This window comes from Amblyomma americanum, chromosome 3 (genome assembly GCF_052857255.1).
Source record: "Amblyomma americanum isolate KBUSLIRL-KWMA chromosome 3, ASM5285725v1, whole genome shotgun sequence".
NCBI classification, from domain to species: Eukaryota; Metazoa; Arthropoda; class Arachnida; order Ixodida; family Ixodidae; genus Amblyomma; species Amblyomma americanum.
In genome coordinates, this window is record NC_135499.1 from 123,729,752 (window position 1) to 123,790,699 (window position 60,948).

Sequence of the window (60,948 nt, forward strand, 5' to 3'; positions counted from 1 at the left end):
ACCACACGAAGAGGCGGCGCGCAGCGATGGAGCCTCGACTGCTGAAATTCCCGCTGCCGCTCGTCGCCAGACGGGTCCGTCTCAGCGGGTTCAGCCTGTGCTGTACAGCAGCGATTTGCACGTAAGTCCGTCGCCGTTGGGATCACTGAGGTGCCAAAGAGGATTACGGCTTTCCTGACGTTCAGTTACGCTTTACGTTAGGCGCCCGCGTTTATCGTGCTAATCGCAAGACAATTACCGTTCCCATTCTGGATGTCGGAGAAAAAAAGGCCAATGGAACTGGGCTATCACTGCCAAGAGAATACATCAGTTATGCTTCCGAATGAATTTACCTTTCACACCTGAGCTGTATGTTTTTTTATGATATATCTCTAAAGAAGAAAGCTATGCTGCTAGAGCAGTTCGCCAGGGCATCTCAGTCGGCTAAGAAAAGTGGTCACTTCTAGGACGTTCATTTTCCTTCCCTTTACGCTGGTTTGGTTATCGTCAGGACACTACACTTTAGTGTCGGTGGTCTGCAAGCCGACTGAAGCAGACCTAGTAGATTAGGCACAAGGTGAAAAATCAACGAACCCTATCCTGAAGATTTGAAGGAACGAACATTTTTTGCTTCTGTGGTTCCCGAATTCGTTTTCGGATATACTTGCTTGAATGACACGGAAACGTCGGCATAGTTGGCAGGCTAGAGGAGCTAACCTGCAGGGCTGTGAAGAGGTCATCACTATAGTGCGCCCTATTCAATTCGCAGACCACGGTGGGGCCACCGCTGCAAGACACACCGGCCAGCCATGAAGCAGGGGATGGCGATGCCGTCACTGTCGGCTTTCGGAGGAGGGGCAGGAACCACCAAAACGCCGAGAGAATGCGCGCAGAAGCGCTGGCGCTCGTGCGTTCCCCGCTGTGCTGGCGCCCGTTGGTGATCTTCCTGTTCAGCGTGGTGGTCGGAGTCACGCTGGCGATGGCTGCCTACTGCTTCAGGGGCCGCCGCGTGCGAGGCACGGCCATCTTCCGCGGCAACGATACTTCCTAGGGTGCAATAAATGAACGGCGCGAGCTCCACGCAGAGCCGACTGGAGAGGACGGACCAGCAATGCGACAGACAAGGCTTCACGCTCTGAGCGGCTCGAACCGCTGGCGTGTTTGTCGGTAGAGTTGTGCTTGTCTTCGAAATTCATGACGCCATGAACGAATGCTCTGAATAGCTGATTTACTGTGCATATTTTCGTATTTTCGTATCCAACTTATATGATGTACTGACCTGAAGAAAGTAGTAGTTTAGGCATTTGACACCTGCTACAACAAGTGCTATATTATTAAATACTGTACGCGCTGCTTTGACAAATACATTTGAAGCTGCTCCTTACAGTTGGCTATGTGTTAATCTTTTTTATATTGTGTTAACTGAGGACGTTTCCATGTGTTTTTGGGTAGCTTGCATGACTCAAGGGTTTTGAAGCAAGCTTAGGGTCGCATCGGATATTTCTTCCAAATTGCCTGCTGGCAGAAATTAGATCTCTCTAATATCTTGAAGAAGCGCGCCAGTTCCTTGAATATAGTATTTAGATCTAGCTGTAACATACGAACACGTTGGATTTTTAATTCTGAGCACAGGGACGCAAGGAATGCCGTAGAAGTATTTTTTTACACATAATTTCGTGCTCGGCGTCTTTCAGCCTCCAAACTTTGATATATGGGACGTCGAATAAGGAATTTGCAAGCTTAAAGGGTTCAGAAATATTCATTACAAGGACCATTAGAACATCAACATTAGAAGGACCAAGTTCTACATCAGAAATTGGGACACGATTCTGCTGCATTTTCCGGTTTGTTCTTTTTTTGTGTGTGTAGTTGTGGCAAAGTACTGACGTGACGGAAAAGTACTGAAATGAACCTAAGATGGAAAGTAAAAGCTTCTGCTTTCAGTCTCTTTTTACCACCAACTGCCTGCACACTCTCCTGAGAACTGTGGGGACGTTGCACTGCGTACAGATATCAATTAACTTACATTTCTCAGGCGCGACTGATAAGAACAGGGCCTCTTGCTCAGATTTCAACCACAACAGGGTGGAAATAAGTTTAAATAATGATTTCAGCCCTGTTTGCCAGGTTAAACGCGTGGCCTCGCATGTAAGTACCCAAGATGGCGGAAGGGTCGGCGTAACATGCAGAGCCATCTCTGTATTTGAAGAGTTTTGCTTCTTTCTTAGCCAGCGCACCTTCACCGCTGTTGCTTTGAACACTTGTATGCCTGAAGATTTCCACAGTTGAGAGTGTTCAGCGGTTTGCTGAACAGTTGCTTTCAAGTGTTAGCAGTTCGTTCCTTCACAGGATCCTGTAGCAGTGTTCACACAAAACAGTCTTCAGTATAAACAATGGTTTTACCTCTAGCTTCCAGATGGCTCCAAGCAGCTTCAGGGTTGTGCGCAGTATCGCATAGAAGCCTTCGAATTTTCTGAAGGCTTTTTTATATTACTTTCAATTCAGGAGCTTGTATTAAAGCCGATGTTCTTTTGAATGTTTTTGTTTCGTGTACTATATTTCTTGTTGCTGTTCGCAGTCATTTGGGGTTTCCACCCCGTTTGGATTAAGGTCCCCTAGTCGGCCTGCGGCTTTTAACGACTGAAATGTGCCTTACTGAAACGCATAACTTTTCTCTGTCGTATTCCCTTTATTCAAACACCTCACCTCAGAGAATGTTTCTTCACAGAGTTATCATTAGTGAAAAAAATACAGAAAATTAGAATATATATAACTGAGCAAAAGTAAATACATGAAGGCAAATCATTAAGATTTTTACGTCCAGAGTAAAGTGAACTAACATAATTTTTTTGAGCTGAGTTTTCCAGCCCTGAGCCAGGGCTGAAAAAGACGTTCAGCCAGGGTTCAGTGCGGACAATGATGCCAGCCACCAAAGAACTTGGACGTGGTGGGCAACCAGAAGTATCAAGGAAGGAAAAGAAGAAAAAAGAGAAGTAGCACATGAATATTTTTAGTCAATAAACAAGACGACGAAGCAGTTGTTAACCAAACTAACCACCTTATAATTGTACGTCAAGAGAAATGGATACGTTGTACGTCAAGATTACTAACAAAACATAATAAAAACCACTGAGCTTGCCGCCTCTCCCCCCCCCCCCCCCGCCCCGCCCCTCGGCTGTGGTTTCGCTGATGATGGTAGACCCCCTATTTATCCTTTTCTTTTTTTTGTGCAATGAAAAAAATGTTTATTTCTTTTTTTACTCTCGTTTTGTCATTGATTTAGGCCCGTTGTGTCGCAAGACGGTGCGGGCAGGGGAATTGTTTTTTTAGACAAATATAACCGCTGTACGTGGGCGCACCTGCGCAGTATTAAAGCGCCAACCTGGATAGCAAGAATTAGCACCCAAATACTGAGGAAGCTGCCAAGAAGGATATAAGAAATGTTTTTAAGTGGGCTTTATTATGGCCCTTTTTTCTCGCGCTACCGGTCAAGGTAAAAAATTACATGATCGACGTGCCTCTCCCACTTAGAACGATGATGTTTATTACTTCCTTGAAGCGATCATAAAGCAGGCAGCTTTTTCCGCGTGTAGCAAGTCACCCGCTAGTTGCGGAAGCGATTGAGAAATGATTCAGGAGTGATGCGATTTCACACGTGCTTGCTTTCTTTGGGAAGCGTTTCGCGCAGGTTGCACAGCAGCCTTGTTTTCTTCCTCGCTGTGATGTAAAATCCACCACTGAAGTTGGAGAAGGGAAGCTGATTTACGCAGCTCGAAAACAGCGCTTCTTCTAGAGTGTAGCGTGCCGCAGAACACTCGGCGAAACACGAGCGTCCTCTTGATAATTGCTTCGCTGCAGAGCTTACTGGCGTCTTCCATGATGCACGTACGCTACCCACTCGGTCAACAGTCCCCAAGAGGGAAAGGTCGTGGTCAATGGCCGCCTCCTCACTCTCGTCCAATCTCTGAAGCAACGCTGATCGGGCCCCTGAATTGGCACATTATGGAGATGGTGTCGCCGTTATGTAGGCAGTGCTCCCTTTTGTTTGGTTCATAGCAGCGATTGCTCAATAGGGGTAGGCGACACGGGTAGTTTCCTACCGTCGGATGCACGTCTTGACAGAAACTGCATGGGAAACAGGGAATCAGTGAGGTAATCTGTGGTAGCAGCAGTTAAAGGGACACAAAGGGCAAGTTTAAGTTGGCCTGTAGCAATAGATTACCGCATTGCAACGATATGGACGCTACTTTCATTATAAACGGAGCGCATCCCATAGCCTAGGACACACCATCGTTCGCTTCAAAGCTGCGGCAAACATTAATTTATGCGCAGATGCCAGGAATTTTGCTGCTGGAAAAATGTTGACATACCCGGAACTAGCCAGATAATCAGCTTTCATGAAGACTATAAATGAATGGAGTTGTCTTCATCAATGTTCCTTTAGGCCTTCACACACACACACACACACACACACACACACACACACACACACACACACACACACACACACACACACACACACACACACACACACACACACACACACACACACACACACACACACACACACACACACACACACACACACACACACACACACACACACACACACACACACACACACACACACACACACACACACACACACACACACACACACACACACACACACACACACACACACACACACACACACACACACACACACACACACACACGCACACACACACACACACGCACACGCACACACACACACGCACGCACGCACGCACGCACACACACACACACACACGCACGCACACACACACACGCACGCACGCGCGCGCACACACACACACACACACACACACACACACACACACACACACACACACACACACACACACACACACACACACACACACACACACACACACACACACACACACACACACACACACACACACACACACACACACACACACACGCACGCACGCACGCACGCGCGTGCTGACAGCGTGAAAGTAAGTAGATTTATAATTATATTTTGAGCAACGTCTGGCTTTCTCGTAAAAGCGCCTGCTGCGCTCCGTTTAGTCAAGAGCACGCGGAACCTCTCCAAAATTTTGCGCTGCTGTCATCGCCATGCTTCAAATTTACACCGCAATGCGCAGCTGCTGAAAGAGGAGCTTTCCGTAAGAATGTCTTTCAGTGACACGCTGGTACATAAAAAGGTCCTGGCATAAGCTAAATTGGTTGCGTTTTCATTACGGCCGCCGTGGTGGCTTAGCGGTTATGGTGCGCGGCTGCTGGCCCGAAAGATGCGGGCTCGATACCGCCGCGGCGGTTGCATTTCGATCGAGGCGAAATGCTAGAGGCCAGTGTACTGTGCGATGTTAGTGGATTTTAAGGAACCCTAGCAGGGCGAAATTATTCTAAGCCCTCCCCTACGGCGTCCATCATTTCTTGAGTTGCTTTGGTATGTTTAATCCTATTAAACCAAGCCAAGCCACACGTCAAATATAAAATCCATGCCTGATAAATTTTTCCAGTTACTGCACTGACATGGTCAGTTAGAAAAAATAAATTGTCTAGTCTCTGCGCGATAAGTTACAGTCCTGTTACCTTGCCGACGGGAAATGGAACGCAGCGAGATTACAGCTCCACAGCCCTAAACCGATATTTTGGTCGTTATAGACACATTTCCTAATATTGTCTTATGGGAAGCGACACCCAACCAGCTATGTGTTGCATTCAAAGCGTATACAGCCAAAGTAACACTTTTTCCAGGTGCTTATGGTGTGAGGTACACTAAGCGATACCACGTTTTAGCAGCTAATATTAAATGCATGCTGCGAAATCAAACGTCACTTCAGGTCTATCGAATAAACTTATTTGAAGAGCAGGTTCAGTGAGTGATAGTTAAGTTTATTATTATTACGGTGTCAGTAAACACGTATAGACCCTGCCAAGAAAAGAAATAGGTTCCCGGTATGTTTTATATGTCGGTTTTAACGGGGCTATGCAGCACATGGTCTACGAGGGAAAGCGTAGAAGCCAAAGCAGAGGGATTCGGAGTAATTTCGACATAATCAGTGCATGCTTTAGACAGAAAATGCACCACCTGGATTGATAATTAACAAAAAAGCTGATCTACTATCCATACGTGACATTTACTAATGGCGGAGAAAGTTGCCGTCAGAATAGAATCTAAGATTGACGTAATGCACTTGTTTGGCATAGTAATTTCGGCTATATTTTGCCAACAGCAGCACATAAAAAGGCCAAATGACCGAGTTTTCTGAAAATTTGAGAGCAGAAATTGTATTTTAAAGACTGATAGGACATACAAACGTCTTCAATCCTATAACAGCATGACGTCATAGATTTTTCTATTTAAAATAGAATGTTCAAGATGTACAGATTCTTATATTTTTCAGTGTTCGAGCGAAATGCAGTTGTCTATGACTCTTAGTACACTATGTTAGCAATTCTTAACACTCACTAAGCACGTGTTCTGTGAAGGCCGTCAGATGATCACATAAATTAATTACAAATTTTTTAACAAAATGGTCTGAATATGTGGCGTGTGGAGTTTGGACGGGAGCCGGATGATTCTGCAACCATCGTGCTGACTTGCTTCGCAGCCTCCAAGCGCACTGTGTCATGAAGTTGACCAGCTTACCACATAAGCCTTTCCGTCACCAGCCTTCCACAGGGATTCGTACGGTTTGCAACAATGAAATGACGAATTTGCTAGTGAATTAAACAGGTAGCTTAAAAACGCCTCGTTGCGTCTTGGCTGTAGGAAGTGTTCTAACGAAATTCAGCTGAAAAAAAGGTTACGCTTTAATATTCTCATTGTTAAAAATGTATGACCGCGAAAACGAAGAGGAAGATGAATTTTACTCCATACGAAACTATTCAAAATTATTAGCGACTATTTGCAGTGCAAAGAGGCTATTTCAGGACAGTCAAGCATGTGAGGAAGACCCACTATTTACTGGGTGCCTGCTAGCTTATGTCTGGAGGTGTGCGCTGAAAGAGAGCGGTTCTTGTCCAGGTGTTCTAGAAAGTAAAGTGGAACCAAGCCCTGCTCCCAGTGCACATTTGGACAGGTGTACATTGACAAACAGATATCTTCACACGCTTTAAAGAGACGTTCAGGTGACAGGCCCAGTAAAATAATTTTGCGGGGTTTCCGAAGGCGACTCACACTTATGCTTGAGCTAGCGTAAGACATTCTTCGCCGGTGGTTTGTGATGCATGGAGATTGCGAGATCGTTTTGCGAAGGACTGCCAGAACCTATCGGAGAAAAGAGAGTAATAGGTAGTTAGGAATTCACGTCTCCAACAGCGGCTTCGAATACTACGTTGCATTGACAAGAATTTTGCACATGTGCGTTTGAACATAATTTGAAATAAGATAGCGAATGCTCTTTTATTTCATGAGGAGGAAATGTGCTATGGGCTTGCGCTGAATGAAGCGATCATGCAAAATTATAGCTGTGTATATATTTTAACAACTAGACAACTTTTTCTGCATACACAATAAAGTATTCGTTTGCAGAATTCATTTTAATTGCACTGCAAATGTGAAAGAAGCATGTAGTTAGCAACGTATTCGTCGAACAAGAAATAAGTGAATAATGGCAGAACAGTGATACCTTAGTAATTCAACAACGCATTGCAAATGTAGTTTTTCTTCTTGTGTTGTGTACACTGAGGATCGCGCTTTAGCGAAACCCTAAATAAGTAAGAGGCTGACAACGCGAAGTACTGAACTCGAGGGGTTTCACACATAATGAAAATGGACAAATTTCCTTAAATGATTTTCAAAAGTGGAACAATACGTGGTCTTGAGAAGTGCATTACCAGGAATTCGGGACAGCGCCCAGCAGTGCCACTAAGCTTCGCGGCAAACATCGCTTCAGAGGGAGGCGACAGACATTTTCCAAATACACATCGCACAGATATCGGTCTGGTTTTTTCAGGCGATTTCAGTTTTTTGGCGCTCTCTAGAGCATCTGAATCGAGGTTTTGTTCCCACGTCCTTAAAACTTATAACAAAGGCGGTCTGTGGAAACAGTCGAAATTCGAATGCGTATTGGGAGACAAACATCGATTTGTCATTAATCTACGGTTCCGACCGCTTTTTGCAAGAACAAACTCTTAGAAGAGGGACTGAATTTATTTTTGTTGAAGCTTTATATTGTCAGAATAACGAAGAGTGCAAACTTGAGATTTTCAGAACCCATACATGTAGTTCCACGCAGTAAGGCTAAAAGCCAACCTGTCCGGTGTTGCGTATTCGTTACTCGGCAGCCGAGTGGTCTAAAGATGCTACACTGAACCACGAGGACATGTGACCGAATTGAAACATCATGTCGGCTGGCTATTTTCAGATAAATAGAAAAACAATTTTTACCCTCCCTTTGTATCCGGGTGGTTACAAGCGCCTCCTAGCCAATAATTCCTAGAGTACCAAGTATGTTCGGCTTTACTGCGAATTGTCTGCATATTTATAAATCGCTCTCTTGACCTTCACCAACCCTCTTGTCTGCTCTTACTTGTTTATAGTTTTGTTTTTGCGAAGGGTGCGTGTCCTGGCTATTTCGATATCGTAGCGATTCCCGTATTTCTGCGGCGGCATCATGCACCTAGGGTTGGGGGGGGGTTGCGAACTGGATAGAAAAATGTATCATTTCACTGTCTTGCATGCAGCAAAAGCAAACGTCATCAGCGGTGTCGAACTGTTACCGGTAAAACAAAGTCCTCAAGCCCCCAGCCCTGGCCTCGAAAAGCAAACCACTCCCACGGAATTTTCAAAAAAGTTTTCCGTTTTAATCTTACATTTAGCTGTCCTATGGAACTCCAGCGATGATATCGCTTGGAGCACAGTAGGACGATGCCATCGGCATATATCAATCCTGGTATGCGACTTCTCTCTGGTTGGCCCCTTCGGCGCCACGACACATTAAACCCTAATCCCCACGTTTAAATCTTCCGTTCAGACTCCCTGATCTAGATATTATAGTATATATCACAGCATGAGCCATCTGGGACCATCCAAGGAAACTAGGCTTGCTTGCCCCGAATTCTTGGAAATAACTCAAAAACACCTCATATTTTAGCATTGGTGATAATCGATTGAAGCTCCGTTGTGCTCGCTTACCTCTCCGTTGAAGAAACAAAATAGTAGAGCAACGCAGAGACCCTAAATGAGATGAAGATAAAAAATGACAGCAGATAAGAATTCTTATAAACGCAAGTGTAAAAAGAACATGCTGAGTGAAGTGCGGTATTTCTTGAAGAGCAGAAGATGCACTGACGTGCATTAATTACAGTGAACACAGTTTGGTTGATAACTATGGCACTGTTCTCCCTCAGAGCAATAATTCTGAAATTCCTAAGGCATCGTAGCGCAGGGGGTGAAAATGTGTAAAAAAATTACGCACTGAAAGTCGTCCCCAGAAAAATATATCTTTTTTTTTTTCAGGTTGACCATCTAAAGATAATTTTCTCACGCCTGAAAGGTCACACTGGGGGCTTTTGCGGGTTTTCAGGTTATATTTGACTGCCTCACTTTTTTTGACGTGCATCTAAATCTCAGTGCACAGGGAAGTTCATCACGCCACCTGGCTGAACACGCGGCAGGCACTCCGGTGAGTCGACTTTGCGCCGTTTTTCCTTAACGGGCTCTGAAATATGCCTTCTGAGGAGAGCGCATAAAATTCTCAGTCACTACAATCTTTTGTCATGAAAACCTGAGCCAAACAATGCACTTCCACACGCAGCAGAGAATCCCCAATCGCGCGCGAATGTTGGTGAGTCCTTTCCGGGGCCTTTTTCGTGCTCGTGCTCTCCTCCGTTGCGCGTTCCTGAGCGTGGCTACTAAATAGATCCTTTCGGTCATCACGCAGCTACTATGGCCGCGGCCAGTCAGCAGCGTCGCTGTAGTCACGGGTCAAGGGGTGTCAGGAAGTCCCCCTCCCTAGCTCCGAGGAATTTCCGCCCGCGTCTGCGGCGGGGCCGGCAGAGGAACGACCGCCTTTTAGTGCGCAAAAAGCGACGAGAGCAGAGGCAAGGGTGCGATGACGATAAAATACAACATTAGACTACAGGTAACTAAACGCATTAAAAAATTCTTGCTGCAGGGTATTCATGAATCGGCGTCCTTAAACACTCCACGAATACCACACCTTTGTTGAGGGCCCCTTTCAGAGCCCCTTTAATATGAGCCAAAACTACAATGGTCAATGATGATAATTTAAAAAAAATACATGGACTGTCGAGTGGAATACAATGATGCGAGTCTGCTTCGTTCGAGTTCTGCTTCGTTAGAGGATAGAGTTGAGCCTACTGTCCATCACCCCACACACATATTTTTGATTCGGCAGGGCATCATCTCATCGCTCTAAGCATGTTTATTTATTTTATTTATTTATGTACATACTGCAGACCATGGTTAGGTCCAAGCAGGAAGGGCAGGTGCACAAAAAGCAAAAGTATAGCAACAAAAATACAACAATACAGCAAAGATAATGTAGTAAAACAACAATACAGCAATGCAAGACAAAGCAGAAAAAAATACATAATACGCAATATCAAAGATGGCTGAGGAACGCGTCTGTTTCTCAGGGTTGATTTGGTACGGTTAATGAGTTCCAGTCAGATATAGTGCGTGGGAAAAAGGAAAATTTGAACGAGTTAGTCCGGGCAAAATATGGTTTTAAAAGAGCTTTGTGATAGTGTCGTGTATTCCGTGTTGGCATTGGAGAAAGATAAGCAGAAGGGTCAAGTCTGAGTTTATTATTAAGAAGTAAAGAAAGAAAATCTAAACGAAAATTTCGTCTTCTTACCTGTAGTTCTTCAATACCGTTAGCATGCATCAAGTCTGAGGGGGAGTCAGTGGGTAGATATTTTGAATATATGAATCTAATTGCTTTCCTTTGAACGTTCTCGAGCTTTCTTATGTTAGACTTAGTATACGGGTCCCAAATTATGCAAGCATATTCAAGCTTGGGTCTAATTAGAGTATTGTAACCTAAGAGCTTAACGTTAGCGGGGGCGTTTCGAAGTTTATGCCTTATATAACAGAGCTTACGGAATGCGAGTGAACAGATGTTATCTATGTGAGAGTTCCAGGAAAGGTTATTAGTAAGTGTTACACCCAAGTACTTTACGGACGCTACTTGTTGCAATGGTGATGATTCTAATTTATATGCATATTGTAGAGCGTTTATCTTGTTAGTTATGCGAAGAGAAACACTTTTATCTGTGTTCAGTGTCATGTCCCAGCGCTTGCACCACTATACAATATTAGTAAGCGTATTTTGCAGGTCACTCTGATCGTTTTCATTGCTAACATCGCGAAATAAAACACAGTCATCAGCATATAATCGAATATGTACGCCAGTACAAACTTCACCGATGATGTCGTTAATGTATATTAGAAAGAGTAGTGGCCCCAGTACGCTTCCCTGTGGCACACCTGATGTGACTGGGAGACAGCCAGACTGGTGACGACCGATTGAAACATGTTGACTCCGGTTAGTTAAATAATCATTTATCTATGAAATAAATATAGGCGGAAGTCCAATAGTTTTTAGTTTTAGAATAAGGCTGTGGTGTGGAACTTTGTCAAACGCTTTACTGAAATCTAGAAAGATCGCGTCAATCTGGCTGTTATTGTCAAATGATGCCGCAAATGAATGGATGACTGAAAGTAGTTGAGTTACTGTGGAAAACCCTTTGCGAAAACCATGCTGGTAATCTGTCAGAATGTTGTTGCGATCTAAGAATTCATTAATGCTAGTTGCGACAATATGTTCCATTAATTTGCAGCAAGATGACGTTAAGGATATAGGTCGATAATTGGTCACCTGAAGGCGGTCGCCTTTTTTAAATACAGGTACGACTCGGGCTATCTTCCAGTCCTCAGGTACACACCCGGTTAACAATGACGCGCGAAATATAATAACCAAAAACCTGGCCAGAGATTCAGCATACCTCCGAAGAAAACCGTTAGGAATATCGTCGGGCCCTGGGGATGATTTAGTTTTCAGGTTTAGTAACATTGAAACGACACCATCATACGAGATGAAGTTAACTTCAGATGGATGTGCTGAAGGTGTGCTTGGTGCATCGTACGGTTTTGGTTTAGAAAATACACTGTGAAAGTAATTGTTAAAATGGTGAGCAATGGCAGGCTGATTGGTAACCGTTGTACCGTTGATAGTCATTTCTGATATAGGGGCTTTTTTATCGCTAATGTGGCGCCAGAATTTACCCGGGTCGTTTTTTATGAAGTTCGGCAGAGTTGTTTTGAAATAATAATCTTTTGAACGGCGTACAGCAAGGGCGACGTTTTCTCTTAAATGGTTGATTGTGCTCTGCTGTGCACGATGCTTTTTTAGCCTTTTGATTCGGCGTCTGAGATGAATGATACTGCGTGTCATCCAAGGCGTCTGCTTGCGAATGTTTTCGTATTTTACAGGTATGAAATTTATAAGGCAATAGTGACACATTTTCTTAAACTGATTCCAGAGTGCGCAGGCGTCGGTTTTTTTGTATACTGAGGAACAAGTCAGCTTGTACATATTAAATTGTCTAAACGTGCCTTTTTTCGTCCCGGATGTACCCACATCATTCACAGGAGGTGATTAACACAGTTGAGCCCGTTACACGCATTTACCGTCGAATGTCTGCAATTGCAGACATTGCAGAGTTGCATAGTTGTCAATGAGAACAAGGTAAGGTGGATATGCTCACCTGCAGGGAAGTTACGAGAGCTGAGAATACCTCGTAGACCAAAAAGATGCGGTCCCTCTCCGGTCTGAAGGGTGTCACCACGTAGTGTAGGCCAAGCAGGGGCAACAGAATCAGCGTGGCCCGCGCGGCTTTTCTGATAAAAAGACAGACATGGCGCGTAGCAGTATGCTTGTTTCCAAAAAGCATGGCGGCATCAGTGTGAACGCTCGCTACGAAGAATTTGGGACAGTGGTCTAGTTCCCCTGAATATAGCCACTATGCGGCAGAGGAAAATAATCCTATTGCTGTATTTGAAACGTTCTATGTTGACCTCTTCCACGTTGCGGTGCAACATTAAACAACTGAGCTACGGCGCTGCCGCATTGAGTTGTATCTCTACATCACGAGGAGGGGTGAAAAGGCTAATTTCTGACATTTTTTTTTGTGAGTAGATGAACACAACATTAAAAAAAAGAAAGACTAGTCCTTGCTCTATCAGAGGCCGCTGGAAAAAAGCGATTGCCAGCGTAAATTCTTCAAAAATGGTATTTTTACCTCTCTACCTTCAACGTTAGACGCCCGTTGCTTAAACTTTCAATAATTGTGGAAGAAATGATTATTAATGCTTCGAGACGCAGATTTTTTTCTATGTGTGAGAGTTCACTGGGACCAAAATGATGTCGAAAAACTCGGTCCGTTACCTGTGCGATCAGCCATACAAGACAAAAAAAAAAAACGTGACTGCTGCTACTGAAGGCGCAATAGCCTGTAAGGCTTAGCGGTGTAACTAGGAGCTATCTCAAATTTCCGGCAAAACTTAGCAAAGGACACCTATGACTGATCCTCCATTAATTCTTGAAGTATTGCTAAACAGCGTTGTTCGCGATATATCGTATGAAGGAAAGACAGCACGGTGCAGTGGAGAAAGAAAAAAAAAACCCTCACTATTAGGAATGAACGTAATAAATAAATTCCGCGCAGTTTTTTCGCCGAGACAACGCCGTGAAATAGGCTTTCCGAGGAGGAAGATGTACTACTCTACTGGAGAGACAGATGCATTCCACGGGTGCTACCTAAAACAACTACTTCAATGCCGAGGACAAGACAGCTGCAAACCTGGAAACATTTTACTTTCTTTGAATGAAGCACTAAAATATCAACTTCCAACCAGAGATTTCAGGGCGTGGTTTTCATTAATGTCTGGATATTTTGCGATAGAAATCTTTGCTATGTGTCTCAACACCTATGCTTCAAGATAATGCACATTTAACAAGAGGCAGTGCATTTCGCTCATTTACACCACAGGAGCCGAATTCGCAGAGTTCGTTTTCACTGTTTTACCCAGAGTTTGCGGAATCTTTGGCGTCATTAAACAAATACTCTGTTACGTCTTAACGTGACGTGACCCCCTTCTTAGCTAAGGCAGTGGGCTTCCTTCAATCTAATGACTGTTCATTCGTCCACGCCGTAACATGTCGAGGGCACATGGCTGATTTGCTAATTAAGAGGCACAGTCTTGTTCAAAAGTCTTAAGGCTACAGCGTTCAGCTGCAGCGCAATGAATGTTCCTAGAATGCTCCATGTAATGCATTATTCAAAGTACAAGTCAAGCAAAAGCTTCCCTGCCGCAAGAAGAAATCTTCTGCTAGCATTTAAGGGTCATTCGGTCTTTAATAATGCCGTAAGGGCTCTGTTATGCGGATGAAGCGAAAAGCCTTTGGCCTTAAGATTTTTGACCAAGACGTACATGTCTCTCGGAGGGCGTGTGCGTTCGAGCAGATGATTCTTTAAATAGCCCGTCTGACAATGTGTGGCGCCACCGCGCGGTGTTTTACTTGGTGCTGTACGAGTTGGTTAGAAATTATACTGCAACAGCGCTAAAGACGGAGGCAAAGAACGAGGCAAGAAAACCATGAAGCTGACTAACAACTGCTCTACTTAGATGTTCCACTTTTACCACTATCACTGGCCTCATTTTTTTTGCATAATGGGGCGAAAGAATATAGGGCAATTTGCATCTGCATGTGGTTATTAATATTCTCCTAGGAGATGCTGCCCATACGTGAAAACTGGATTCCAGTCTAGCTAGAGCTGCTGTTGCCTTTTACGTGTATGTCCCTGAACTTACCGACGCACGAAGAAACATGATGAGCGTTTTAAAGCAATAGACACAAGGGGAAAAGTTATACAGCGGTCGCGGCATCCGCTATTAACTTTCACTTAGTGCTCGTTCTTTTACCAGCGATGGTAGACTATAGCTCTATAGTGACAGTTTTTAGAGGTCCAGCCACCGGTTTCTGTTGAGTAGGCTCTATCACCCGCGGCTGTGATTTGATCCTCATGCTGTTAAATGTAAGTCAGATGAGGGCGAGCGATGGCGTCAGTGGATTCACGACAGAAGCAACGATCGCGACGGGACGCGGAGATACATGCATTGGCGTTGGCGGATAAGCATCGGTCATTACCAAGAGAACACTGAGACACGCAAAGTGAAATGGCTCCGAATCGCAGTTTACTTAGCGACTACTAAGCGGTGTCAGCCGCTGCGGTATAAGCCTGCAAGTAAATTTTACCACCCAAGGACATGCTCATTAAAATCACCAATGCCATGCTGAACACCAAATACCGCTGAATTAGCTATTCCGTTTTTGAAGTTTCAGCAACAACCCCACTGTTGTCGTAATCACGCAAGTTACTCAAGTGCATAACCATCTAATAAATATTTGTGAAGGAGTAGGTTAAGTCCATTTCTCCACTTACCTTATGTTCTCACTGTCTGGAGAATCGACAGCCCGTAACTTCGTGACCAAAACACGTACAATGTTCACCAGGAACGCAAAGCTTAACTGCGAAAGCAAGCATATATACACAAAACATGACGTAGGATAGGATAGGATAGGAATAAATTTATTAAAATGCCGGCAACCGACGGTTTAAAGCGTCGTGACGTTGGCCAAGCGTCGACACGGGGTTATGCCCTACTCTGCACTCCCAGAGGGTGGCTAGCAGCGTAGCACGCCACCTTCGTGCTACGCACCACCTTCACACGCCACCTGCCACCTGCCACCGCAGGTGGCAGGTGGCGTGTTAAAGTGGTGCGTGAAATTGGCGTGTGGTGTGTAACACGCCACCTGCTGCTAGCCACTCTCCGGGATATTCCCGTGGTAGCAACCTTCCCATTGATCATCACTGGGCGTCTGTTTGACCACACATGTAAGTGGAGTACCATACGGGGAGGGCACCTTGAGAGATTGGACGCGAGCTTCATAGATAACAGCATCGAACACATTACTGATTTCGTGCTCGAAGAAGGCAGATCTAACCAAGCGGAAATATATATATAGTACGTCTGTACCCGTATTTCTAGCTAGCACCTTCCGACTTTGCATTCGCTTCGGTTTGTTTCATCACAGACGCCATTTTTTTTTATATGCATATGTCTGCCGTTGTGCTGCCCAGGTTCTATATGTTTCCGCGTCATACTAACTGTCCTGAGTAAAGTTGAAAGTCAGCAATGTGTCTTTTCTGACTACCTCTACTACTACCCGTATTGTCTTATTCAAGCTGGCCAGCACCAAAGAAATTGAACTTACCAGCCTAGAACCATGCTATTCTAAATGGAGTAAACACGTGCCTAAATTCATAAGGAACTAGTGATTAGTTGCACGAGCAAATTCTATATTTTCACAGAGATGAAAGCAGCAAAATGCACTGCTTAGTGTATCTCATAACTTAAAAAGATTTCTCTTTATACCGAGGACATTTGAGAAAAATTTACCTCTAAAGCCATCTTACCAAAATTGAAAGGCAAACAGGAATGCTAAGTATGTAAGTGTACCAGATGTCGTGCTCCACCCAGCACCTAAAAAGAAAGAAATGAACACCAATGAAAGACTAGCCGACACATTCTACTTACTTTCGTTCACAGCGCAAAGACGAACACGGACAAGAGGGGAGCGCTTTGTGGTGTCTTTCCTCTTGGCCGTGTTCGTCTTCGCGCTCTGAATGAAAGCATGAAGCACCAACTCGCCCAGCAACTGATCTTAAGCACATTCTACTTAGACAGTAGTAACCGGTTTAGCTTATCTGAGCTGCAGTGCTGCGTCGGATGGTGATTCTGGACGACTTAAAACTCTCATCCCCTTTCCAAACCTGGCACTTTACATTCTTCATGTTGGAGCATTTGTTGAGATTACCTGATGCTCGCCATCTGCACGGTCTAATAGTTGAACTGTACTAAAGTACATTACATTGAGTCTTCAACGTACAGAAAAAAAAGGTTTCTTCATAAACCCTTCAGCAGCACGTGGGAGCACAATTTTGAAATAATAAGCGGTGGCAGGGCTGACTCCTAGCCACTCTCTAAAATGAATGGGTTGCCTTAGAAATAAGATGCCCTCACAGAATTTAGCTGCGAACGCCTTTTGATATTTATGACTACAGTGGAAACATCGCCCTGTAATTTCTCGATGAAAGCGTGCCAGCAGATTCTGTGGGCAAAATAACACGCAGTGCGCTTCAGAGCTCTGCGTTTTGTCACGTCTTGCGTAAAAGGAATATCAAGGCTTCTTGCTATTTCCGAACGCACTTGCGACAACTGTTAGTGTGTAATTAAATACGACCTGATCCTCGCTACGGAAGGGTGAGAACAGTTTGATTGCTGAAGCATTTCCCTTATTATTATGGCTTCGAGTGCACGTATGAGTAATTTGTGATTGGCTGGGGCTCTTCTAACGCGCTAACCAGAATAAAAAAAAGTGATAGCTCGCACGCAGGGCAATCGTTTGCTGGAAGCTTCGTGGATGCTGCCTTAATGTAACTGCCCCTTAAAATCGGAAACTAGCATAGATGTATAAAAATGCCGGATTGGGAGTGAGGTCTGTAGGGCTGGGTATGAGAAATGAATGCATATAGTCAAAAAGTAAACTGAAGTATTTTTTCCCGTTAAATCTTCATGAAAGATCTCACCCGTAAATAGCGGTACTTGAGAGCTCAGAAGCTTGGGTGTTCCCAGTTTTTGCAAGAGAACTCGAATACAAAGCGCGGGCTCGTAGGCAACTGTTGTCGAGTGCCAATGGGGTTGTAAAGACGGGGACGTGCTTTAGAACCAATTCCTTTCGAGTGATGTTTGCGACTTTTATCTAATATTGTTAGATGTTGATAGCCAAATGACTTGTGTTGACAGCTGCCAAAGGCAAGTTTTCTGATCATTCGCAGTGTTGCCATCACCTACTTCTATTTGACTACCGATGTTTGATTCTTGTGATGAGCCTTAATTATGTTAACAGAAATATTTTTAAAGGCATAATATGAGTTGGGAGCATTATGTGAGCGGAGCAAATCCATAAAGAAATGGGCATAAACTGTGACGGAAAGAGAATACATAAAAGAGTTGAGTCGATTCTCACATTACTGAGGCATCAGGATCCAAGCCACGTACGACAGCGTAACTAACGGTGGGAAGCATTGGAAAACCTGCAGGAAAAGTATCATTGTTGTGAAGAAAACTACAAATGGTTGGTTTCATGGGCCAGCCGACATAACATCAACACTCACTTATTGGGACCGCGAGACACGTAAGGCCTATAGAGCACATGCTCCTAAACACATCACTACTTAATCTGTGAAAGGAAGAGGTGCGCATAGGACGTTCTCAGCATTAAAACCGAAAACTAGATCAAAGCTGTTACAGCACAACTCGCGCATTCTAATCAGCTTTCCAAGCTATCCTTTCTGCTCTAGGACCTAGCACAAAACTCAACTACGGATCAACTGCCGTGCGTCATCGACTCTCACAACCAATAGTAACAGCAGCTAATTCAGCATGGTAGAAGTGAGCCCCTGTGCATTGGTAAGAGGGATAGGAGGGCAACCACGCGGTATGCACCAGGTTTTGGTATGTCCAAGAAAAATTTGATTTTTGCCTTGCTATGAAAACTTTGTGTCGGCTTTTCCTTTGCGCACAATGAACATCAAGAGCGCTACAAAAGCTTGGTCTTCTTAAGCGCTTTTTTAAAGATATAAATGCGGTAACATTTTGAAGTTAGACTACACCGAAATACTTCACAGGGCCTCCCAAAATTTGGAATTAGGCCTTCCTCCAGAAAATGGGTCAAGATGGATTAGTAGGGATTATTCGGTGGCCTATGTGTTGATTTGTGGAGATTAGTGTGTGAATTAAGTTCAATTTGTAGAAATTAGTGAAGCGATAAATGCTGATTAGTACGTGGGTTATGGTGAAAGAGTGGGTACGGTGGGTGTAAGACTATCGCGTCATACCCTTAAAGTGGAACCTAAGTCTCCCCGGATTTTTTTTCTCTGGTACAACTCTAGCGATAAACGTGTAATGGAGATATAGACCGCCAACAGCAGAGGAAAATAAGAGAAGTGATGCCTTTATTCGGAGCCAGCGCTTTGACAAAGGGCATTCACTGTAGGGCACTCCGACTTACGTGGAAAAAATAAAACAAGCTTATGCGCAATGCCCTTATAGCCATTATTTACTTACCATGCTAACATATCAGCACCACGCACAGATGAAGACACGTACCCCAACCGATGAGCAGGAACCATTTCAGGATCTTGTCCTCGGCGATGAAGGCGAGCACGAGGAGCGTGTGCAGGTAGAGACCCTCGCAGAACATCCACAGGTAGTTGCACAGCAGAAAGTACTGCGTCACTACGTGCAGCGCTTGGCACCACAGCTGTGAAAGAGTGATTAAGGTGTTCCCTCACTTTCTTTCTCGAATCTTAAATATGAGGAGCTGGCTTAGTGATGGTTTTCTGAGGCCCTACTAGTGCCCCCTCACCGGATTCTTTTCGATTACGTGGGGTCCTGCGACGACTTGAAGGTACCACAGTATCCAGCAAAGGTTGGTAATTACGAATGATGCAAACAAGTTTTTGTGTATGGTGATTCGCTTGCAGCGAAGTGATCTGGAAAGAAAAAGCAATAAATTCTGACTGAAAAAAAAGCACACTTTCGGATGGAAGCGTTCCGAGAGGAAGGGGATGCTGTTGGGACTTATGTGTGGCACCTATCGAACTCCAAGGCTCTAGATCGGTGAAGAAGCAAGTTATGATTTCGAGCCAGACATCCGGGTCTTCAAATGGGACCTCACTGCACAACCCAAGAGTTAACCTTGCGGTCTAGATGCTTCTGACCAAGACCGCTCGTGCCACACTACACTGCGAAAACTACGACGCAAAGCGCTCAGAATAACATGAATATATGCCAATATGCCTGGAGCCGTTATGACAGTAAAAACTTTACCACAGTTGTTTGTTTTAAAGCTAGTGTACCACAAAAGCCTTACAAGGGTGTAATGTTTTGCCCTGGGGAAATCAAAACGTTTTCTTACATGTTCTGCAGGAATTTTTAGTGTTTTTGATTGTAGCGTTTAAAAAGCTTTGTATTCAGCAAGCACTAAAAAGCATTCCATTTTCTTTCGCATAAATCTGTGCGCATTATAGTATACCCTACTGCGACTAAATCTACGCAGTAATTTATCTTGTATGACTTCGCAATGCTTTTCCTGTTTATTACTGCTCTTATGTTTCAGTGAAATAGGTAAGGTAGAGACAGCCGGAGTGGCATGTGAAACAACTTACCTGAAATTTATGAATATGAAGAGCGAAGAAATGAGCGCCACCAGCGATACCGCGTATCCAGCAACGTAAAGTGAATTCACCAGATTTCGGTACTGCGAACGAGCAAATGTCATGCAGGTTGGAAAACATGTCCCAGGACACGGGCTTCACCTGTGCCGCCCAACAGTAGGTGTACACGCGAGAGTTCATATTGATTCTGAAAAGTTTTTAGCCTCTTCATGTGCAAGTTATAGAGTACAAAGGCCGTGCATGAGGCTCAAGTTTCTCTCCTAATGCTATATAGACAGACAACAGTGCACTAAGAATAGCAGTCCTTTACCACAACTTGGTCATGGTTCCAGTAACACAAGTTCCCAGGAAATATTTCAGTAACAATACGGGGGGCTCTTTTTTCTGGTAAAAGCAGCGCATTACTAGGTTTCTGGCTCTTCTCATTTTGATTAAAGCGATAATAAGAGCTGTGCCTAAAAATGCCAGGACTTTTCGCGCAAAAGCAAAGTTTTTTTTAACAAACCTGCAGATCGTGCGTGTCGACGCAAGCCGTGTAGTTGGACCAGACATTTCCTGTGATAGGATGGCGGAACCAGGTCCCATTCGGCGTACACACCTTGTGCGCCTGTCCTAGGCATAAAAGAGTTTTTAAGGCGCATGGCACTCAGTCTACCCGCTTTATTTTTAACAATGTCTTCTTTTTCTAAATGTTATGTGTGTCGAACCCGACCGCGGCGGCTGCGTTTTTATGGAGGAAAAACGCTAAGGCGCCCGTGTGCTGTGCGATGTCAGTGCACGTTAAAGATCCCCAGGTGGTCGAAATTATTCCGGAGCCCTCCACTACGGCACCTCCTCTTCCTTTCTTCTTTCAATCCCTCCTTTATCCCTTCCCCTACGGCGCGGTTCGGGTGTCCAACGATATATGAGACAGATACTGCGCCATTTCCTTTCCCCAAAAACCAATTATTATTATTTTTAAATGTTATGTTCGTATCTAATAGTAGTGACGAACCAAGAAATATTGTGTTCGATTGCCCTGAGATACAATGCGGCGTGTTTAAAAAAAATACCGTAGCACCGTAGATTCTTGTACTCCTAGCAGTGACGGGTACAGTAATAAAGTACATCTTAATATTTTGAGAAGATCTACATTCCCTTCCTTTGTGTATCGTATCTTTTAGTGCAATTGTTCACTCCAACTGAAACTAGGTTTATTAATTTATCGCGCCCGTCACAATAGCACTACTCTCCCTATATTTACAGGTTCCTGTTTGTGTAACGTTAATAATACTAGATTCGCTGAACAACATAATCTTTTGCTTCCGAATGTAAAAACTAATTACGGCAAACAGTCCGCTTTATTTTCAGCAATCACTGTCTGGAACTCGCTACCCGCAACCATCAAATCATTCTGCACCGAAGCACAATTCCATAAAAACTTGAAAAACTATGTACTGCATAATTGCCTTCAATTGCCACGCCAGTGAAACCTGTTAGTATTGTGTACGACTTCTATTGCCTGAGTGCTTGTTCTATGTTCTCTTTTTGTGTTTGCAAAATGTGTTTTTAAAATTTAGCATGACTAAACTGTTATTTCAGATCTTACTTTTTATTGCACCTGTGTTCCGCTATGTAATTGCTATCTGCCATATATTTATCCTACTTCAAATATGCAATTAATTACAGGAGGTCCCCCTGACAGTTTCCACTTTGGGACCTCCTTCTGTAATAATCAATTTCTGTACATCCTACCTATGCATCTTTTTCAATAAACTTTCAAACTTTCAAATTTCCCTATGGCTTCTACATTCGATCGTCAACTAGCCCGAATTCAACTCTTGTTAAAGTTAGCACAAATACTAGACGAGGGACAGAAGAAAGGAGAGACATAGAAGACGGTTTGGTTTGGTTTATGGGGTTTTTAACGTCCCAAAGCGACTCAGGCTATGAGAGACGGCGTAGTGAAGGGCTCCTGAAATTTCGACCACCCGGGGTTCTTTAACGTGCACTGACATGGCACAGTACACGGGCCTCTAGAATTTCGCCTCCATCGAAATTCGACGGCCGCGGCCGGGATCGAACCCGCGTCTTTCGGGCCAGGAGCCGAGCGCCATGACCACTCAGCCACTGCGGCGTCTACATAGAAGACATTCACCAGTGCTACCATTACCCTCGTCTAGCATTCGCACTACCTTCTTCACAACACGCAACACTAACTAGCAGCAGCATGCTCTCCTGATCCGGATATTTACTGGACGCTATAAGCAGACCAGCGAGGAGTATGTCGAAGTCAATTCTCACTGTTTTTGCCAATTTCGCCTGTATATTAAGGCACAGCCGACAATCAAGTCTGTTGGCAACTTTAGTGCAAGCTTGTACTTTATGAGACATTAATTTGCACTTGCTTCTTTAGGCTCTTGAGACCTCTCACAGTGCGTTTCGGATGAAAGAAACATGGAGCTACAAGTATCTACGCCACACTTTTTGCAACTGCACTTTCCGGCGGCGTCATGCTGGCCGCACAAGCTTTTTGGAACGTAATACTTATGTTTGGGAGCAGTAACCAGAGGGTCTAAATTTGTATTTCAGATTAGCTTAAGTTTTTTTTTTAATCTTTGCCTGCCAACAAAATACGCTCAACGAAGGAAGTATTTTGGAGCATGAAATGTATACACAATTGTCTTTGTTTTTTAAATGTTTGTCACGATCAGTGAATCTCAGTGCCATGTTTTGCGAATCTCAGTACACATTGCTGCGGATTACAGAGATCAGCACGCCAAGGCCCCGTCACTATTGTATGAGCTATATCATTAAATTAGGAATGACAGCGCTTGTAACAAACTTATTTCCCTGCCTCTCTTTTGTACGAGCTAGATGTAAGTACAAAGGCAATGCTCATGTCCCAGACAGCAGCATGTAACATATGTCTATGGTGCTGCTCTCTTCCTGGATTTCCGGTGCGGCGAACATGGCACGCTCAGGTGTAGCGCCCAAAGTGTCCTTGATGAGAAAGTCACGAGACTTTGAAGGAAAAGAAATATCAGGGGAATCAATTAACAATTACATAAAGTAAAATAACAAAACTTCTGATAGCATACTAAGCAGAACATTGAGAAACAGGGACAGCAAAGCATAACACGGAAGTCCTACAACAAGAAATCCTATGGTGCTTGCAAAATGCATTCGCGTGGTAATATTGCCGTTTGGCCCTGAGGTCTCTCGGTACATTTTATTTACATGGTTCATAATTCACTGCACTGGACAGGGACGTTCTGAGGTCGGTAGAAGAACTTTGAACTGTGACGTAGGTTTTCCTAGAACTGGTTTGCTATGAGCAGAGCTACATCTATTTGCAAGTCTACCTTCATAAACCTCGTTTCGCACACTACAGAAAAGCCAGTTAGACAACAAACTTACTGTAGGATACGAATCCAGCCACGAATTGTGGGCATGGTGCGTACGCCGTACTGCCTGGCAATGTATCATTCCAGCAGCTCCACCCATCCCATGTCTTGGGGCACATGAATTCATTGGAATCTGAAGAAAACGAGGGTTACTTGCCTACTCTTCGTTGACCGCCGCAGTCGGAGGCTTCGCTAGACAAAAACTTGCGCTGCTGGCCTATACCTGCATTTGGTGGTTGTTTGAGCAAGACGTTCTCCAGACAGTCCTTGAAGCGGTTGATCTTGTCTTCCCTAATCCCATCCTCTCCGCTCTGCATGCTTTCCTCCCAAGGAGCGTCGTCGCCAATATCTTCGGCAATTTTGTTCAAGAGCTCCAATCTGAAATCCTGGGGTAACCAGGAAAGCTCTAACTAAAATAAACCACTCAAGTTCATGCTGTTTTTTTTGTTTGCAGCAAAGACACTTAGAAATCTTCCTGAGATTAAAAAAACTGCTTATTTGCTCGTTGTTTCAAGGAGACTGTTCTACTGCTATTGCAGCATCGACTCATGTCATTACCTGTTATCTAGCAATGATTTCCAGTAGACAAGCTGGAAATACTTGTAGCCAACATTTTCAGATGCACCATAACAAACTCATTCATCATAAAAACTAGGCGCACAAGCGCCCATTTCCAAAACGAATATCTACTGAGGTCGAAATCAATTAGTCAAATGAGTGAACACAGGTGTAAGGGACCATCATCTGTTTTTTTCTGGTCGTCTTGTGATTGAAATGGTGGGGAGATTTTTTATTTAAAGGTTCTTCTTGTCTTTTAGAAAACGTCATATAAGTCCTTTTTTCTAAATAACGAAGATTGGTACATAATTCATTTCTGGACATTCGCGCTTTCACAGCCCCCCTTTCTTCATTCAGCGAAGTAACGCCACTAAAGAACATGAGACGCTGCCAACAGTCCAGATATCTTTTAATTCGGTGTCTATCTGGGCTTTACAGCACGCCGTAAGACTTGCGATGTTTCAAGTTTTATGCACGTGCTAACCTTTCAGAGGGCTGGTGGGCAGAATAATTGATATAGTCTGACTAGAAAGAAAGGACGATAGCCGTACAAATATTTCCCGCTTTAACTTATATTTTTCGTGTGAAGGGGTTGATTTAGTTTGGTTTATGGAGTTTAACCTCCCAAAGCGTCTCGCGCTATCAGGGACACCGTAGTGGAGGACTATGGAAGTTTAGACCACCATGGTGTCTGTACTTGCAATGACATCGCACATTAGGCGAGCCTCTAGCATTTCACCTCTGTCGAAATAAGGCCGCCGTGGTCGGGATCGAACCAGCGTCCTTCGGGTCAGCAGCCGAGCACCACAACCACTGAGCCACCGCGGCGGCGTGAGGGTGCTTGAGTAGATGTTATGCATGTAAGGTTTAACGTCCAAGAGCTGTACATGAGGTCGTGAGAGGTGTCCCAGTTAAGGGCTCCGTTGACTGACATGGCATTGTGCGCATGAGGGTTGGCATTTCGCCTCCGTCGGTATGAATCCCATGGCATTAAGTTATCGCGACGGGTGACGGTGACCAAGCAGAACTGGCTTCTTCGTCCTAGTGGCATACCAGCCCGAGTCATTGCCAAGCAGTGAGAAAAGCAATGGCAGGTCCACGGTGTAGAGTTCGTGCAGGAATTGTGTAGAACTTCTGGCAGCTAGGAAAATTAAGGTTACAGCAAAGTCATGCGAGGATCAACAACCCCGATGCTGCGCGGGAGATAGGTCAGATAAATGGCCTGAATCAACGCCGACCAATTGGGTTATTTAATATGAACTACCATCGCACTGCACGCCTGCACTTCTGCATTTCTCCTGTGGTCAAAATGCGCTGATCAAGTGGAGGCACCCGATTGAATCACCTAGCTTTCAAGAATGATAAATGTTGTAGCAAACATGGTTGTAGAGCAGTTGAATATATAGTTAATGTCGCAGAAATCTGCAATGCGCAGTCTTTGATTAGCAGTTGTTAGGATTCCAATGTTAGGACTCCAGTGTGCATAATTCAGCCTCCTTGCTCTTGCTGTCATGATAACTGTTCCCTTCGTTGTATTGATGTCTGCCCTAGCTGAGTTACCACTCTTTCTGTAACACCCTCCTTTTCTGTTCGTTTGGTGCACTGCAAAGCGCTCAGCGAAGGGTTTCTTGAGTCCCTAAATTTATCCAATTTCAGAGATGACTGACTGCACCATTATTGGATGCAGGAGCTGGAGTCAAGCAGTTTTATGCGTATTTAAAATGCGTTGTTTTGTAAATGGTCCATGCAAGCGGAGATGGGTAACAAACAAAATAATAAATACAGCTTACGTTAAGTCGAGTAAAGATAGATCCAATGAAGCTTACCAAAAACGGCGACCCAGTACAAGCACTGTAGTCTCCTGTTTCATTATACCACGACCCATTTATTAGGCAGTGGTACTTTGCCGTCACTGTTAAGAGGAAAGAAAAAAAAAGATGCTGAGCGCAGAAAGCAAAGACCGAGAACACGCGCCGGCCGCTGTCGGAAACAGTGGCATTTAGGCGGTGGAGCAGCCTTTTATATTATTTTTAATCTGCATATATTGACAGGATTCTTAAGGACAACTGCTTTTCTTTTGCCATACATAGAAAGTGAGTACTTGCCTAAAGCATTCATTTTTTTTTTGTGGTGGACTGCTCCCTCAAAATTTCCAGCACAAATGTGAACTTCTTAATGAGCGAGGATTTTTCTCATAACCCCATGTGCGGGAGTATTGCTTAAATAATTAATTTCGAAATTAACGAGTTGCTGCCTCTGATACAACTTAATAAGAAACGCGTACCATCATAATTTAATAACTTTTATACTGTATTGGCTGTGAAAACACATTGTCACACACTTAGCAAATGTTGAGTATACGGTAAAATATTTATATTGTATTTTAAACATACTTTGTATTAATGAATTTTCCACAATATAATAAAACGGGTTCTTAAAATTACTTGCTTGGTATTCGAAATATATTCTCAAGATTTGCCAGCAATTCTTTACATGAAAGCAGGCTTCGAGCACGTTTGAAATACATAAAAAATGGCAAATGCTGTTTTAGCATATGGCAATGAATTGAAAATTCACTTTCGTAAATGTGAAATGAATTCATCCAAAGTGTGTTTCCATTAAAACCAATGGGAAGTCCTCGAAAATTATATTTGTGCACCCCACTTCAATCTGGTGTAGAAAAATGTATTGCTCGAAATCGTGTTTTGGCGAATATTCAGAATACTTTCTTTTCTGTCGTCCTTTCGTTTGTCATAACTTATATCAGGGTGCCAGCCACTATTTAATTACATTACTTGCGGAGAATGCAATAGCATTAGACCGGCAAGTGCGTCTTGATCACCTCCAGGCTCTAACCTGCCAGCGAAAAGGCCCGAGACTCGAAGGGCCTGCCGGCTCCTCTAGAGGCCCATGCATGACATTTAGGCTCATGGTTGACAGGTCGACTCCTGAACGACGCCTGACACAAGTTGTGACGAGCAGTTCAGTTCTACATCACATGCAGATTCGAAGGCAACCAGTTCCAACTATTGCGACAGTATGGGGGCCCGCAGTTTTCGCGCCAGGAACGCTGCACGGGAACGTATGTTTCTTGGCGTGTTGGTTGGTATTTAAAATTTCTATAGAGGCGTCGCTGCGGACGACGGAAAATGACAAAACGTGGAGACAATGAGCACCGGGTAAGGTGATGTGTCCTCTCATCATCATCATCATCATCATCATCATCATCATCATCATCATCATCATCATCATCATCATCCTTACTACACCCACTGCAGGGCAAAGGCCTCTCCCAAGTCTCTCCAATTAACCCTATCCTTTGCCAGCTGCATCCACGCTTTGCCTGCAAACTTCTTAATTTCATCCGTTCACCTAACCTTCTGCCGCCCCCTGCACCGCTTACTTTCTCTTGGAATCCACTCCGTTACCCTTAAGGACCAGCGGTTATCTTGCCTTCGCATTACATGCCCTGCCCAAGCCCATTTCTTTCTCTTGATTTCTACTAGGATGTCATAAACCCGTGTTTGTTCCCTCACCCACTCTGCCCGCTTCCAATCTCTTAACGTTACACCTATCATTTTTCTTTCCATGGCTCGCTGCGTTGTCCTTAACTTAAGCTGAACTCTTTTCGTTAGCCTTCACGTTTCTGCCCCGTAGGTGAGTACCGGTAAGATTATGCTGTTGTACACTTTCCTCTTGAGGGAAATTGGTAAACTGCCACTCATGATCTGCGAGAGTTTGCCATATGCGCTCCACCCCATTCTTATCCTTCTAGTTATCTCCCTCTCATGATCCGGATCAGCTGTCACAACCTGCCCTAAGTAGACGTATTCCGTCACAACTTCTAGGCTCTCGCTGCCAATTGTGAACTGTTGTTCTCTTGCTAGGCTGTTGAACATTACCTTGGTTTTCTGCATGTTAATTTTTAGACCCATCAATCTGCTCTGCCTGTCTAACTCATTGATCATGATTTGCAGTTCACCTCCTGAGTGACTCAAGCAGGCAATGTCATCAGCAAATCGCAGAATATTTAGTTATTCTCCATTTATTCTTATTCCCAACTGTTCCCAACTCAGGCCTCGATATACCTCTTGTAAACATGCGGTGAACAGCATTGGCGAGATCGTGTCTCCTTGCCTGACGCTCTTCCTTATTGGAATTTTATTGCTGACTTTATGGAGGACTATAGTAGCTGTGCAATTGCTATATATATATCTTCCAGTATTTTGACATAAGGCTCTTCTACCCCCTGATTACGCAATGCCTGTATGACTGCTGAGGTTTCCACTGAGTCGAATGCTTTCTCGTAATCAATGAAAGCTATATATAGAGGTTGGTTATATTCTGCGCATTTCTCTATCACCTGATTGATAGTGTGAATATGATCTATTGTGGAATATCCTTTACGAAAGCCTGTCTGATCATTTGGTTGATTAAAGTCTAACATTGCCCTGACTCTATTAGTGATTACCTTAGTAAATACTTTGCAGGCAACGCATAGTAAGCTGATCGGCCTGTAATTTTTCAAGTCTTTGGCGTCTCCCTTCTTATGAATTAAGATAATGTTTGCATTCTTCCAAGCTTCTGGTACAGTCGAGGTCATAAGGCATTGCGTACACAGGGTGGCTAGTTTTCCTAGCACGATGTCGCCTCCATCCTTCAACAGATTTGCTGTTACCTGATCCTCCCCAGCCGATTTCCCCCTTTTCATTGCTTCTAAGGCTTTCTTTACTTCATCTTTCGTTACTGGCGGGATGACGCATTGTTGTGCACTTCTGTCTTTCTCATTAACGCTCTGATTACATTGCCTACTGTACAGGCCTGTGTAGAACTCTTCGGCTACGTTACCTATCTTAACCATATTGCTAATTACATTGCCCTGCTTGTCTCTTAATGCATACATATGGTTTTTACCTATGCCTAGTTTCCTCTTCACTCTTTTAGGCTACCTCCGATCTTTACAGCATGCTCGATTCTCTCCATATTAAACTTCCTTATGTCGGCTACCTTGCGCTTATTTATTAACTTTGATAGCTCTGTCAGTTCTATTCTGTCGGCAGGGTTAGACGCCCTCATGCTTTGGCGCTTCTTGATCAGATCTTTCGTCACCTGTGATAGCTTTCCGGTATCCTGTCGCACTGTCTTACCGCCTACTCCTACTGCGCACTCCGTAATTATTGATGTCAGATTATCGTGCATTGTATGAACATCAATATCGTCTTCCTCAGATAAAGCCGAATATCTGTTTTGCAGCGCTATCCTAAACTCCTGTGCTTTCCCCATTACGGCTAACTCGTTAATGGTCTTCCTCTTCACTAGCTTCTTCCGTTCCTTCTTCAAGTCTAAGCTAATTCGAGACCTTACCATTCTGGGGTCGCTACAACGCACCTTTCCCAGGACGGCCACATACTGAATGATGCCAGGTTTAGCGCATAGTATGAAGTCGATTTCATTGTGTCCTCTATCGGGGTGTATATTTGAAGCAAGCCAAGTACTACACGTGTCGCAGTATTTCCAGTCTGCTGAAGTCCCTTTTGGTCGGCACTTGCGGTTTGGTGACGTCTATCCCGGTTAGGCGCCGTCACGTGACGTTGTGCCGTCATCGGCCTTTTGGCCAATGCGGGACTTTTATGACAACGCGGAGTTTCGTTAAGAAGGAGGCTCCTAATGCATATCGCATTAAAAAAGGACGTTCGATCAAACTGTTGCGTCGGCGAGATAGTGGCACGTTCCCCAGTCGAACAACTTAAATTCAGCTCTTGCGGTAAAGCCCACGTGTGGCCCTTTCTTAAGCCGAACTCATTTTTAGTACATTTTTAGTGTGAGAAAATTAGCAAGCGTAGAAAGGTTGTATTTTTGGCCTATTTGTAAGAGCGTTCCAAGTTTTACTCCTAGCGTACTTGGAACGCATTCGTTATGGTATTTACGTAGAGGGACAAAATAACACAAAATAATTATGAAATCAGTACAATACGTTGAAATACATTTTTAGCGCTTCCTTTTTTCGCTAAGAGCACTGATTCTGGAAGAAAAAGCAGTGACAGCCGTGGTAGTTCCATAGCCATACTCACGGTTGTAGACTAGGGTCTAAGAAACGTGTCCTTGAGAAAGCACTGAATTAAGCTTTTTAGTCTCGAAGAACTGCACTTTTTCTTATATTCTTCGCGCAGTAGCTTGAATGTTACGTCATTAAAACTTTTCACTTATTCCATGTGCTACACATGGAGTGCGTCGGGCGTCTGGCCTTTGTACCACTAAGGAGCAGTGTTTTGGAAGCTAATGATGCAATTTTTACGCACTTTATTAACATATGCACATATGCAGCGAATGACAGACACTAGGGGACAATATCATTGCAAGTAACCGGTTTAGCGCCAATATTTTTTAGCACTTGAGCTGGAAAATAAATAGAGCTACAGTTTTCATATATACCTCTGGACGATATTCGTCGGACAGAGTTTACGTGCCTATGTGTGACGGTCGCACCAGAAATACTTTTGCACTCGCTTTTGTGCAGAAAGATAAAAGACACTCACCAGAAAAATTTGCTTCGTCGGGAATAAGATCCGGACACGGCAACCAGGCCGTAGCTCCAGGCGGTGTCGAAGGCCAGCAAAGCCATCCGTCGAACCTCCAGCCACACCCACCTACCGATTTCGCAGTAGGGAAAAGGAGGTAAACTTAGTACGTGGTTTCACGTGGCAGAATATGATCTTTGCGGCATTACTGAATATTTAACCATGTTAAGCAGCTTGGATTTTTTATATGAAACCGACGTACTGGAAGAACTTCCGGCAGTGCAGTGTGCGACTGATAGCGCGAAGGCCGATTGAAAATAAACTGGCTTTCATCAGGTGGGTCAGTGGACGATGAAAATCGTTACTGAAGTTCCGCGCTTGCTTTAACAGTTCCAAATTCACCGTTTTTGCTAATATGCTACTTATATGTTGAAAGACTTTCAGGACGAAGAAAGGCGAGTGGCGCACTGGAAAAATAGAAGACTTGTAAAAAAGACGAAGTCGGCTTTGTCAATCAAAATGGCGACGCGCCCGCGTCTAGTTTCTGATAAAAACTGGCCCACGGCCGCTCAAAATTTATTCCTTTCACTAGGGCCATATGAGGTTTTCTTATATAAAATTTGCTATCTTTCTTTGCTTTTTCAGCGCATGGAGCATAGGATGCATGGTTCGACTTGACAAATCTACGGACCGCCACCGCGAGTTTCAGTTACATGTGAAAATGTGCCCCTGTGCTATAATATCTGAGACAAACCTTTCGACCACAATTAGCTAACTATTTGTATAACCCGAAATACATTAGTGGCGCGGGAAAGGCCATTATTCTTATTCATTCAGTTGCCTCGACTTACTATATGTTCACACAGGCAAAAAACTGAAGCCATGAAAGAATGTTTTGAACAAGCTGGGGATTTTAAAATGACGCTGGACACAAAGTGGCATGCATCGATACATTAACGTGTTTTAAGACATATAGTCCATTTTCAAAGAAACATTTATATTCAAAGTAATTAAAAAAATGAAACACAGGCAAGGGCGCCAGCAGCTGTTCCCACAAGCAAACTGCGATGTCGTCAAGGTTTTCTCTTAGTGGCTGCCAAACTATAAAAATATGCCACACCACCATTTACCTCCCGAGTTTCAGAGGACGAGCATCTCGAATTTCAATCGCGTGGCGGGATAGAATGGTTACATAAAAAAAAATTTTGGAAAAATAGATGCGTTATTTCAGGCCGAAAAAGCAACAATACAAGCATCAAGAGCTGAGAAATGATTTTTTTCTAAAACAAAATTATGCTGGACTTAGAATCAGTGGTTCTTCAACTTCATTGGTTGCAGGTAACACTGCTAAATAAGCAACTTCTTGGCGGGTAAAGTCATAGTCCTCCTTAAGCGCGTAGATTTGCTTACCCCGGGGTTAAATATGTTGCTGTATTTTGTTGTTGCGCCAAACTTACTTGTGCTGTTGGCGCCAGCTTGATGAGGAAGTCCCTTTCCACATTCGTAAAGCGCCTTCAGCTGCACGAACGCCCTTTCTGTGCCAGGGCTGTGCGCGCTGGACGCCCACCAGGGTAGCAGCCAGACACACGCCAGCTTTAAGAGTGAAGATACAGCGTGAAAAGTAGAACCCACCTAATAAAAAAGCAGGCAGCGGCTTATTCTCTTCACTAGCGTAAAAAGTCTTGAGGAGGCGCAGGAAGACCACGCCCACAATGGAAGCATGTGCGGCGGCGTGCATTATGAAAAAAAACGACAACTTTTGCACAAAAGTGCCAGTTTTCAGGGTATTTATCGAGCAAAATTGAGAATGAGTTTTGGATAATATGCGCCAAGAAGAAACTAGTTAGAAAATGTACCAAATACTGCGCTTGTCATGCACAAGTTTCCAGTTCTTAATTGAACGCAGATACTTTCTTTCCTTGCATATTGCACACGAGGGGTGCGGGCGGCTACTTTTAACTGACTTTTATTTTCAGCGACCACGCGTATCTAAGAGTAGACACGATGACAGGAGCGAGGCAAAGAAAAGAAATGGCGGATGTAACTCAACCATAACTCGTGTGACACTGCAATGAAAGGCCTACCAACCCCAGCCATTTTTGTGATCAAGATGACTGTAAAAATCATAGCAATTGGAGCTGGCGTTCCTTTCAGGGTTTCGTCACTGCAGTGTTGGACGAGTTTTGTTGTCATTTTTCGTTCGTTCAGTCGCCACTGTGCCTGCAAAAATACTCCTGCTCGTTTTTAGTAAAAGCCAGACGAAGGCAGGCGTGTTGCTTTTGTGAAAACGGTCAAGTAGCTGCTGAGCTCTGCAGTGAAAGGCGTGCTGTCAGCCAACTCAGGCCTTTCTCCCACAGAGAGAAAGAAACAGAACTGGATATGTGTTTCTCATTGAGCAGTAAGTAATAATAGTAATGTATGATAAGTATCTTAGGCGATGTAGAGAAAAAATGAAATGCAGTATACTGCACCACATTGCGCCACTATGCCTAATAACCAGAGGGGTCTAGCGAGCTGCAGCAAAGTGTGTAAATTCTGCCCCAAAATGCATAAAGCTCGCCATCCGCTCGCCTGTGTGGCAGGAATGTCACGGGCTATTCGTGCCAGTCTGTGCAATTACCAGTGCCTCTGCTTTGTTTTTTTTTTGCCCGCCGTCACGGGGATTAGCGTTCTTCCCATTGGGACGCCTAGCCACGTCGGCTGGCACCACGAGAGAATAGCTATGCAAAGTTACGAAAAGGAGGGACGTAGTTGACACTGTATGGCGTTCGGGCATGCCGCAACAGCAGGGCGAAGTGCTGAGCGTATAATCTGTACTACGTGATATGCGGCCGTGATGGCATCGCGGGAGCAAAGTGCGCGCGTTTATCGATCAATCGCGTTCATCGATTGCGAATAATCCAAATCAGATGATTTGGGCCATTTTAGCGAGTGATCATTAGCAGATGGCCTAGCTTTTACCGAGGTGTTATAAAGGCAACAAAAAAGCGGTCGTAACTTAGTGAAATTAGTCAGGATAGATCAGTGTTCACAGGCTTGAGTATCGAGATCGAGTGATGTAGCCAGTAGGCGCGGATGCGTAGAAAAGTGCTGATTCGGGAAAAAATAAAAGAAAGGTATAAAAAAGCTGTAGAAAGTTCTGTGCAAAGTAAGGGACGGCAAAAGGTTCTTCATATGATCTGAGATATCAAGAAAACATGTACCTAATTTTTATACCAAACAGCAAATAGCCCCGAGAGATGCTCAGTCGGCGGACAAACGTCTCGATAGGAGCACTTGTCTTTACCCAGGCAAGGACAGGTCTTCTTATTTTTAGCGCAAGTCTTATTTCCATTCTCTTGCTCAAACTTCCGCCTTCAAGAAACAGGTTTCATCCTTTCTTGTAGTTTTCAATTTTTATCCTTACACCAAGCTCTATAAATTTAAGCCACACAAAATATAATTTTAGCACAGTGCTAAATAAACACGAAAACTCCCAGTTTTAGTTTTTGGTGAAAGCAGCAGCCCCCCCCCCCCCTCCCCCTTCCCATAAAAAAAAAGTTAATGTGTCTCGAGCCGGAGACAGCCCGAAGACTTTCTTTTATTGCGACCGACGACGCATTCTAACAGTCGGTAAGGAGCTGGACAACGAGGGCTCGCGTGACGTCACTAACCACCTTGAAAAGACTTAAGAGTTCTTAAGTATGCAACGGACACACGAGGATGCTCGTCCGTTCTGCACAGTTGCATACCGTCTCGTCCCAGCAGAGAACGAATGAATAATACGCGTGTAAAACAAAAAAAAAATGCCAACGTGTCTCTCTTAAATGGCTTGTTTTCCACCTCAGACGCCCTTGAGAGTGGCGAGGCGATCGTGTACAAAGGTGCTAACGCTTGAGATATAGCGATCAGTGGTTCGTGCTCAGCGTACAAGGACTTAATTGAGGTACTTGTGCACTGAACGCTCACAGGCTAGTGGTAAGAGACGCCTGAAAAACGATGTGAGAATCACGCCCTTTAGCCCTAGACGGCAATGTTGACTGCAAGATTGAAAAAGAAAAGTCCGCCTGGGGCCATTTTTCACCGCGATCATGTCAGAAATTATAGGTTAAGCTGGAACCATAGAAGAGAGGGGTGCACTCGAAGCACCACTGAAATAATTGCAATAGTTGAGCGCAAGTGCTGGTCAAGTATTTAGTCGAAAAAAAGAAAGGGTTTTAACGTAGTTAGACCGAGTAGATGTGCGAAAGCATGTGTTTAGCCTGAATGGCTCATGGCTTTGCTTTGCTGGGTCCTCGGCACGTCTGGCGACGATATTGCTCTGGCTAGGTTCTTTCTGATCAAGGTTACGCTGATCTAATCTGTTTGCGCCGCCGATCGCAGTTGATGAATATGACGATGTGCAATGCGCAGCGCGAGAATATGTGGCAGTTTAACGTAAACAACAACATAACCTGAGGCATGATGGCAGTAGCATAGCAATCTCGTGCAGTGGCCGGCGAAGCTGATCTGTTCGCGCCGCCATTCACGGCATTCACGGCATTCAAGCCATTCACGGCACGGGGTAGTACTTTCCCCCTAAAACGCATCGCGTTCAATGTAGACCTATCTGTTGCGGTTTGGGTGATTTTTTTTCATTTATTGAACCCTAAGGGCCAAAGGCATTAAAGAGGGGAGTGGTCACAAACGAAAAATACATAAATAGATACAATGCATATTACAGAACAAGTATTATCATGCTCCTGTTATACAATGTTTGCTAGTGCAGAACGAAAATGCTGGTCATCAATTATGTCGGCGATATCTGCGGGAAGGTGGTTCCATTCACGTTATGTACGAGGCACGAAAGACTGGAATGCCGTTTTAGTGTTACATATTTCAATGCCAACTTTTTGACGATGATCAAAGCGATTTGACACGTATCTGGGGGACGAAATGAGGGAATCGCGTAGCGTGGGGTGATGGTATAGTTCATGAAAAAGGCTCAAAGAAATTTTCTGCCGGCGGGATGCTAAAAGAAGTAAAGAAAGATTAGCTTTCATGCTTGTTACACTTGCGGTACGGTTAAAGTTGGACAGGATAAAACGAGCAGAGTTATTTTGAACCAGCTCAAGCAAAGTTATCAGTTTTTCATAATGCGGATCCCATATCGCTGCGGCATTTTCCAGATTAGAACGTATTAGTGTTTTATAAAGCAATAACTTCAAAGAAGATGGAAGTTTGGGAAAGTTACGGCGCATGTAGCCCAACATGCGGTTAGCTTTGTTAGTAATGTACTGAATATGGCGCGTTCAGTCAAGGTCAGCAGAAATATGAACACTCAGGTATTTATATGAAGTAACCGCTTCTAAGGCAACGTTATTTAGGTAGTACACAGGCGGAGAGTTGGAACTTCTTGATATTCGCATAAGTTTGCACTTATTAGTATTAAGTTCCATAAGGCATTCATTACTCCAAAGAGAAGTGTTCGTTAGGATTGTCTGTGGAATGGGTTTTATTTTGCTGAAACTGAAGCCAGTTGGTTAACAATCCCGAATATGCGTGGTTTATAGAATGGCAAAACACGATGACAGGAAAGAGCCATGGAGCCATGGCGTGAACTTACAACTGTTCATCGCAAGCGTTGTGACAGGACACTTAAATGCTGCAGTTTCTTTGATTACAATGCAAATGAATACTTTCGAATACTTTCGTAATATTTTCGAGAACACCCCCATGAGGTATGACTCGACCAATTCTAAGCTCATCAAGCAAACCATTGCAGCACTGCTGCCTGCTCAAGAGCATTGCGAAGTTATGCGAACATTAAATAAGCGCTAGTTTTCATAAGAAAATTAATAATATGAATGACGATGTAATTAAAAACAAAATACTTCGTGGTTTCGAGCATCATTCAACATGGCGATGGGGCGCAAAAGTTATGCACGCTGGGACTTGGGTTCAAGCATTTTCACACTATATTTGGCTACTAGAAACGAGATGGAAAATTATCTGTCCGTTGTCTGAGAGAGTGTCAAGCTCTAAAACAAAGCCAAGTGTAGTTTCACCGACCGGCACTCTATCCGATTGCACAACTTTTGTGTAAGATCAAATACCCAGCGATTCCGCACTGCCTGGCAACTTTTTCATATGTTCATATAGGAGCTGCACATATTCGTAAATGAATATTTTTTCCACGTTTCTCTTTGAAGCAGAGAGTCCATTGGTACACATGCGTCCTTTTCAAGAGAGAATGCTAACGTAGAGTGTTAGGAATAGAAAAAGCCTAATAAATACTTTTAAATAAGCGCAGCAGGTCAACGGTGCTTAAATATGTGTATTGGGATATAATCGTAAAGGGTGCGAGTGCGGGAATTCCTAACAAAATCTTTCGCAAAGCGAATAGGACAAAAAAAAGAAAGAAAGGTCGGAAACGTATTGGTTTAATTATTAAAGCAGCCTTCTAAAAGGAAGCTGCTTCGTATCGGAGCTTGTAATGCATCTACTCAAACTTTAATTTATGAGAAACATTTGGAGAATAGCGCGAGAGCCGTATTTCAGAAAGGGCGTCTCTGCCGTGCAGAGTGCTGAAAGCACGCAGCAAAGCGGTACAACCAGGATGAAGAAGTTTGCTGAACAAATTCGGCTCACCTTCCCGACACCGGTAGTCTGAATTGTATCACCTATTTTTTTCTGCACATTTGCGATAGGATAATTTTCCCTCCGAAGCATGATTGAAATATTTCTTTATGCGCATTGAACGTTTGGCTGTGAGCTAGGAAAAGCACAAAGTTTGCGAAGCACAAAGGAAAACCACTGTCCCTTTTCGCTAAAATAGGTGCTCATAGGTGTTGGTTCGTGTTCTGCTAGTGTTATCTACAGACTCTTAAAAATAGCTGAAGACCAACTTTTTTCAGCATTAAACATACTTTAATGGCTGCCGTGCTTCCGACATCGTTGTTTAATTTAGTGGAAAGTTGTTCATCATCGGGTTTCAAGTGGTTATGAATGCTCAATATGCCCACACAAACTGCCTCTGTGAAAATGTTAACGTACAAATCAGCGAAACGGCCAGAATTCAAACATCAACAAGCGCTGACCTGAATTAAAGCTGGAATATTATAAGAGTTCAGAGCGTTGTGTGCTACAAGTTACGTGTTCAACGGCAGGGAATTTATAAGCTAGATGTGATGGCGATTACCTGCCTGTTTAGCAAGGCTTCGCACGTGTTATCTATGCATATTCTAGAGCAAAGTAGGCGTTAATGAATAAGAACGAAAATTTGCTGCTTTTTGTCAGCTCTATTCATTCACATTAGGATGTAACTATTCCTTCCTTCTTTTCTTTTAAGTAAAGAATTAATTTTACCATGACAGAGGGGTTTTGGTCGTACTCTAGAATAAGTGCAGGTACGAGAATATCTTTGCGTTCATACCCATAAATTGTAGACAATCGCATTTTTCAACAGGAAATTGTTTATGAACGCAATTTTTTTCATATACCGTAAGATGCCACTATAACAATCAGTATATCTGCAAATCTCCCGTCGGCAGGCTTGTGCTGTTAACATTTTCGCTATCGTCATAAACGTTTCCCATCAGATTTCTATGGCAGCCTTAAGTACTAGATGCGAGCGATGGACATACTTTAAGATAAAGATTTTGCTACGAATCGGAAGCATGAGCAATTGTCTGCAACACCGTCGAAACAGTGCCTTAAAAAGTTAAGCAGTTGCCGCACAATTAAAAACAATTTTCCAATAATCCCGGACTTGTCAAGGTTTGGAGCATGTGCCACTATATACAATGAAGGCTAGGCTCCCAAGCAGAGCAGCCTGAAGATTAGGAATGTGGAAAGAGGCGGTATTACAGTAAGCTGAGGTTATGCTTTCGCGACAGTTTCAATTGCATTCGTTTTGACGCATGCCTGTCTCACTTTGCAGAATTGGCTGTTGACGGGGTGGTCCAGCCGAAATTCATTTATTCATTTACACGTCACTCATATGCGGAAACACAGAAAGTGAATCTCCCACAGTGGAGACTGGTTTCCCCGTCATGCTATGCTATGAGTGTCCAAGACGAGCTGACTTATCGATAAGCTTAGGGAATACTGACTGTTGGCAGCGGAAAGTATTTACATAAATTGCCTCTACAAGATAGATCCCTCACTTAGGTGCGCGCTTTAATTATAGATGCGCAACCTTAGTTATGCCCGCGGTAATAAAAAAAAAGCAGCCCAAACAATCATGACTAACAATTCTAGACGGAAGGATTTTTGAGCGCGATACCGCTTATGAATGAATTTCACTCATGTAATGAAAATTTCGCGATAACAATCAATACATTCGCAGGTCACTCGAATGCAGTCTTGCATTTGTATTTCTATTAAAGTTTTTGCTGTGATCAACAGCTTTCCCCATTGGTTTTCTACGGAAGTTTTAACTGTTCGATGCGATCGATGGAAACACCTTAAAAGAAATATTTTGTCTCATATGAGAAGAATAAGATATTACCTTCAATATTTCCATAAGAGTAACATACAATTTTCTAATTTTAAAATTTTTTTTCCGAGAATGTTGTACATGAGAAATACGGATGAACAAGCACTCACCGTTGTGAGGGAGACCTTCCTGGCTGCCTTCATCACTTCGCTGAGAGCTCTATAGAAAGGAACGCAGAGTTAGATATTAGGATGAATAGAACTAGGGAAATGAAACCGACAAAATGGAAATCTGAAGAAAGCAACCACATCCGTATCAATTTGGGCTCGACAAATTGTGCGAACATTGATGTGTTCTGCACGGAAAGGTATTCTAAAGATTCAGGTTTGTTGCCAGCAAGTCCCGTATTTCAGCGCACCAAAGACGTGCTCACACGTCACAGAGGTCGTCTCCTAGAAAACGCATTGTGAATTATTCCGTGGCATCACGAAGGCATTCCGTTTCCGTTAACAGTCACACAAATGATCACAGCCGCAGGGGTATTGATGATTTCCTTACTTGACTTGGATCCAGACGAACTCTCATCCAGGCCAAGTTTCGTCGAAGTGTTCTTGCTGCACTGAAGGCACTGCTGTTTAACAGCCCACGGCTCGGCACCTGGCGGAGATATGAAAATCTCGGGTGGACGCAGGCAGTCTGGTTATGAAGCCTTACTCGAATAGCCAGAATAGCAGCGACTAGAGACCTGTCCAGGTGGTGGTGCGTTCCCGTGCGTGCTGCGAGTTTTTCAGCGGTCCGTATTTAAGCAGTGTGGCGCGTCAGGTAAACCGCCCTGCTTCTGTCGAAGCCGTCATGGAGCTAATTAACGCCATCGATCAGAGGTAAGCCGGCGGATTACGGCCAATTCCAGTAACGACCCTTTTTCGAAACGCCAGCGCAAGTCGTCATTACGCCGAGGAAATCTTGTTGTGGTTCCAGCGGATGCAACCTCCAAGAGGGCTAGCAGGCACGACGCCACCCGTCTCGACGAAGAGGAATGCGCCCAGTCTTCGACGCGCTGGAGGCCGCGATAAAGACGTGACTGAGACCGCAAACTGTCTCTGCCGAACGGCGAAGAAGGAGAAATAAAAGAGAAAGAAGAACCGGAGACACCAACTCCAGAATGCGGCGTGAAGTTTCCTGCAATTACCTCGCAGATATTTCGTTCCGCACATCTCTATAGCAAGCATTCGGTTTTTCTGCAAAGGTAGCGCTTTTCGTATTCTTCTGAGTGTTTACGAAGTTTATGCGAAGAATGCTATGGATACACATCGTTCAATGCCTGACTTGAAATGTTGTCGACGCCAGTACCTAGATTTCTGATAAGTTGCGCTGTGAAGCCGAATACCAATACATTATTGATACGTGCGCCACAGTAAATGCCTGTCGATTCCAAAACACATCGACGCATGTTGATTGAGACGTCTGAGTGTTCTCATGCTTGTTTACATGATGTAATGCAGGTCTCTAAACGACGGCAGCTACGTGTGGTAATTTGTTTTTCATTTTCATATTTATGGATTTTGTATTTCCCTGACGCAGAGCTGTCGACTTGCTGATTCGGTTGCCATAATCTAAGTTCTTAGGACGGCTTATCGTTATATGAAACATAGCTCAATATGTTATGAGCAGCATGGACGAAAAAAAAACATTCCGATCTTCCTTTAGTAAAAGAAACATCAGTATTTTTGTATTCCAGGCCACCCTTCTCATGTTCCCGGTCTGTTGTGCACTTTTTTTTCAGGTATGCGCTTTATTCACGCAATAACACGCACTTAATTTCATTTGTGCTTAAAGACTTCGGTATTTGTATGCAGCCCAGGCAGCCAGACAGTGCTCAGCGTTGTTGTTGTGTTTAACGAAGTGGATCATCAGCCAAACAGTGTAAAGCTGCAGGCAGATATAGTATCGTAAGAAACATATAATTTTTGGAGAACCTGTTTCCCCTCTTCCATTTCGACGCAGCCCATCTTCACAATCGTGCGTCAGGACAGCACCGGTTGGTCGAGGAGAGAAGTCTCCCTCATGAGGGAACCGGAAGCAGCGACGGGAGCGCCACCTCGAAGGTTACGCGAAATTTCACGGAGCCGGCAAGGGTTTCTTTGGGATCCGGCCAGCGTCACGAGCGGTTGCAGCCGCGCGCACTCGTCACCTTCCGCAGCAGGCGCACGGAGATCCGTCGTGCCTTGCCGCTGGACGTCTGGTTCCAGGCATCGAAGCCAACGCAACAAACGCGTGCTCTCGGCACCTTCCCCAGCAACTGCTCGGGAATGGCTTTGCCAAGAATGCGGCGCGCACGGGAAAACTCGGCCGCCATTGTTGGCGCATACTACTACTACTTAACCTAACACTACGCGCCAAACACGAAATCATCATACACAATCAATAACCCCTTACAGTGCTAGGATTAACGCCTTTAAATACTCATTTTTTCCACGCACCATTGAGGAGTGGAACAGGTGTTCGCCAGATCTCTTAACCAGAGCTGATTCTTTTGACTCAATGTTTTCTTCACAGCATTTAATTTGAGAGCCGTTTTTTTCGTTCACTTTTTGTATTTCATCTGAGCCTTGTATTTATTGCTGTATTTTGTGTTACAACTTGTATCTAACATTTTTTTCAATTTTGCTAAACCTGTTCTTTTTTGCATATATTATGTACTCGCCCCTCCTGCTTGGGCCTACTGTAGGCCTGCAGTACGTTCTAAATAAAAATAAATAAATAAATAAACGTTCGTCGCCGATACCTCCGATGTCGCGCCCCTGCCCCAGCCATGGAGTAAGTCGGAAGCCCTTCTGGCGTAGCCTTCTAGTTGCGAGGAATGCCTCATTGATGTTTTGTAGCTAGCTGGCCAGCCCTGTGTATTAATTGCAACTGTAATAAATAGCATATAAGTGTTCAGGCTTTGTCGTCCCTTCTTTTGTATCCTCGAGGACGAACCCCTTCGCGGTTAGCGAGCGGGAACGCTCTGTCCGCGGTGTAGGAGTGCGGGGCGGAAGGCTGGCCCGCCATATTTCCTCAAAATTTGGCTTAAACATAGAAAGAAAAGAGAAAAAAAAATGAAAATGTAGAGAGAACAGATGCAAAGAACAGTTTCTACTCCACAGATTTCATTGCAGTACCAAAAAGTTGACCGTACAATTTTCATAATGTACATGAGGCGGAGAGACAGGTTCATTTGAGAGAAAGGAAGGTAGGTCGTCCTGAAGTGTTAATGTATGGCCTGCTGCACTGCACCATAATATGACAGCATTTAACAACGCACTCTCTAGAAACCACAAAGAGGCTGTAGGATCAATTGCAGTTATTCAAAGAGAAAAAAACACTCACATATAAAGGTTTCCAAAATTCAAATATAGAAATCACAAATACCATGCATAACACACAAGATTACTAAAGATATAAACATATATTTTTTTATTACCCCTTCTACATAACTTCCTGACTGAATTTGAGTGCGCTGATACTAACGCAATATTTTAATATCGAATTGAAGACAGCCTGCATCCAGTTAAACCTGAGATGCGCTATAACTAACGCATTATCATCACCGAACTGAAATGAATTAGACTTCCAATTCAACTTTCGAAAGTCATTTATATATTAAACAAGAAGCCAAAGAAAGAGCCTTGCAGACACTTTATTATTTTTTTGTCTGCCAACTTGATAGCTATTTTAAAGTTTATTTTGATTGTTGAAATAATTTTCTAACCGAGCTGTACAGACACCTCGAAATCCTTTTTCTCAAGCATGGATAGCAAAATTGGTCAATCAAGAAATTGAACTAGCTTTGTAAGGACGAACAGTAATGTAACTGCTGCCTCTATTTCATCAATTTTATATTGACAAGGTCAGAAAATCTCCAAACAATATGGCGGCATCTTGACCCTCTGCAAAAACATTATGATATTGCTTTTAAATGCCACATTAACTGTCCTGCAACGAAATAGCAGCAACTCACTCAGATTAATACAACAGATATCGGTGTGACTCCTACACATAATGGACTCTGGATTTCGAAAGCGTCCTCTTCTGTAGCAAACCAAACCTTATAAGTTCAGCGTTTGAACATTCGAGAGTTAGGTTGCTTAAACACAAGCATCATTTACTAATCGAGACTGTGAAGAAAATCAGAGCAAAAAAAAATGTAAAGCTCTTACGACTTACCAACTGGGTGCAGCACGTGATTTTGCTTATAAATGGCTCTCAGGACTGCTGGGCACCACCTTCACCCATGGAGGCTCCGATGCCACCGGAAACTCTTTGTAGTTAAGACGTAGTCATTCAATCACTTTACCGAGTTGTGTCAGCACGAGTGGAAGCAATTTTGTGGTCATGCTGCCCAGTCGTGAGTTCAGTATGAACCCTTTTTTATTTTTTTTCTCCTTGAAAAACACCGTCGCTTATTGCTGGCTGATGCATACAGGTATGAATAAGCCACGATAATTTTTTTAGGTAGCCTTTGAAAGCTTGTTTATTACTACTCTGAACTCTGCCTACTCCGAGCTAGTTTGCCCCTTTTTGGATTTCGCGAGGAAACTAATAATAAAACATTTTTTAAAGTTAAAACATTTCTTGCTACCACTGGCCCATAAACTATGGCAGACATCTTGACGGTGCACTGGTGAAGCTGTTGCTGAAACGTAAGCAGGAAATGAAGGCTAACCGAAAGGTGAATCAGAAGCCGAACCTAAAGCAGCAACTTTCCCAACCATTCCGGGTGTTACCGTTCGAACTCTATCCAGGGAAAATAAACATTCCGATCTCTGTGCCGGGATTCGAAATGAATATCTATTCCCGACTGCAAGCAAGAGCCTCGAAATTCTTGAACTCGCATACATTCGTCAACATAAGGTAACCTATCAGGAGGTTGTTCCTGCGCCGAATATAACTCCCCGCGCCAAACTGCACCGTTTTGGAAGGGAAATCGTGAAACTAGGTGGCTCGTCTCGACGGTCAATCACACGGCTTTGCGGCCCTTCGCTGAGACGTCTGGCGCTATGGGTTTTAACTGCTGCATCGCACTTGAAAATGGATGAGTCGCCGTCTTCGTTACGTTTTCATTCGTTCGTTCTCCGCTTCGAGACGGCAGTAGGGCTGCATCCGTGGTCGTGTATCGGAGCCGAATGAGTCAAGAGAGAGGAATGTTGCCTACGTCCCCAACGGCAGCTTTCCGTAACCATACACGGAGGAAAGAAGGCATCGCAGGCAGCCGAATGAGTCGCTAGTAGCAATAAAGAGCTGACGTGAGCTATGACGCGTCCACCACCGAGAGCAGCTCTCCAGCTGGAACAGAACAGCCTGTTGGCACTGCCTCGTCAAGCCGTGAATGCAGCTTAAGAAACCAATTTCACACCCCTGTCCGAAAAAAAAAAAAGAGGAGTGGGGCAGGACGGCGGTGCTGCCAGCAGTGAACCTTTCCGTGAATGCATCTCATGCTTACGCATACCTACTTTAGACGACGATGTAGTCTGCGAAGCATTGCGAACTTCAAACCAATTCCCCCTTCCGTTGTCCTCCCTGGATCGACATTACAAGCGGGAATTCTTACGAACCACGAGCAGGTAAAGGCGAACTCGCCGATGAACAAGTACGGTGAAACTGTGGATATATATATATAAGAGATAATAAATAAACAAATGAATAATACCCGAGAACTTACCAGAAGCTCCTTCCTCACGGTGGTACAGCTCGCGAGTTGTTTATTCCCCTGACACCTGTTTTGTAACCGGAATTGCGGCTGGCACGCATGGCGACACGCGACATTCAATTTTTTTTTTGCTACCGCCACGGATGCGGCTGTTTCACAGCTTTGTCTTCATGGTGGCGGGTTGTGCTCTGTGCATAGCACGGCGCAAAATACTACGCATTATGGGTAGCCTACGCTGCCATCAGTCACTGTCTAAACATGCGCCGTTCAGAAAGTTCAAAAAGGGTAAAACCCAAAAGTAAACGGGCAAAAAAAGTGGTGCTGCATAGTTTATGCACAGCACGTGTTCTGAACAAAGACATTAATAGGATAGACAAGGATGGCACATTCATGTTAAACTTTCTTATCTACAAAATATCTCATGTTTCGTATCCGGTTTTTGGTTGACAAAAACAAGGTACAGAGCGGAACCTTTCCAGGATGTGCCCGCTTAATGTGCGGCAAATATAGAAGCGAGCAGGTAACGCACCAGATTCAAAAGCTTGGTTTTGTTCACGGGCTTGCTTTCTAGAAATAACTTGTTCGCTTTGCGGCATTGGGTATTCTATTTGCAGGGATTCTGTGAAACTCGAGCTCGCTTCATAAAAGAAGTTCGAGAGACAGAACCAGTGAAAGGCAGGGATATTAACGAGGCAGGCACTGTGCCTGTTTGCCTGCCCTACCCATGCAAGAAGTGAAGGAAAGGAAAGAGAGAGAGAGCACAGAAGTTTATGCCGCCGTGTTCTAGGGCCACGACGTTTGTCGTCCAGTTTCAGTAGTAACTAATGAGACCGAGCACAGAATACCCACAGTGTGTCCAAACGAGGGCGCAGGAGCCCCTGCCTTTAAAACGTCGCTATAACAAATTGGTAGAGCAGTGGCACTTGACGCCACAATTCTAATATATTAGCTACCATGTGGGAACGAAATTCCAGTCGGCGCATTGCTCTATTAAGACATAGTCGGTAAGCGTCGAAGAGGGCAAAGCGACGCAGCACGTGCTGAATTACTTGTTCACACCCGGAGTGGCCCACTCTGGTGAGTGAACCATCGCAGGAAGCAAAGAATACTCGTTAGTGAGGGCCACGCCCGCCCACAGGCGGCAAAAGGGTGCTGCTTGGAACAACGGGGGCAGCCCGGCGTTATAGCTGCAGTCTCTGGGAACTTTCAAATTGAGTGGGTGGCGGCTAGAATTTTTTTTTCCATTCCATGAACGTTGTGTGGTGGTCAAACCCCCGAAGCAGCACAGCATCTTGATCATGCAATGCAGTCATTCTGCCTTCTCCAGTTGGTCGGTAACGGGGCTGTCTTAGCAAGCCAATGGGCGAGCTAATACGACCTGACAGTCCCTCAGTGATCTATCGTATTGTAATCAACATTTTCCTTGCTTGGACCCTAAACTTCTATACTTTGGACACTTACGCTTTGAACCAGTTTGGAAAATTAATTTACACTTCACTGCTTATTTTTAATAATTTATCATTAATCTTTGCTGTCTATGGGCATTAATGAATGCCAAAGTAGAGGAATTTGTCGAGTACTACCCATTGCGCCTGTCGTATCTTTTTCTTTTTCGCGCTACACCACGTATTTCAGGTCCGGACAACTATCGAAGAAAGTTAGTCGCTCTCACCACCTGAAGTTAGGTGTTGAAAAAGGAAAGTGCCAAGGATCCACTTTCAAGCTTTATTCAGTAGGAATGCATTTTTTAACCCTTCATAGCGTTATGTGCACAATCCTGTAAACAGCGAACTCGCACCTTTATCTCAGAGTACGATGATGCTAACAGATTTGGTCGCTTTAGACACATTTAGCATGCTCAATATTGAAAATTGGCTGCTCTTGCATGCACACTCCTGGACGCAGTAAAAAGTATTTCACAAAAAACTGAGCTTCGTATCACGCTCTACGCTATTTTCATGCAGAGAAAGTTGCCACAAGTAACATCTTTTTATTTTAGAACGAAATTTTTTATAGCTTTGGTTTAGCCATATAGCTCAGCAGAATATACAGCGTAGAATCTACAGCGTCTTTGACTGGATTTGTGTGTTACTCATAAGTACGAACTTCACCGGACTCAAAGACCACATACCGGCCCCCAGTATTTCCAGGTGGCCTATAGCTGATGATGACGACGTAATGCTCGCGCTGCCAGGGATCAGTCCGGCTTTCGCAACCATAGCGTCGTTGCGAGTTCTACAATGGCACTGTAGCTGTATTCTTTAAGCTTGCACAGGTATACTCTGTATTTCTTCCCAGCTTAATCCGAATGTCATAATTCCGTAAGAAACGTGGCTTTCAACCGATAAACATTTCCATTAAATATTATCGTTCATATATCCTAGATCGCCAATCAAGAGGAGGGGGTTTGCTAACTTGAGTCTCTTCAAAATTTTGACACAGGGCTCAGGTATCTTTCTAGCAAATGTCTCCCGACAGTGAGGTATTGGCATTAGACTTTGTCCTCCAGGGGTGCTCTCCATTTTCAGTAGTAAATGTTTTTTTCCCTATACAGTACAAAATATTCTGAGGTCTTCTTTCTGTTAATTAAGTGGTTGGGATGTAATTACATGGTTTTGCGGTACACCAAAGGCTGAGGACCTCCACGAGTTTATGGAAGCAAATAGCAGACAGCCCGCAACTATTGGCTCCCTCCTGGCAACAAGCAGACAACGGCGATACGAGTTAGTGTTGCATGGGACTGGACGGATGCAACTAATGAAAATAACGCCTATAAATAAGTAGTGCGCGTTAAATGTACAGCATCGCGTTGCAACGACATTATATAAGAGAAAGGAGTCTTATTCCACCCCGGGAATCGCTACAACAGCAGTCACGACACGGGCCCCTGGCAACTTACGTGCTCTGGCTGCCGCTGAGTCCCATCATGTTGTATTCCTTTGTGGCTCTCTGGTTGCATGAAATGATGGCAGGAATTAAATACCCCTGTTATCGACGAGGATTCTAATAAAATTTATGCAGACGGTTAGCAGAAAATTGGGGTTACTTTGTACTACGTTTAACAAAGATGCGCGGCGGCATTAAAAAGATGTTGACAATATAGGGAGGATGGGGGAGAAACCAGCGACACATCTTTTTTTTGTTAGATACACGAGTGGCATGCAAAAAAGATTATTTATCCTGTGAATCCAGCCAGACCCCCACAGCAGCTTTCGAAAGAGGAGAGACGCTCTGCAAGCGCCTCTGCAAGCTTGTTGAATGAAAAAAAAAAAAGATCGAAAACGAGGGAAATGAAGCACGTTAACTGAGTGTTACGGAGATCCGGCTGTGAAGCGACGACCACTGGAGCGCTGCTGGTCGTGCAAACGCATATGGTCAAGAAGCGACGGTAAGGGACGGTAGACATTCCGCTTCCAGTTCAGTAGCAACAACAGAGAACGCCGGCTAAAGATGGAGCGCTGGCTGCATAATTCACAAACGTGCTGCCAGTTCTCTGTTGATCTGCAGCTTCTAGCCACTGGTATGGGTTAATAATTATATACGCACGACTGAGGCGTGTTTTGTATTGTTGGTATAGACAAGTATACAAGCACATTACGCAGACATAAATCTTGCCGCTTGGTGCTGTGGTTGCCCAGGAGCAGAAATTTTGTTACAGCTCGTTGAAGACCCATATCACAACACTCCCTGCGCATGTACAGAGCTAGTGAGAGGGCTATGAATTTTGTAGTTCTCGCTGGTTTACCGCCCGATGTAATACATTGCCGATGTAATGCATTGCCAATGTAGCCAATTTACGTTCACATATTCATGTTGTGGCATGATAACCTAGGATTTCGCTCGTAGATGCTTTTCCTGATGCGCTGACATAAGATCGCAAAAAAACCTATTTTTAAAATTTTTAAGTCTTGTGTGAAACACCGTGTATACCAGGTATTTCAAGAAATACCGCCAATAATTCTTAAAATTAGGGTTTTTTGAGGTCACGAAGAGTTTTGCATGGATAGCTACATTACGGTAGCATTTCGAGCCTACAGTGTGGCGGCGGCACGTGACGGTGGCGGCGCTGCCAGCACCACGTCGTCACGTGGTTGGTCACGTGACCAGCCACGTGGTGCGGAGCCGATGCTGCTGCCGGCGGCGCGGCACGCCGGCGAAACCGAGCTGCAAAAGCTGTGCGCATGCGCCATGTCAAGTGGGACGAAGATGAAGAAGGAACGCCCAACGAAACGAAGCGGCGAGACTGACTTTGCAATTCAACTGAGCAAGTTCCACTCAGCCAGCTGAAGCTATCGCGTCACTCCAGGTTTAACCAGAGCTAAACCATCGCCATTTTTTTTGTGGCATCGCCATACCAGTGTTGGCGGACGTCAAAAAACAGGTGAATCATGTAAACTAATTTTCCGATTAACTAAAATCTAATAGTTAACATTGCTGCTATCGATAAACGTAGAATTGCAATGAGGGATTTGGAGCTTGTCGTTAGTAGTAGTCATATCAGTTTTTAGAATTTGAAATCGCAATTACCCTCACCGCTGTGGCGCAAGGAATTTGGGTCATATCACGCGACATTCAAAAATCACGCGCTTGCGGGAGGGCGCGACACGACGTCATTCTAATCGCGTCACTGCACGACGCGCGCCCTAGAGGACTATCTCCGCCCTGCCCATGCTGTGGTCCTCCGCGCTTCTCGCCACTTCGCTGCTTCAGCGCGGGCGGGGCAGAGATTGTCGTGTAATCCGTGCGTCATAGAGTACGTGTAATCGGAATTGGATGCCTACCGTTAATAGTTCAAAAGTTAACTATTAGAATTTAGTTAATTGTTTTGCTAGTTTTTGTAATTCGCCTGTTTTCTGACAGCCACCAACATTGGCGTTGCTATGAAGCAAAACGCTTCTCTTTACCTCAAAATTATATTTTTAAAATATAGTGGTGGGCTTCTCTGAAACACCTGGCATATCTTAGACATAGTGTATAATAGTTCATAGTAAATTGAGATATACTCATTTACATAAATATAGGTTCAATACAGAAGCTCAAAAATCCTGCTGGTGAAGACATAGGTTTCCTTGTGTGTGTACATGCTTACCAAAAAGTGACTTTTGTCCGGAAAGAAATCACACCGCCAGTTTTAAGCAAACCTAAGTGCTGTAGTCGCTTATTTCTATTCATAAGAACTTTCTCCACAAGGCATGGTTGTCATGCAGCTTCGTCAACGGCTACAACTACTGGCATCCTCGCGCCCTCTTCGCTTGGGAACTATCTTTTCCTAACTTTCGTCTTTTACACAAACTGGTTCACCATTTTTCAGCGACTTGCCACTACTTTCTCTCTTTAAATTAGAAGAAAAAACTTTGGAAGGCCAACGCGCCAACTTCGCCTATTATTCTGTGCTTGCATGTTTTTGCGTGTTCAGGAAATGGTTAGTTCAGCCTTTAGAATTAATTATTACAGGAGTTTTGGGTTGTAATTCATAAAATCTTCAAATAGTAGTAGCGGGAGCTTCATGATGCTGTGAAGCAAGAGTTTGTTCTTTCGCCGCTCATTTTCACGAAGCGTTTTCATCAGGTAAAATAAATGTCGATGTAGCCAATGCATGCCCGGCGTGCGTAACTTCATGAAATGTTCTCAGCTGCAGGAATCAACTTTTCGTGCTTATTGCCGCCATCCGCATTTTTATATACAGTTCAAATGCCTTTATTCTGACGCTGAAAGGCACGCATTTCAATACTTATTTTCCTCTCTTAGTAACTAGCTTCCCATCCATCATTGCACCCATGTCGCGTGCGATAGTTTTAGCCATGCGCGTCAAAGAGAACGAAAATATTGATGCTCCCTGTTCTCAGGGTAGGCACCATTACCACCGGCAGGAAAAGACGAAGACAAAGAAACTGCCAATCATTGTTGCATTTTTTCAGGCCTAGCAGTATCCCCTGAGAGGCGGTGCGATGTCGTCGCCACACAGGCAAGCAACTAGCATTCCGAGCCCCGGAATATTGAGGAACCCTCTCTACGGAGGAACAATGGAAGAGGCCGGACAGGAAGGGAGGCCTACGTACAGGGAGTCGAACACGGATCGCCGCTTTCTGCCGGCAGCTGGACATGCGGTATCGGTGCCTTCCGAACACTTTGGCGTTCAGTGGCCTTCGGACCTGGTCGAGGAGAATACTATGTCGTTGCCTACGAGTTCATTACCTGGCTCTTCCTCCATGTAAGTCGCTTTATTTCGTTGGCAGACTGTAATTGCGACTCATGCCTTTTAATGCAGTCATATTTTACTACCTGGTGCTCCCAGATTATATAGATGTCACAAAGAGACCGTATGAACCAGTCGGAAAATACGAAAGAATCGGCCTCAAAATAATACAAAAATTTTGCCGTCCTGCTATTAGGGCAGATTTTTCAGTCGCATTTTAAGATTTATGTTGTCACGACAGAACTTGCTCTAACGTTACGACAGCGGACAGCACAAGAAAATCATGTTGTTGCTAGTAGAATTTCTGTTTGGTTATAAATTATAGAAAATTTGAAGTGAAAAAAAATTTCTTCTGTGTTTTTCGATAGAGTCCAGGGGCCGCAAAACACTTCCTTTCTTTTGAATGGAATCAATTTATCTGGGTCGGCCACTGGGCTGCATTGACGTGAAACGTGTAGTAGAAAATGGCAATGGAGTTTACGAAAGTGGCAATGTTCAACTACTAAGTTCATCTACAACGCTTGCTATTCTAGTGGTTCGTTTAGATGGCCTAGGGTGACGTTCTCGAGCACAACCCATAGTATATTTGTCAGAACTATGAGGCTGGTTAGGAAGCACTCCTTGTCCTTTTGAAGAACGTTTGCTTAAAGGAATACATGAGATTTGACAAGTCGAAGGCCTGGGCGGTCGCCATCGCGGCGTAGTCCCACTGGACATAATCTTTTGCTGGGCGTTCAGTCGAGCTTCCTCACCCACTTGCACTGCACAGGACGCACAAATCTGCGGGTAGCGGTGCTCGCTGCTGGCGAAGACCATGCATGCATTAGCAAGGCAATTGTGCCCTTCAGAAATGTCCATCTGAAGTTGCAAATGCGACACAGTTGTATTGGATCTCAAGACGCCTGCGTATCACCTGTTTAACGGTAGCGCACTCAAATTGTGTACAATCTTGGGTGACGCGGACACCTTGCTGCATATGCAATGATACAGGATTTTGAAAGAACTGCAACGTCAACGTTTCGGCGTTTGCACGACATATTGCCTCTTTGTATTACTGCGGAATACACACGCTCGTTTTGCTTTTTCAATTCGCTGTGCAACCGTGTATATGTAGGGCCCTTCGTATTTCGATTTTATTTTTCCTGTATTCGGGGAGTAAAAATCAGGTGATATTTTTGGAATTTAAGTTTAGGTGAAAATCAGGTTCTTCTGGAAAAATTGCATAGTTCGGGTGCGCTATCAGGTTTTTCTGCAGCACATCACAGTTTAAACTAACAGTTAGGTTTACTCCTTGTCATAATATGCCGTATTTTCCGGTTAATTATTTCGTAAACATGGAAATCGCAGATTTCCCTAAAACATGCTTTGCCGATGGACATTTCTCTTAGTCTACTGCAAATATTTAGTCATACGTTACCAATCCTCTACAGCGGTGTAGCGCATATGAATTAGGCCGACCTGCCTTTATTTGTACAGTGTGCAAACATTCAAAATCTCAGCGGCGATTTTAAACGCCCAAGGTCCTAAGATCTGTGCTTCATTAGCATGGGTAGCGCTTCATACAGTGATCTGATAAAACGTCTTGTCGGCAGTCATGTTTCGGCCTCTCACCTATAAACTGCCCTTTTCGAAGACCATGCATTAGCAAGGCCATTGTGCCGTTCAGAGGTACCCCCCTCCCATCTGAAGGGAAAATTCGACTTTGATGTATCGGATCTCAAGACGCCTCTTTATCGCCTGTCCGGCTGAAACGTACGCAAATTTTCTCCTATTTGGGACAATGCGGACACCTTGCTACAAATGCAGTCTCGCTTACAGGGTGTTCAGTAAGAAACGCACCTTAAACATTTCGGCGTTTACAAGAAAGTTCTCAGGTAGTAAGCAACAAATATCCACAAATATTTTTGCGGTATTTTAGGTCTGTGATGTGGAAAACAGACATCATCTAGAAGGCTGATTTTCGGCGAAAAATTGGCTTTAACTCAAGTTTTAAGAATTATGTTCGGGGTGCAAGAGTTTCGTAAAATCGCTTTTTACCCGAAAACGAAGAGTCATGTGTATATGGCGCAATTAAACTATCGGCTTTGTCGCGCAAGAAGGCATAGTGTAACAGCCTGTGTTATTCAAAGCATGGAAAGACAGTGATTGTTATCAAGCTCACAATGCGATGTAGCGTTACATAATTTGTCGCTTCTGAATTTGCGAATGTTGCCCAGGGGACCTCTGAACACTACTGCTGACAGCACAAGCCTAGTACAGAGCTTCGAGCCCATCGACGACGAGACAACAGCATCTGTGGTGTCCGCCAGGTCTACGTGGGGCGATCGCCGGAAAAATGTTGCCTGGACACGTCCGCCAGCACTCGCGTGCCTGGTGTTTGCCGGCACCCTCGCGACTGCGCTGTTAGTGAAGGCTTCCTTCCGCAGGCTGTACCCAGAGGAAGCCGATGAAGGCCAAAATCAGTCACCACCACACCTGCCGTCGCAGCTGGAGCTGCCCTCCAAGCCGCCGCTGCCAGACGACTCGGGCTCTAATGTGAATTTCGGCCACCGTCCATACAAGGGCATCGCCGACCGTAGTCGGCGTCCAAAAAGTGGAACGCATGGCCCGGTGTGGCCGATCTATCTCACTGGAATAACAAGTCAGGAAACCTTGACCGACACGGAGACGGACAGTGAAGCGACAGCCCCACCTTGGACGGAGACAGCTGACTGGACAGAAACATCCTCGAGCAACAGCAGTGCCGAAACGGAGAAAGGAAATAGCACTTCTGCCGAAGAGTCGTCAAGTGGCAGTGAGACCACTGCAAAATCGATTGCTCCCAGTGACACCTCAACTGAAGCGGAGGAGCCGCTCAGTACATCTCCGGCAAAGCCAGTGACTGATAGTGAAAACACTGCTGAATCGACAGCCTCGACTGAGGTTGCTTCTGAAGTGCAGACGTCTGTAAGTACGTCTGCAGAAGAGTCGACGACTGGCAGTGAATCCACTGCTGAATCAGCAGTCCCGAGTGACGTGGCTGCTGAACCAACCGGTGATGAAGGGGAACGGAGAAACTTAGCTGAGGCACATCAGGATTGGAGTGCCAACAGCACTAAGACAACTACCGCGCCGGCAGCAGTGTCCATAAGTGGCGGTGTCGCCAATGTCGTATCCACAGCTCTAAGTATTGCATCTGCTGGAGCAATGTCCTTATTCACTGGGGCTAATGTGTCCTCTGATGACCAGCTGATAAATTCGGAGAAGGGACAATGGAACCTCGTTGCCAACACTGCAAATGTAAATACCACGACTAATCCGGCCGATGAATATCAGCTTAAGAATCAGAGCAACACGGATGATTTGCATCGGGACGCGAGCGGATTTAGTGAAGTGAGCGCAACCAGGGCTCAGACAGCGACAGCTACAAGGCGGTTTTTCGAGGCTAGAGTGCCGACAGTAGTACAGCAAGGCACGTTGTCTCATGAGACCGCCGGAGCTTCGAAGGTCCAAACAACTGCTGATATCTCGATGGCGCCGGTTTTTAACGAAACTTGGCAGTGGACAAACGCCACCGGCAATGCTGGGCTGTGAAGACGGTTTGTTTGAAAAAGAAAACTAAGTTCTTCGATGCGAAATGTTGAAATAAATGAGCGTATATATATTTCTACGGTGTTTTTTTTCTTTTCGCTTTCAGTTTGTTGCATTTGTTGCTCGACTAAATAAACTAATCTCTGCGAAAATTATGTCTTTCGCTTAAAGTCGTGAATACGCATCATGCACTTGAAGCTTTTCTTTTATTTATAATTAACCTGCAGGAATATACAGCGTTGTGTGCAATACAATTGAACTAATACGCTAAGTCTTTTTTGTGATGAACTTTATAATGGCCCCAAAATGAGCACTCACACTCACATGTCATGACAAGGCGTCCTGATGTTCGGATAGAGCATTCTAGCTTATATAATCAAGATGTATTTTGTTCATAGAAAGTCGCAATATCTCTGTCTTTACTGGAGCTATTGTTTTATTCTAGCAGTAGGCACCTGTACTGTGCGAGGCAATCTGTGCGGTAGGCATATCTTTGGCCACGCCCTCGGCTACCCGCCGCAGTGCAAACTGCAGTGGTGCCCTGTGAGGACTGCGGAGAAAAGTTCAACATTCAGAACTCAAGGGGCCAAAGACGATTACACCGTCGTGGTGCATTAATCAGGCGGCCTCGTAAGGTGCAGGTGTTAGTAGGAGATTGCAGACTGTGTCTAGTGCACTTAAAACAACCAACATACAAAGACAAGAAATGCGACAAAGATATTAAAGGCATGTCCATCATGCAAAAGAAGGCGAAGATATCAGCTACGTTGTCTATCTTAAAAGAATGAACACAAAGCAATGCCTGAACCCAATATAGGAAGCACTGCTGAACGTTTTTTTTTGTTTTAAAAATTTATGAGTTTAAGCGCTGTGTTCTCCCCGTCCCAACATTTTGGCAATGACTACCGAAGATCAGTCGGGTTATAGCAAGACTGTGGCTCTCACCGCATCCAAGAATAAAAGCATTTCCTAGAGACAAAATATTTATATCAGTAGAGGCAGGGTATTGAACCGGAATCCAGAAGTGAATATACCTTTTTCATGAACTGTAGCTGAGGCCAACCTCTAATTATGTCCATCATTTAGGAGCAGAACCAAATCGAGAACAAGTGCAAGTACCGTAGGCGTCCAATGTGACAAAAATGGGTTACGCGCATAATTCCGCCACATATGTGAATGAGCATGTAAGGGCCCAATTTGATCCCCGAAGGCCTTCTCAACAAAACCCTTCTTATCAAATCGTCCATTGTGGTGGGCGCTACCTAATCGTCGGCTACGGAGTCGTGAAAAACATTGTGTCTCGTCTAGAAGAAAAGATGAGCTCAGGAAAGCAGTCTTCATTTACAGCGTATTATACATTTATTTACACTTTTTTACACATGAAGCAGACACGCAAGCAGTGAAAGCGGAAAGTTGTCGCAGACGAGGCAGCGCAAGCAGAACGTAGAGGAAGCGAAACAAACCGAGGAGGAAGAAGAAAAGGAGCGCATTGTCCAAAGTTCGGTCGTAGTCTTGACATGGGCGAGAACAGTGGTCTTCTTTCACTCCTGGTGCTATGGACGTTTCTTTTGCGTTATCACAGACTAGCAGCTAAAGACTTCGAAGCCATGAGGAAGTTTGGAACTGTACAATGCAAGCTGAAATAAAAAAAAACAACCACAATTAGCTGACATGTTCTTGAGAGTAAACGTATTTCAAAAGCTAGACAGCCACAGGTTGGAAGTTTGACCAATCGCGGATAAGAAAATAGGTAGTACAAGTTTCATATTTAGTTTTCAATTCATGCACTGCTGCACACTACGTGAATTAATGGGAGGTGAGAGGGAGAATGATCAGTATATCAAAATGTGCGTGAAGAAAATTTCGCGAAACAAGACGAGTGTGAATCTATCATATATGCGTTCGTGTGATTGTCTGATTTAAGCTGTCTTGTTTTGTTTGGGAGCTGTTTCCAACATCTTGACCTCGTTCAGAAACCTGATCAAGTTATTACATCTGTTTCCATTTACAAGTTTTAAATAAAGAAAACGATGCTAAGTGGTCGGTTCTTGATGAGGGACGTTGTGTTTTGTTACTCGGAAATAAACGAAGATCCTTGAACAGTAGCAGGTAGAAGCATGAGAATTAGCGATTGAGGCGAAGATGACGGAGGTTATACTAGCTATGAACCGGGAAGATTCCAGCTAATATACATTTGCATGTCTGAGTCTATGTCTGAGTCTATAGTTCAGTGATAGAGTAAAGAATTAATATGTTTGTCACCCTGTGAAAACATCATGAAGGAAGCCGCAGGTGGAACTTTACATTTTCGATCGAAGCTTGTTTCTTCAATTGCGCCATGGTAACAAACAGCAGTCTTTTGTGCGTCAGCTCACATCGATACCAGACATTTTCTACAGCATATTTTTTTTACTGGCTCTATCTCTTAGTCTATTAACATGAATCTTTTACTGATCACAATCGTACGCTACTGTTTCTTGCTACATTGTTAATATTGTTGGTAGAAACACTGTTCACTTCTAGCGTTAGAAATGGTGCGTGCTGCGATTTATTCAGATGTTTACGCCACTATTTCGGAAGGGCTGCTCGAAAATTGCCCGGTAAAGAAAATTGGTGCCCAGTCAAGCTTGCCTCTGAGCAGCTTGTCCTCGCTCGGTGCCTTTATCGAAGCAACGATGGAAATCATTTGAAATGAATATATTCATTGTGCTAAATTTAGACGGAACTGGCAGGTTACCGACTGATGATTGGAACCTCCTCAACAGACATAATTCGCCTAAGAAGATAGATGTGGTGTTTCAGACAGTGAAACTAAGAAGACAATATCGTTGAGTGCAACGTCTTGCTCTAGGCAACTATATCCCTAAACTTACTTGTCTGCAGGCGCGAAGATAAAAAAAAGACTGGGAAATTTTTTTGGTGTTTGAAACAAATTGTGGCCGCCATTTGCAACCACTGACGGATATTTAAACTTGTACTTGCAAGCGAGACATAAAAATAAGCGAGGAATTTACTCTGAGCTAGCAGTGCTTAAACGAAAGGATATCCGAAAAGCGACAGGACAGTTTTGGCGACCGTAGTTCATACCTGGGTAGGCTTACTTGCGGTAACAAAACGCAACACGTTAATCACTTCATACCAATTCGATAACATGCTTCTGGAAAAATGAAATAGAGGAAATGTGCACCCCTACTTTACTTACCGCATAGAAGGCAGACGGGACAACCCACAGGAATGGCAAACACGTAAGTTCTAGATCAGCGACAACGTCCTAGCCATAGTAGCCGTGGCCCCCATAGCCTCCGTAGCCCCGGTAACCGCCATATCCACCGTAACCGCCGTAACCCCCGTATCCGCCGTAGCCTCCGTATCCGCCGTGTCCGTAGGCAGGGACCGCCTTGCCGTGCGCAGAGTGGTAGGGAGCTGCCGCCGGCAGGCTGCTCTTGGTTCCGGGCTCGTTGGTCTTGACGACGGCGCGGAAGCCCAGCTTGTCGGCCACGTAGTGCACCTGCCGGTGGCGGCCGTCGATGTCGCCCAGGTAGTAGGAACCGTGCACGGGGCCGTACGCGTTGCCCGTCTCGTGGCGACCGTTGACGGCACCGTACCCGTTGACGATGTCATAGCCAAAGCTGTAGTGGCCGTGGTCCTGCGGAAAGAGGACAGGAAAACACGGCGATTTTGTCTCCTACGCTTTTATAAACCGCCTTTAGCCTACGTGCGAGGATATTCAGATTTGATGAAAGTTCTTCAGGCCACGAGGTTTGATTCTGAGCTGTAAAGTGGAGCACTCCCGGCGCCCCTAGAGACCAATAGGTCTTGAGAATACAAGGGTGCTTGTCAGCCTTCAGATGTTTAGTTCGCTAAAAATTTTATGAGTGTCTCACTATAGGGTGGAAAAAAAGTTTTATAATCGGGTGGGAGAGAGAAGAATGAAATGTGAGAGTTACATTAACATGAGGGCGTGTTAGTGACGACTCTTCATGAAAGAGAAGAAGTGCGTTGTACTTTAAAGGCGCTAAAACCACAGCCACACACACACGCACGAGAGAAGAGAAGGGGACAGAGCGCCGCGTGCACGTGTTTTTGTGGTTTTGGCGTCTTTAAAGTACAACGATCAATTACCAACTAACCCAACAAGGAGTTCTCTTAAGGAAGAAGTGCGATAGCCTTGCAGAATCTAGAGACGAGAAATGAATAACGTTTGCACTATTATGCCTACTCCTAGTCGCAGCGTTATGTCTTGCAGTCGCGCTGTTGTTCACCTTCATTATGTAACAAGAACCAAAGTTACATGTACTTATGTTGCCAAAAGACTGTGAAACCAGGACGGCCAGAAAGTCGTAGCTGTAGAAAGAATTGCAAGCTCTGTTTAAAGCATGCCGAGGAAACGTTACAATTAGACCACCTTATTTCATGGCGGAGGGCTAGTTACGAAAAAAAAATAGCGCGTAAGTAACTGTTTGAAGTTAACATTCAAATAAATTTGAAATCAGAAAATCAACAAAGACAGCAACAAACGTTTTGCTTCCTGTAGGTTTTGCTGGTTCCACCGTGTCCGTGACCACCGTAGCCTCCAGCGGAAGCCAGGGCCGATAGGGCCAGCAGCACTGTCAGCTTCAAAGGGGGAAGAATACATATAAGGATAGCATACGACATGAAATGGTAAAATATGGTGAAGAGAAAAAAGGTAGGTAAGTTAAACTTCGTGACCAGAAACAAAAAAGGCCTATAGCTTGTCTGGCATTAAGATTTACGCGCTCTCCCACCTGATAGACTGCCTTTGCTGGCGGTGGGAGGCCTTCGGAAAAACAGGGTCTACAATCTAGGCGCAAAAATTTTAGGCGCAGGCAAGATTCACGAAGCTCCATGCTTCACAAGCAGCGTGATACAACGAATGACCAAGTTGGTACTCAGCGACCACCTTTCCACCGGTAATCGCCTTAGTAGTCGCCAAAAGACTCTGCGGTGATGACCGCAGAGAGAGGTTAGTACTAACGCTATGAAATACGACTTGGAGATTCAGCGGTTTAGAAGACTGCGCTCCTGCAAACCGTACGAACAAAGTTTCGACTGAGGCGAGTCGCCTTATGCGCGAGTTCGACCTCGCCGCGAACCGTTCGCGGCGTAGCTGGCTGACCGCTTCCGAGCTGAGTCCGATGCTTGCAGCGTCGCCCGCCACGCTCGAACGAGCTTACCTGAACGATCATGTTTGCAACGGTGAGCGCTGGGTCGGCACTGACGACTGTCAGAGCGGCGGCGGCAGCTCTATATAGACCCCCGCCGACTGCCGGACAACGCGTTCTCACACTCTTTCCCTTTTTACTTTTTTTTTGCTCTTGTTACGTATGAACCTGCTATTAGAGAGGTTCGAGTAAGGTCTGGGCGTGTCGCTTTCAAAAAGGACCAGTTTTCAGTTGGGGGCAAGCGCGATTCGAGTGGAATGCAGCCATTGTGCGCCGCTTTTCGTGCGGGTCACTGCGGAAGCCCACGTGTGAAGCTTGCTACAGCCTGCGGGAAAGGTGCCACTTGACTGGTGGCCTTGGCAGAGGGTGGCCTCCCTCCCGCCGCTGTAGGACTCGATCTCAGCGCCTCGCTCGGAAATCGGCGCATTCTGCCCAAATGGTATGTTGTACATACCTGCGGTCACTTCAGTTTGCGTGGATTTTGAGTAAAACAAAAAATGGTCGCCGGGCAGGGTGCGTTCTTGCGACTTTCACTAGAACGCCTCAGACCGTCATTCGAAGGCGAGCGTGAATTTTGTTGCAGAACTAGTCGCACCCCTCGTGAAGGGGAAAAGATGTAGTCGCGCTGAGCGAACTATCTTGAAGGTTAGTCGGAGTGCACGGCGTTTGCTAGCACAGTGCGAAGAATGTGAAGGCACAGTCTTGGTGGAAAGTCTTAAGGCCAAAGGCTTTTCGCCTCATCCGCATAACAGAGCCCTTACGGCATTATTAAAGAACGAATGACGCTGAAATGCTTGCAGAAGGTTTATTCTTGCGGTAGAGAAGCGTCCTGCGTGACTTGTGTTTCGAATGAACCGCTACACGGAGCAATCTAGGAACATTCACTTCGCTGCAGCTGAACGCTGTGGCCTTAAGACTTCTGACCAAGACTGTACCACTTCCTGTCCGTCATACTCCGCTTAACGCTTTACTAGTGTTGCCTACGCTTGCGATTAATTAAGCTAACTACATTGCATTTCAAAGCCAACCAAGAGCAGTGCAACTGGGAGAAGAAAAGAACCCAGGCCCTGTGCTGCCCTTTTCGCACTTAGCATTGCACTGCGGCAGTAGAGTTCGGGC

At 44.5% G+C, this 60,948-nt stretch overlaps 4 protein-coding genes across 4 annotated transcripts in view; 2 read left to right on the forward strand and 2 right to left on the reverse strand.

Moving 5' to 3' along the window:
- The window catches only part of LOC144123280 (uncharacterized), a 1,246-nt gene extending 81 nt beyond the window's left edge, over positions 1–1,165 (forward strand). The window contains exons 1-2 of the mRNA XM_077656135.1: positions 1–121; positions 749–1,165. The exon at positions 1–121 is cut by the window's left edge and continues 81 nt beyond it. Coding sequence (XP_077512261.1) covers positions 1–121; positions 749–1,030 — 403 coding nt within the window. The 3' untranslated portion in view covers positions 1,031–1,165. The remainder of the gene's footprint in view (positions 122–748) is intronic.
- Positions 1,166–12,641: 11,476 nt separating this feature from the next.
- Positions 12,642–44,999, reverse strand: LOC144124087 (calcitonin gene-related peptide type 1 receptor-like). The gene is made up of 17 exons (XM_077656753.1): positions 44,893–44,999; positions 39,750–39,848; positions 39,362–39,410; positions 32,251–32,386; positions 30,812–30,922; positions 27,132–27,223; positions 23,941–24,103; positions 23,731–23,850; positions 20,837–20,943; positions 20,323–20,414; positions 19,521–19,647; positions 19,262–19,415; positions 18,120–18,186; positions 16,507–16,573; positions 15,472–15,557; positions 12,733–12,865; positions 12,642–12,665 (listed from the first exon to the last, which is right to left on the reverse strand). Exons 3-17 carry the CDS (start codon positions 39,392–39,394, stop codon positions 12,642–12,644), a joined length of 1,512 nt encoding a protein of 503 aa, XP_077512879.1. The 5' UTR covers positions 39,395–39,410; positions 39,750–39,848; positions 44,893–44,999.
- A 5,823-nt stretch (positions 45,000–50,822) lies between these two features.
- On the forward strand, positions 50,823–54,649 carry LOC144124088 (uncharacterized). The gene is made up of 2 exons (XM_077656754.1): positions 50,823–51,091; positions 53,293–54,649. Exons 1-2 carry the CDS (start codon positions 50,829–50,831, stop codon positions 54,647–54,649), a joined length of 1,620 nt encoding a protein of 539 aa, XP_077512880.1. The 5' UTR covers positions 50,823–50,828.
- Positions 54,650–55,982: 1,333 nt separating this feature from the next.
- LOC144124880 (adult-specific rigid cuticular protein 15.7-like) lies at positions 55,983–59,899 on the reverse strand. Its single transcript, XM_077657813.1, has 4 exons — positions 59,842–59,899; positions 59,165–59,260; positions 57,849–58,292; positions 55,983–56,283 (listed from the first exon to the last, which is right to left on the reverse strand). Exons 1-3 carry the CDS (start codon positions 59,851–59,853, stop codon positions 57,918–57,920), a joined length of 483 nt encoding a protein of 160 aa, XP_077513939.1. The 5' UTR covers positions 59,854–59,899; the 3' UTR covers positions 55,983–56,283; positions 57,849–57,917.
- Positions 59,900–60,948: the final 1,049 nt, after the last annotated feature.

What these genes read in the sequence shown, in the direction of transcription:
- LOC144124087 (XM_077656753.1), bottom strand. Translation starts at nt 39,394, where the DNA reads ATGAAGGCAGCCAGGAAGGTCTCCCTCACAACG. An exon ending in GTTCCTGCTCATCGGTTGGG is followed by an intron (nt 18,187 to 19,261) that starts GTACGTGTCTTC and finishes CTTTTCCTGCAG; the next exon opens with GTTTTCCAATGCTTCCCACC. An exon ending in CCAGACAGTGAGAACATAAG is followed by an intron (nt 12,866 to 15,471) that starts GTAAGTGGAGAA and finishes TCTTTTTATCAG; the next exon opens with AAAAGCCGCGCGGGCCACGC.
- LOC144124088 (XM_077656754.1), top strand. Translation starts at nt 50,829, where the DNA reads ATGTCGTCGCCACACAGGCAAGCAACTAGCATTCCGAGCCCCGGAATA. An exon ending in TTACCTGGCTCTTCCTCCAT is followed by an intron (nt 51,092 to 53,292) that starts GTAAGTCGCTTT and finishes AATGTTGCCCAG; the next exon opens with GGGACCTCTGAACACTACTG.
- LOC144124880 (XM_077657813.1), bottom strand. An exon ending in AAACCTACAGGAAGCAAAAC is followed by an intron (nt 58,293 to 59,164) that starts GTTTGTTGCTGT and finishes CTCTTTCCGCAG; the next exon opens with GACCACGGCCACTACAGCTT.